Here is a 69,644-nt window from a genome sequence, read left to right as displayed (position 1 = left end):
TTTTATATACTCCTCTGATTAAACACAAACAAAGAATAATCACGCTTGGATTCTTGAAATCCCAATTGAAGCAAGAAATCATAGAATATCTGAAACCAAGCTCTCGGCGCTCGTTTTAACCCATAAACACTGTGCTGCAACTTGTAAACATGGTGCAGGTACTGCTTGTCAATGAAACCCGCTGTTTGTTTCAGATAAACTTCCTCAGTGAGATAACCACGCAAGAAAGCGTTCTGGATGTCCAACAGCCTTACATGCCCCTTCTTTGACACTGCCAAACCAAGCACAAGCCGAATGGGACTGTGCTTTACAACAGGACTAAAAGTCTTGTTGCGGCCAATCCCTGGTTTTTTATGAAAACCATTGGCCATAACCTCGCCTTATGTCTCTCAATCGAACCATATGCACGTCGTTTTACCTTGAATACCCACTAGTTTGGAAGAACATTCATGGTGGGATGATAAGGAACAAGGCTCTAGGTAACATAGCGCTGCAAAGCACTAAATTCTTGAGAGGCAGTTTTCTCAAGAAAGAAGATTCATGTTAAGTTACTAAACTTCAAATTCAGTGATAAATACCGCGTCTGAGACTCGTTATCTTCAAACAATTGCCTGCCGGAACCAGCGCGAAGACCAAATTCGAAACCTATCAACATTTAACTTACAATTAGCTAAATTCTTAATGCTTAAAGATTTAGTTTCCTTTTTCTAGTAGCGCTAATCCACCTAGACTGTAAAAAATTAAGAATGTAATAGGCATGATAATCTATCTGATCATAATTAACTACCGTTTGGCTCCTGAGAAATCAAAGGAAAAATTTTCAACTTGTTCTTGTAATCTCAGTTTTTCAACTTCCAAAAACAACCATGAAACTAAATGAACACAGATGCAAATACACACACATATACATAAAATGCATACAAACATATATGTATATGTATGTGTGTGTGTGTGTGTGTGTGTGTGTGTGTGTGTGTGTGTGTATATACACACTACAGATGAGATGGGGACCTGGAGAGTAGGAACGTTGAAGGCCGCCTCTGGCAGTGGCAGGACGAAGAAAAGAGGAGAAGCTGCGAGAGGAAGATGATGGAAAGAGCAAGCTCCATTCTGTGATCTTTGAGGTTGACGATGGAGACGATAGAGCTGGATTCAGGTAGCCATTGTATATTTCTATGGGAAGTTACTAGCTGTCGAATGATTTTGGAAGTAATTATCTAAATGTTCTCTTGTATTTACCAACTCGTAAAAACTTGGAAAAATGTTTCTTTAAATTCGTTATCAAATACCTAAAAATAAGGAAGCACATCAACTAGGGGGGCTAGTTGATCCGATTCCCCTTCCTTACTTTTTATATTTTTTAAGTTCTTTCGTTCCTTCATTTTCTTATTCCTGATAAGTAAATATTGAATTCAGAGTTAAATGGATCCAATGTTGCATATTGTGTTTATGAACAAGCCTTGGTAGGAGTCACGGTCTAATCCTAAGCGAAATTGTCATGTATATAGGGCCAATGTTTTAATGTTTAGGCTCATCAAAGGGTCAATTCGGTTTTCCTACCTCTAACTCTCTAAGTTGATCAAGTACTCAAAGTAACACTCAAGGAATACTTCATTTGCACAACATGATAACAATAATAAGGAAATACAATGGAGGGGTTTAGTAGAGAGGCTGCTTGTGGCGTAGTAAACATCAATTTAGGTCTTGAGGACAAGAGGCAATGTAGACCAACCTCTTATGACAACTGTTGAATTGAATCTAGAAAGTCAGAAGTGACAAAACATTTCCTCATGTTGCTACCAGCTACGAATCATATATGATCGATTGAAGAAAGAAGATAAGATTGATGAATGATTAAGCGAAACTTGGCATTAGAGACCAATGAAATGCGACCTATAAGCTTTATTACACAAAAGTACTTTGAAGAGCTCTTCTTCTGTTTCCATGCTTACTTTTTCTATAGGTCTTGAGGACTAAAGCAATGTTGACCAACCTCCTCTGACAAATGTTGAATAGAATTTAGAGTCAGAAGTGACAAAATATTTCCTTATATTGCTATCAACTATAGATTAGATATGATCGGTTGAAGAAAGAAGATAAGATTGATGAATGATTAAGCGATATTTTACTTTAGATACCAATAAAATGCGACTAAGAAATTTTATTACACAAAAGTTATTTGAAGACCTCTTGCTTCTGCTATAGGTCTTGAGGACTAGAGGTGATCTTGACCAATCTCTTATGACAACTGTTGAACTGAATGTGGCCATCAAATTTTGTAGCCTCCTCCAACCATCACCCAATTGAACGTAGCCATCAAATTTGAGTTATTCCAACTATTGCTCTTGCTTGTAAAGAATGAAGTTAATTCGTCAGCAACTGCTTCATGCACGGTGTTATCTTTAGTCGTCCACTATTTTTCAAACCATTGAGGTTTGGCTTTAGTTAAAACATCTCCAAAAGAGATGTCAAAAGATAAATGTCAAATGTTAATTTAATGACTGATGTGTTAATGTCAGATTTTCTCTTTTTCCAACCAATATGTTTTTTTTTTGTGATAAATGATATTTGTAGGACCCATTTTAAAAAGAAATCAATTATATCTATAATCAGTGCATTAATAAGACCCACATAATAAAATAATTAAAAAAAAATTAACATTACATTTTCTCATATGTCAAATTTAACATATGAAAACTCATATCTCAATCTACATAGAATTGACATATCGGTTGAAACTCACTTCTATCTTTAAAGTTTATTACATGAAATTTCACCTAAGATTTAACATCCCTTTTGGAGATGGTTGTAGAGCTGATCAACATCAAGATGGGCAACCAAGAAATGTCAAAAACTCTGGACACGTGTAAGGCTACTTTACCAACACCTAATGCATTGCATGTCAATATAAATGATCTGGATCGATCTGAATGGTTAATTATTCTTTGATTGCACTGTTAATCAACTTTGTTAAAATAATGACACAGTTCAGCTACTGGTATTGAGTCAGCTTCTGGTATTGAGCCGCAGACAAACGACCACCGATTCCCTTAATTTTATAATTAGTAAATTGTTAGTGCAGACGATGCATAATATATTCCTTCATCATGGAGCCTCTTTTGTATTTGTCCTATCGTTCTAGAGTCTTCTTAAGGGAGGGGTCGATTCGATTCCCTTGGGGTAGATTTACAGTGTTAACTCTTTGGGGCTTTTGGATCTAGTCCAAAAACATAGGTAGTTTTTGGGATTGGATCCAATTATCCGATTACATATTTTGATATTAATTTTGTCCCTTTTGATAAAAATATTTAATTTTTAAATTTTTTTTTAATCAATTATTCAGTTTTTAAATTTTGAATATTTAAATACTCAAACTAAAATATTATCTAGTAACTACTAACTACCTACTATTTATGAAGAAAAGAAAACCGATATAATATAGTAACTACATACCTATTGTATAGTAAGAAGGATGTTTTATACCTACAAAGCGGATATAATCTACCTGCAAAACAAAAATAAACTACCTATTGTATTGGAAGAAAAATTTTGGAAACCTACATGGCGGAACATAGAAATATAAATATGATATAATATACCTCCATGAAAGGAATGAATTTGGAGGGAATAACACAAAAATATCACCCATGAAATGAAGAGACAAAAAAGAGGAGGATTGATTCTATGATCTAACAAAGGGAATTGTGTGGAAGAAGGAAAGAAGGAGGGATGAAACGGACTGGGGGTTGAGGTGATTATATTGCTATAATTAATCCTACAATTAAGGGATTAGTTAAACCACAAATAATCTCATAATTAAGAAATGTGTTTTTACTACAATTCGTAAGTCTAAGGGGTAAATATGGTACAAACAAAAAATAAGCATACATGGAATCTCAATTATTGGACCTATTTCAAAGAAGTGGACTAATTCTACTAATGGCTCACAAAATTGGATCTATATCAAGTTATCCCTAACTCTCTTTATACGTACTTGTATTTTCCTTCTAGTGATAATCTTAATTCAATGAATGTTCGGTGAGTTTTCATGTGTTGTTAACTAAGAACCTGAAAACAAAAGAGTTATCAAATTATCATTGACTGGAAAAGTAGTAATATTTATGATAAAAGATATATATTATTTCGTACCAATAATATGTGATTGTTAGTTCATTAATGTAAATAATATTATTTGTTAAAAAAAATGTAAACACAAAAATATATGTAGTGTATTCTTTAGAGCTCTCTCTCTTGTGATATTTACATTCATATCATCATACTACTAAATGACGATTTTTTTCTTTTCTTTTTGGTTAACATAAAACAAATAAAGGATTCCACCTGAATAATTTTAGGGCACAACGGATTAAAGAAATTATGAAATGAAAAACGAAACAAGAAATTAAACAGTGGAAAAAAAAAATACAAATAGGAAGAATCACCCCCTCAACTGGAACCTCATCTATGGTTTGAACACGAAATATGAGATATAAATAAAATATTATTATTGTTTATGAGATAATTTTCTAATGAGGAACTTCTTTGGTTTCTCTTTGTGAAAATTCCTAGGATCCTCTAATTATATTCATTCATTGTATATCGTGCGGTTAATTTTCATCACGTACTATTTATATTTAGTTTTAAATAAAAAAATTACAACAATTTATGATCATACGATATACAATGAATATATATGATTGAAAGATTTTTAAGATCCTCACAAGCAGAATCCGAAGAGGATCTCATTCATAATTTTCCATGAATTGGGCATGCGCATAGGTATGATTTAAACAAAAGTTAAAATACTATTTTTCTGGTAAATGTTATCGACACATAAAAATACACTTCTTGTAATAGCATATTCCTGACTCGAACGGGGCATATTGGCTGGCCAATAGAAACCCGCCACGTATGTTGGTATGATGGTGTAGCGTACATGATCATCTACATTTCGCCATCATCATCGATGATTCATTCATTCAAATTCAATCACCTTCCCAAAGCGGAAAGGACGAATGGGCCCGGAGGCTGCCAATAGCAGGTGGGACCCACACGGATCACGAGCCAAGTGGGGAGAAGATGGATGAGCGGAGCCAGGAAGGAAGGGAAGGAAGATATATTGCTAGCACAGCGTTGCGCCACGTCGCTTAAACACAATATTTGTGATGACTCGGTTATTATTAACTTGTGTATATCTGGAGCTGCTCGCTGATTGGCTGGTGGAGGAAGAAAATATCTTGGCGCGATGCTCAGCCACACACATGACCACGAGATATTTGTGTCCCTGACCAACCGTCTAGCGCTGCTGCCCGCTCCTTCGCACCCACGCATCCCTCCACGAGTCGCTCTCTTTTGGGATTTGCTTTTCTCGGCCACGGCTGGGTTGCCGGGTTTTCCTCTGAGTTGCATAAGTTGGAATTGTCGAAGGTTCGGGAATTGCTCGCAATTTCAGCTTGTGCAACTCATTATTCTCGGTGGGGCTGAAACTCGACAGCTTAGCTATGGTTTTAATAATTTAATATTAATTTTTATATCAGTAGTATAAATATTATGTTAAAAATATGAAGTGACAGATAGTTCATAGAGACTTTCAACTTTGAAAGAATTTCCTTTAGCATTTCTCAATTAAAACTTATCCAACTAAAATAAAAAACTATTTTAAGTAACTTTCATTTTGTTTTTGAGATATACTAAGAAAATTCTCTCAAAGTGGAACTCATCATGAACTCTGTGTTACTCACAATATAATATTAATTTTTGTACCAAAGTTATAAAATATTATGCAAAAAGCATATAATGACAGATAATTCATGAAGAGTCTCACTTTTAAAAGAATATCCTTAATTTCTTTTTGTTTTTTCTCTCCCTTGCACAAATCTCTTTTTCATACATCATTCATTTCATAATATCGCAATTATAAAAATTAAAAAAACTAAAGTTAAAAATAAAATGTTAATCGAACGAGCTTAGAAAATAAAAAGCATAAACAAAACAAAAAGTCAAAATTAATGATTACTCACCATTCTAGTCGATGCATTTTTTCCTTTTTTCAATAATTTATCCTCAGATAAAAGTAGCACTAAGATTAAAAAACTAAAAGCTAGATCCACCAAATTGCGTGTTTTATTCACTTGAGATGCAAAGTGGTTTTCTCCTGTTGATGCTATAAGAGTTGCATAAGTAAAAGGCTAGACGGCAAAACGACATGCACCATTTGATGAACAAAAAACGTGTTGAAGTGGCACACTAATTTTGATAAGTGGTTTGTACTTTCACAAGTCAATCCAAATACTTACAATCGTATGGGTTCTCTCTCACCCCACTACCATATTTTATGCATTAATATTGACCAATTTGCTTTTATGCCTACCTTGTCAACTAGATATTTTTTTTTATCCCTACACGGTCAACTAAATAGTTATTTTATTAACACTCTCTAATAAAATTGAAAGCATGCAACTTTAAATATAGTCAACCAAAAGTTGTTCTAGGTAATGGAAGTCTGTGTGTGAAGGCACAAATGAAAAACACATTATTCCTGCACTCTGTTATTTTTGCGGTTCATCGACGTCCATTTTTAACATGAACCTTTTTTTTTTTTACTAAACAAGTTGGACATGAAGTCATTGGATATTTCTTCCCATTACTTTATGAAGTCAATGAAACAACATAAGGGGTTTTGTGACTTTTGCTCATTAACGTGGGACCATTATTTTTCAGGAAATAGATACGTATACTTTAGAAGTCTAATTATGGACTCAAAAGCTTAGATCATATTGAGCTGCTCAAATGGACCAATGATGCCATTGTTAACGCACGGTCCTTTCCAATCCTGACAGGCCCAAAGGAACAAGGACCCAGAGGAACATAGGTCCAAAGGAACAGTGGGTCTAAAGGAAAGTTAAGGTCCAATAAGCATGGAAAGGTAAAGCCGAGTGCTTCAAAGAGCCTATGGCCTTCAAGTGCTGTGTTAGCAATCAAGCCGAGCACTCCTCCGTAAAGCACCTTCCGAGCACTAAAGGGCAAGATGCCACTAACAACTTTAAGGCACTGAGTCCAAGGAACAAAAAGAGTAGGCCCACTTAAGCGTTAACTTTGAGCCACATGGTGGCTAGACAAGGGAGCAAAAGTCTACAAAGGAACATAAAGGCTGACAAGCAGGGCGTTAGGGTGTGAATCCCCACTTGCTCTTGGGCCGAGCAAGGTGCTCAATCGCATCATCCCAAAAAAGAACACAAGTGGATCTATTCGCATTAAATGCAAGGGAAGTGATAGATTCAAATTTAAAGGCTCAAGGTTTAGTGGAAGACCTATAAAAGGAGGACGAGTACTCCTTAGAAAGGGTCAGACATGAGAGATAAGTTATTGTAAACACGAAAATTCTATATCGAATGAAACGAGAACACGTGTATAAAGTAGATTTGTATTGATTTGAATTTGTAGGTTAAAATCTCTGTTTACAATTTTCCTCTGATTCAGTCTTCAAATTTGATGTAGATGCATAGGTTGTTGATCCAAGGGTCGTAATGACTTGATCTTGCATGAACGATTGAACGATTGCTTTAAGTTTTGAGCTTGAAAACAATGCTTGGATGATATTCACCTCAAAGCTATGGCAACGGTAATGTAGATATGAGATTTTGTTGATTTAAGGGTCTTGATGACTTGATCTTGAAACGAACGTCGTTACAAGTTTTGAGCTTGCAACAAAGTCTTGAAGAAATCGGCATAAGCGCTTGTTGATTCTTCAAGGGAGTAGTTTGGCTTTGGTCGAAGGAAAGCTTCGGCTTTGGTTGTGCGTTCTTTGAAGAGAGCTTTGGCAGTGTATTAGTCTTCAAAGATTTGGCAAAGGTTATTCTCAATGTAAAATTTTCGACCTTTATGCTTGTGGGAAGACCTTGTATTTATAGGATTTTCGAAGCTTGCTTTTGGGTGCATTTGGCTTTGATTTATGTCCTAATTTGTCCATGGGAGAATTTAAGGATATTTTGTGTCTTAATTTCAACCATCTTTACTCCCTTGGCCGAATTATAAGGCCTTTGTTGCTTATTTTGTGAGCAATATTCAATTCTTGCTTGTTTTATGAAGATGCCTTAACTTTCTTTCAAGTTTTGAACATTTTGAACCCTAGCTGTTTTTTAAGAGAGGTTCTTTCTCTGGCCGAATTTTGGGAAGTTTTAAGCTTCCTTTGCTTGATTTATGCCATATGTCATTGATGACTCGTCCATTTGTGATGAGTCATATGCCACGTGGAGTTTTGTGATGCATCATTTGTATGCAACAAAATTTACATGTCTACGGTTATATTATTCCAGCCAAGCTCTACTTATAACCTTGTTCTCAATTTATATAAGAACCTCAGTGGATGTAGCCCAATTTTGAGGGATGACTACTTAAATCCTGTGTCTATTATCATTTGTTTGCAAAGCCCAAATCCATCAAGGATTAACACTTGATGTGTTCAACCTTTGTTAGCCTAGCAAGTTTTGTGCGTTAATAGTTTGGCGATGTCTATGGGAAGACATATACAGCTTGGTTACGTCTTTCTACCAAGCGATCTAAGTATACCATGTGGTAGATAGTTGTACACACTCCTCGATGAGCATGACGAGTAGAAGAATGAGAAAGATGGTCGTAGCTAGTGACCCTGAAGGGGCTAGCAAGATGTGAAGGAGAGACGAGAAGGTTAGACTAACCAGTCTGGAAAAAAAAAAGAGCCATCCTAGCTGACGTGGGGGAGATCAACGAGGTAGGAAACCTCTTCCATGTCTAGAACACTCTCTTCCAAAAGTGTGGTCTAGATTTATTTGTTTGGCTTTCCTTGTCAAAAGTTGTAAATGATACCACATATGTTCTTAGATAGTCTTTGAATTTACAACTCTGTATGAGTTTATCTTGCTGGATTTTGCATCCAAGGGCATTGGTTGAGGACAATCATCATCACAAAAGATTTGTTTATGCATGTGCATTTCATATCTCTATTTGTGTTGCATTTTGTCTAGTTTGATTGTCTAGCCAATTTTGCGTGCTAATTTCCAGCTGTCTGGGTACACAAATTAAGACAGGCCATATGGGTTGACTGACATCTTTTTGCTGGTGGTCTGTTTCTGGCCCTTGATCTACTCAGATCGTCTGCTGGGTTGACAAATGGTTTTGTCTTTGTTGGATGTGCAAAAATTAGATTTGTCTATATAACCTTAGCTAGGGTTTTCATCCTCTTTGGTTGAGATAGATTAACTTTAGAGAGAGATTGGTTTTCATCTCTATCTCAAACCCCCTAGGAGAATCAAGCATATTTTATGGGTAATGTTCTTCATCGAATATTTCTAAATCTATCTTTGAAATTGCTTGCTTAAATTCGTTTTATATGCTCTTTTGTTTTGGCTAGGAATTTTACATTTTCAGAAAAGAGTTGATTTTAGCTTTGAGCTACCTCTTGGGTTCTTCATTGAAACCCTAGCCACAAAAATCATGTTCATGCATCAAACACCCAATCATTGCATATTAGGGTAACATTGTCTTCATGGTTTTGTTTTAATTTTGTGGTCAAGTTCTTCAAGTTTCAAGTCTCTAAACTAACCCATTTTGAATTCTCATCAGTTTCATTTTTCAAGTGTTTGACTAGTGAAATTGACTAGACATCGAATTCAGATTTGCATATCATTGCCATATCATCATATGCATAGTTTGTGTGTTGGTCTCGGTGCCACAAGGTGAAGAGTTCATGAGGAGCTATCATCTTGTGAAGACTGGAGACAACATTATTTCTGTGCCACAAGGTGAAGAGCTTAGGAGGAGCTGCCACTTCGTGAAGACCAAAGAAGTTCATCTCGTGTAAGGCAAGGTTGCATAAACGTAAAACTGCTCCGTAGATAGGGATCTAGGAATTAAGCTTGTGTGGTCTTTGTATGAACCTTGTTTACACTAATGGATTGGACTCAGTGGAGAGTCCCTGATTTTTTAACCCAGAAGTGGGTTTTTCCGACCAAAAACTTCTTGCGCTCTTTGTCTCTTAAACTTGTCCTCATATCTTACTTACTTGTATATGTTTCTTGCATCCTATTAGTTGTTCTTTGATACGTGTTAGCTTCCAAGTTTACATTGCATATTATGAGCAATGAACCGAATTGTTGTTGACTAGGGTAATTTGTAGTGAACTAAGTTTGATTCGTAGATTTGCATTTGATTAACTGACGAATCTGTATTTAGTTGGCTAGTGAGCTTGACTAGTCAATCCAACATATTTTGTTTCATAATTGCTTTGTCATTGTTGTTTGCATAATGAACTGATATGTAATTGTGTTCAAGTTTATGAATTATTGTTGTGATACTAATCAGGGAAAACTTTGATTAGTTAGATGTGTTGGACAATTATGATTTGTTATTACAATTATTCTTTATATCACTGACTAACTTGTAACTAGTTGACTAGTTCAATTAACTAGTCTACTGTGCAAAGTTCAATTGGTATCAGAGTCTTGCTCTAGATATACATACAATGATCTCTAGGAGTTACTGGTATTGGGTAGAATCTCAATATGAATCGTGACTGATTTGTTGGTTCATCTAACTCTCTTCCCTTATTCGATGTAACAGATTATGCTATTTGGAGTGAGAAGTTTCAAATCTTCTTGGATGCTCAGGGTTTGATTGTCCTTGATTCTCTTACTTTTGATATGGAAGACTAGACTTAAAAAAGAAAAAGGAAGTTGCTTTCCAAGGGGTTCAAAAAGCTAAAGGTAATGTAAGATCAAAAGATCTATCTCCTGAAGAAGATTTGGCTTTGGTTGTCAAACAATTTACAAGGTCTCTCAAGAACAAAGGAAGAGATGTCAAAATGACTAGTCACTCTTTGAAAAATTCAAAGTTTCAATCACAAGAAAAAAAGGCTTTTGACAAGAAGCAAGCAAAACTTTTCAATCTTAGAGATACATTATTTTCGAGTGAGCCTAGATTGTGCTTCACTTGTGGTGGAGCTGGTCATCGTGCTGATGTATGTGCCAATAGCTTTAAAAGACGAGTTTACAGAGGAGATAAAGCTAAGATGGAACATTCAAGTGATTATGAGTGTAAACACTCTCAACAATCTGACCAATCATCTGATAATGAAGTACAAATTGTTGCTCTTGTTGGTGGAAGAATGCTAACTCAGGGTTGATGAATGTGTGTTGAATGATCATTTGGATGTGAATTACGATGTTCTGTGTATCAAGCATGACTCACTTTTTTATGAGACTTGTGTTGCTAAAGTGGATAATGTTGAGCTGTCCTGAAAAGTCTACGAGCTGCAAGAAGAAAATAAGTCACTACCACTTGTCAGAATGGAACTTGGTGAAAATGTTGTTTCTCTTGGGGCTCAAGTTAAGTTTCTAAACGAAAAGGGCTCCGTTTGTGATGATAGTGAAGAAAATGATGAAGTTGTTGCTACCCTTGAAGCTTAAGTTCAAGACTTAAAGAAATATCAAGAAAACATGCTAAATTGTCACATCCCAGTCTCGACTCTGCCGTAGCACGATATTGTCCGCTTTGGGCTTACCATTCCTTCACAATTTTATTTTTGGGAACTCACGAGCAACTTCCCAATCGGTCACCTATCATGGGATTGCTCACGCCCAAACTCGCTTAACTTTGGAGTTCCGATAGAATCCAAAGTCAGTGAGTTCCCAAAAGGCATCGTGCTATAGGGAAAGGAACATGTACATATAAGGCATATCACCCCATTTTCGTTGGTCGATGTAGGATCTTACAATCCACCACACTCAAAGGAACCTGGTGTCCTCGCCGGCACATCCGTACCAAACGGCATAGTGGTTCTGATACCATTCTATCACATCCCAGACCGATTCCGCCGTAACACGATATTGTCTGCTTTGGGCTTATCATTCCTTCACAATTTTGTTTTTGGGAACTCACTAGCTTCGGATTCCATCAGAACTTCGAAGTTAAGCGAGTTTAGGCGAGAGCAAACCCACGATGGGTAACCCACTGGGAAGTTGCTCGTGAATTTCTAGAAACAAAATCGTGAGGGAATGGTAAGCCCAAAGTGGACAATATCGTGCTACGACGGAGCCGGTCTGGGATGTGACATAAATAAAGTTCATGTATTGAAGGTCAATAATGTAATGTACCATGAGACTAACTTGACATAGATAACCAAATTGAATGAAGCTAACAACATGGTCATTCAACTGACTATTGTAACTGAAAATGTTGAAAAATTGCTGAGTGTTGGGAAGCCATATAGTGATAAAAGTGGTATTGGTTCTATTAAAAGTACTTCAAGCTCCGTGATTACTAAGACAAAGTGTGTAAAAGAATCAAAGCTTGTGGCAACTGAAGTTAATACCAATAACTCTCATAGATCACTCCAGTCTGGTCCATGCATGTGTGACATGACGTGTCATTCGGCCTGGTCCATACATGTGTGACATGACGTGCCAGTTGGTATTGACTTCACGCCGGTCTCCTGGAGCAGGTCACCAGACTAACGAGAGGATAGAAAACATTTATCAACAAGGCGCAGAACCCTTAGTCGGTCTTCTTCCACTAGGCGTAGGAAGTGAAGGGTGCAGACGTCCGTAAAGGGCCTCACTGGTTTCCCAAGGCCTTACTCGACGAGCGGTGATACTAAAGCTCTCAAAATGCAAAGCGCATAATGACGCTACCAAGTACCGCCTAATCCCTACCTCCTCAAGAGGGGCGTCACGAGACTGGTTTAGTAAAGTGAAAAGTATTGCCAGAGACTATTTTTTCGGTAAAACAAGTTCCTAAATTCATTAAAAACTGACAATTTCATCCCTATTATTATATTCAAAGCTATTCTATCTAATTTTTTGTTAACTTAAGCCACCAATGACTTGTGCGTGACACATTTTAGAAGGTAATATCATCATTTTCTCGGCTGTAAGTCTTTAACATTGCATAGTGGTTGTGAATATGTTATAATTTTCCCTCTAAAGTTAATTCTTGTACATTCTTTTTTTGAAAAAAAAAAATTAAATCCTAAAACTCATGAAAAACTAACATCAATCTTCTAAAGTATATCACATGCAATTCACTCGACTTAAACTGACAAAAAATTGAATATAATAGATTCGAATCTATTAGGATGTAATTGGCAGATTTTAATTAATTTAGGTATTGATTTTCTGAAGAAAAAAAAATAGTTTAGGAATTTAATTTCACTCTAGAAAAAATTCAATGACTAAATTAACACATTACTCTATACTAAATGCACACAAATTTCTTGTAGCTCGTTTCGATACCAATTTTTTTCTTCGTCTTCTCCCTTGTATTCAGTCCAAATAGAAAATATTCTTCCTGTTTATTCAAATAGTAAGAGATCTAATTTTAAGGGGTTGGTCTAGTGGAAAGTGAGTACATGTTTGAAACCCTCAACATGAGTTCGAACTCTCACAGAAGCATTCTTTGGGGACATTGGCTTTATATTGACGTAATGTTTAACTTGGGCACCAAAAGTATGATGCCGTCTCATGTAATACTGATAATGTTATAAGAAGTGAGATAGCTCATACATTAAAAAATAGCAAGAATTCTCGATTGGACACATGTAAAACATTTCTATATTATTATTTCAGGACAATATATTTCGAATGAGGATCCCTTCTAAATCCTCTTTGTAAGGATCTTGGAGATCCTCAAATCATGTACATTAATCATACATCGTGCGGTCAGTTTTCGTTAAGTACTGTTCATGTTTAATTTTAAATAAAAATATTTAAAATGATTTTTGACCGCCTAATATAGATGAATATACATGATTTGAGGATTCCCACGATTCTCACAAAGAGAATTTGAAGAGAATCCTCATTCGTATATTTCTATATTAATATTTTTCATGATGTTGAGGGTTTTTTATTTTTTGGTTTTTTTGTTTTTTTGGTTTTTGTCAGTGCTTATCCTAGTTTGAAGTTTCTCTTTCCTCGTCATTTGACATATAAAATATGTATTGTATGTATGTCTATGTCATGTATCCATGATGGACATCCATGCATGTGTCACATGACGTGCCATTCGGCCATCCTAGCGAGAGGAAAATATCATTGCCACGTATGCACAAATCTAGAGGGCAAGCCTAAGGCCTTGTAAAGATCTCCTCTCTCTTTCTCTCCTCTCTCAGCATCTTAAAAATATTCCAACTATAAAGAAAGATAAAAGGAAAATGAAACGAAGCTGATTTTACAGTGAACATTTTCCAGCATTAAGATCCGAAACATTTCAAAGAAAAAGCTCTCAGAGAAGCCCCAGGTATTTGTTTTATTTCAAATTTTTTATGGGAAGTTTCGGAATTTTACAGTTCATGGCATGTTATTTATTTGATTTTCTGAATTTTGTGATGTGTGTTTCTTTGCATTTAAATTGAAAAAAGATATGATTGTGAAGCTACCCATTTTCTTTAATTTGATATTTGTCAATCATTTTCCAGATTTTGAGAAGGAAATTAGCTCATCAGTTGAATTTTTAGGTGCTAGTTCATAACTACTCACATGGGTCTTATTCATATTTTTTTTCACTAATTTTTCTGATTATTTTAATTATTTAATGTTCATCTGAATGATTGGAAATTTTGGAATTTGTTTTTTTTTTTTTTCCTGTAAATTTATATGTTGTACACTGCTTTCACAGCAATCAGATTGCAGTAATTTGGCATCAAGTTATCAAGATTTGAAAGTTTTGAAGATTTTGTGAAGGGCACAGTCTTGGATTTGTGAAGAACAGAGGGTTGGATTGCCCACTTTTTTTCAAATTAATTATTTGGGTTGGACCAGCTTTATTGTTTAATTGTGGGAGATTGGTGAAGTAATTTTATGCTCGGATGTTAAACTACAAACTTTTGATTCTTAATTGGTAGCGGGTGGAAGGGAAAGCTTTGTGGAAATTCTTGTGTGTTGTTTTGTTGTGGTTGCAAAGTCGCCGTTTTGGCGCTGGATTAAAGGTTATCTGGGAGATTAAGCTTCTATGGCTGCTACATCTGAAAGATGGTTTGATCGGCTGCAGTTCTCCTCCTTGTTTGGGCCGCCCCCGCAGGACGCCCTACGACGGAAGGTGAATGCAAATATAATTCCTAATCTTGTGCATAATTATATTATATCTGTGAGTGTCTGTAATTGTATTGCTAATTAAAACTAATCAGCGATTGGAAAAGATCAATTTCTTTCTTTTTCAGAGACTTATTTTTTGTTGCTATTTTCTGCCTCTAAACCTCCACAACAAGAACTGAAATAAATATTTCCTTTTCGCTTTTTCCTTCCTGTAGGCACAAATTACTGCGTATGTGGACTACTTTGGACAGTTTACATCAGAACAGTTTCCTGAGGATATTGCCGAGGTAAGCTCTTTGAGTTTATGTCATGAGCATTGTCTTTGTGCATTTCACCTTGCTTGTATAGTTCAAATGTCTATATCTGATGTTTGTACTAATATGTTGTCTGCTGACAGCTGATCCGCAACCGTTATCCATCAGAGGTGAAGCGTCTCTTTGATGATGTTCTAGGTATTCATCCTTTACCTTGTTAATTAATATCTGATTGATTAGACCTTGCAGCTTATATTATGTCATCTCGTGGTTGAGTAATGACTGCTTTTTCTACTTGGACATATTCCAGCTATGTTTGTCCTTCATCACCCTGAGCATGGGCATGCTGTTATCCTTCCAATTATTTCATGCATCATTGATGGTACCCTGGAGTATAAGAGCAGTAGCCCTCCGTTTGCTTCATTCATATCATTAGTCTGCCCAAGCAGTGAGGTGATAACATATCAAATTAATCTTGCCATTTAGAATTTTCATTTTTCAGTTCAATCTAATACCAAGACTGTTTCTTTCTTGATGAACTGTATCTCGCACTTAAGTTTCATTTCAACAGAAGTTTCTGTCTTGCTTATTCTTTACCAAAACAGGAATGTTTGCTATGTAGCAGAAAATTCAAAAGTATTATTTATTTACTTATTTGTATCTTCCCTTTTTCACAGAAAGAGTATTCTGAGCAGTGGGCTTTGGCATGCGGGGAGATTTTGCGAATTTTAACTCATTACAATCGGCCCATATACAAGGTGGAACAACAGAATAGTGAAACAGAAAGAAGCAGTAGTGGAAGCCATGCCACAACAAGTGACTCTGTTGATCGTGAATCCAGCCGTATACCTTTGGTACAACAAGAGAAGAAACCCATAAGGCCTTTGTCTCCTTGGATTACTGATATATTGCTTGCTGCACCTCTTGGCATCAGAAGTGATTACTTCCGCTGGTGAGTGCACAGTTTGGTTGAGTTTCTGTTGTTATTTTTGTTGAAAGTCATAAGCATCGTGGTTTTGATTTCAAGTCACATGCATATGTGCAAACCGGGACCCACTCCAATCAAAAGTAAAACAGTAAACTACAGAGCTTTGTTTGTACGTGTTGACTATTAAGCAGCAGTTCATCCGAAAGTGTTTTTTATTGTCCAAATGATATATTGACCAATGAGATAGTATCATAGTAAACTCGTCAACTATTCAAAATCCTTTTCTTTCCCGTGGTTTGGTGGGTGTTTGTAGCAAATTTCATGGTCCTGGGTTGTTCTCATCCCTCCAGGACTTTCTTAAATAGATAACTTTGTTATAGAAAAGTTAGGATTCTTAAGCTTCCAAAGTCTCTTAATTTGATTTTCTAACTTAGGTCGAACAACACTAATGACTGCCTGACAACAATATGAAATATATTTTGTAGCTTTAATTTGAATGTTTTAGGTTATAGCTCTGGACTTTAATCTTCACACTGGTCTCATAAAGGTTTTTTTAGACGAGTACAATTTACAGAAAGGAAATGGGTTATTAGGGTTCAGGGCAATTATGAGATTTAATGTTTTTATTCATTCAGTAAGTTCATCACGTGAACCTCTGTTATTAGTGTCTTAGCATTGCATCTGCTGTTCAAACATGAACCATGCGCTTTTGTCACTTTCACTAAGGGTATGTTTGGGTGAGGGACTTTTTAAATTCCAAGGGATTTTGGCCAAGGAAGACATGGATCAGAAGAAGTTAGATAAGAGGGATTAGAAATGCACAACATGGGCATTACAAGGGTATGCAAGAGGGATTTGCAAATCCCTCTCACATGTCTTTGTAGTACTCAACTCATGCACCACTCGATTTAAATAATTAAGAGCAATGAGTGTAGCAATGATGTCACAAGATAATGGTGAAGTATTGGGCAACCATGCTATTGCTACTATTAGTAAGCACGGCCAACTGTTGGCACTCTCTGCACTGCCGTATGTGATGAAATGTAATATCAACTCATGAACACGAAGAAAATCATATGATATGGAAAGTCTTGTTATAAAACAAATAAATCAAGTAAATCAAGTGATGAGTACATCTGATTTGATTCCTGAAATGAAAGGAAAAATATGACAACAGGAGAGGGAAGTCTGTTTTGATACCCTATATTTCTGTATTCCATTCTTAATTATTGTTTTTCTTAATTTAGTTTTTGTGCATGTAAATGATATAAGGGTAGACTTGTAGAAGATTAAGCTCTGAAGGAGGTTGGAATATTCCTTGTGGTCCACTATTTATGTAAATATGTTTTATGTTGGAGATAAATTCTTCATTAGTCCAATAGCAGTTTCATGTTACTCATTGTTCACAAGTTCAAATGAAAGTTTAAATGCTATCAAATGTTAAGCAAATCATTTCATCTTGCTCTCTTCTTATTCAATCTCATGTAATTTAAAAACCTATGTATACTTTACAGGTGCAGCGGGGTTATGGGAAAATATGCTGCTGGAGAGCTCAAGCCTCCATCAACTGGTTAGTTAAAAATTCCTTAACTAGTATAGAATGCAATGTTGCTGCTGTGTATTTATTAGATTATTTTTTAGCGTCATGCATAAAATGAATTTTTTTCTGCAAGCATCAGTTAACATGTAACATAGAATCTGACTGTACGGCAGTTTATGTATAACATTCAGGTGGAATGTAAAGGAAAATAGCATAAAAATATCCTAAAAATCTTATATATTTATATTATATAGAATTCATGATGAATGATTTTCTTTTTCTTTTTCTGTTTTCTGTTTTCTCCTCTCTTAGCTTCTTCTCGTGGATCTGGAAAACATCCGCAGCTCATGCCATCAACTCCAAGGTGGGCTGTTGCAAACGGTGCTGGAGTTATATTAAGTGTTTGCGACGAGGAAGTTGCTCGCTATGAGACTGCTACTTTGACAGCAGTTGCTGTCCCTGCACTTCTTCTTCCTCCTCCAACTACAGCTTTGGATGAACATCTAGTGGCAGGGCTACCAGCTCTTGAGCCATATGCACGCTTATTTCATAGGTAAATCTTCAAACTTCCCTCTCCCGAGCCACTACAAAAGGAAATAAATCTTTGTTATTCTGTATACCTGACTGAGTTTTCCTGATATTTACCAATTTTTTAAATGATGCAATAGGTATTATGCCATTGCTACTCCAAGTGCCACTCAAAGACTTCTTCTTGGTCTTCTAGAAGCACCTCCATCCTGGGCTCCTGATGCACTTGATGCAGCTGTACAGTTAGTGGAACTCCTTCGTGCTGCCGAGGATTATGCATCTGGCATAAGGGTAAGCTGGACACTAGTGATTGCAAATATTTAATATAATCTGATGCCATGCTGGTGATCAATATCAAGCTTTATTTGAAGACATATTACTTTTATCTTTCTGGCCACAATTTTTTTTTTGGCATCTCATGTATTGCCTGCTTTAGAATGGATTGGTAAATGTTTGATCTGCAAGAATATCTTTTAAAATGGTTTTCTCATCTCAGATATATCTACTCTCTACTTGCATTAACTGGAGAGGAGTATCATAATAGTTACTTATTTTATTTGAAATTTTTTTCAGTGGTATCTTCTTGAGTACATTCTATGAAGTAATCTCCATTCCACTATACATATACCATAGTCTTTTGTTTCTTGCAACATTCTGAAAATTGAGCCTTACTGATTTGGTTGAAACTTCTAAAATCAACTGGTGTGTCATTTTTATGCACGTGTAAAAAAAAGTAAAAAAAAAAAAAAAAAAAAAAAAACATTTTCTTTTAAGCTCTGATAAAGAAACAAACTTTTTCAAGCTTATTGACATCTAAATTACCCAGACTATCACCATTAGAAACATTCTGCAAAGTCATGATGCCAAAGGCATCCTTCCTGTTAACTGGTAGATGCTGCAGAAGCAAGATCTAGTGTGTGGCCTCTGAGCATATGTATTGACTGTTGGAAACCTAATCAAGTTAGAGCATATTATTTTGATTGATGCTGCTGCTTAAAGGCAGAAAATAGGGGGAAACCATTCCATTACTACGTTGTCTGACAGTACTCTTTATCAATTTTCATACTTCAAGAGACAGGTCTATGTACTTGTGTAACCTATACAGTTGATTGCACACAGTAATTAATTTTTAATCTTTTAATGTATGCCATGTTGTGTAGACAAATGTAATTATACCCAAGCTTCTAGAACAGCAGTCCACTAATAAACTGAAAGTTCCCATAAGCCATCCCTCTCTCTCGTGCTTCTTTAGTGGAAAATATTTGATTTGTAGCGTCTCTGAAAACTGATTGATGCAGCACTTTAATGGTGCTCTTTATTCTTTTGTTCATGTAGCTTCCTAGGAACTGGATGCATTTGCATTTCTTGCGGGCAATTGGGACTGCAATGTCCATGAGAGCAGGTATAGCAGCTGATGCTGCAGCAGCTTTACTTTTCCGAATACTCTCACAGCCTGCATTGCTTTTCCCTCCATTAAGACAAGTTGATGGAGTTGACGTTCAGCATGAGCCCTTGGGTGGTTACATCTCAAGCTACAAGAAACAGGTACCTGTTAATAACTTTTAGTATTTCAGGTTTTTATGCTTCAGCTGCTAAAATGCACTTTGATCTCGTTTCTTTTTTTTTGGCACTGTTTAATCATAATTTTTGTCCACGAATAAGTACTAATTGAACCTAAATACTACCTCAAAAAAATTATTGATCAGATTGAACTTCCTGCGGCGGAAGCAACAATTGAAGCTACTGCCCAAGGGATTGCTTCTATGCTTTGTGCCCATGGGCCTGAGGTTGAATGGCGAATTTGTACCATATGGGAAGCTGCCTATGGCCTCATTCCTTTAAGTTCCTCTGCAGTTGACCTTCCTGAGATTATTGTTGCCACTCCATTACAACCTCCGATTTTATCATGGAATCTGTATATACCCCTCCTTAAGGTCTTGGAGTATCTTCCTCGTGGAAGTCCTTCTGAGGCATGTCTTATGAAGATATTTGTTGCCACTGTTGAAGCGATACTTCAGAGAACATTTCCGTCTGAGTCCTCTAGAGAGCAAAACCGGAAAACAAGGTACCTTTTTGGGTTGGGGTCGGCCTCAAAAAACCTGGCTGTGGCAGAGCTGCGTACAATGGTTCATTCACTATTCTTAGAATCATGTGCCTCAGTAGAGCTTGCTTCACGTTTACTTTTTGTTGTGTTAACCGTATGTGTCAGTCATGAAGCACAGTCCAATGGTAGCAAGAAAGCAAGAGTTGATGAAAGTTTCCCACCAGATGAGAGCATTGAAGAATCAGAAAAGATGTCTGATAAGCACAGAGACAGAACTAAAAAGACCAAAAAACAAGGGCCAGTAGCAGCATTTGATTCTTATGTTCTGGCTGCTGTTTGTGCTCTTGCATGTGAGCTTCAGTTGTTCCCTTTGATTTCAAAGGGGACCAATCATGCTCACTCTAAAAATGGAAAAAATGTAGCGAAGCCTGCCAAAGTAAATGTATGCACTAATGAGTTTCAAAGTAGTGTAGATTCAGCAGTTTGTCACACACGCAGAATATTATCTATCTTGGAGGCACTTTTTTTGTTGAAGCCATCTACTATTGGCACTTCATGGAGTTACAGTTCAAATGAGATAGTTGCAGCAGCTATGGTTGCCGCTCATGTTTCTGAGTTATTTAGATGGTCAAAAGCTTGCATGCATGCGCTGTCTGTCTTGATGCGCTGTAAGTGGGACAGTGAAATTTGCTCCAGGGCATCATCACTATACAACCTTATTGATTTCCACAGCAAGGCTGTTGCATCTATAGTTAACAAGGCTGAACCATTGGAAGCACACTTAATGCAAGTTCCAATTTGGAGGGATTCCTTCGTGTGTTTTGAAGGCAGAAAACTCAGTCAAGGTGGAAACAGTAGATGCTCTAATGTAGGTCAGCCATCTGCCTTGCAATGTGAGGATTCTTCACATTCAGAATCTAAGCGCAAATCTGATATTGCATCATGTTCAAATGAGGGGTCTGGAAATACCATCGGTAAAGGCGTTGCAAGTTTCCCATTAGATGCTTCGGATTTGGCCAACTTTCTTACTAAGGACAGGCATATAGGATTTAGTTGCAGTGCACAGGTTCTTCTTAGATCAGTACTCACAGAGAAACAAGAGCTGTGTTTCTCAGTTGTCTCACTGTTGTGGTACAAGTTAATTGCAGCTCCTGAAACCCAACCTTCTGCAGAAAGCACTTCTGCTCAACAAGGATGGCGGCAGGTAATATTATATTTCTTGTGTCACTTTGCATCACTGTCATGGCAGTCTTTTCCAATATTATTAATTTAATAGCAGGTTTCATGTTTCTATATGCTGCTCTGGATCAGTGATTTCATTGGATCCATTTGCACTGCACTTTATTTGAGATATTGTTGCCCTTTTTCCATTATGTATAATGTTTGACAAGTCATTTTTAAATCTTTAGGTTGTTGATGCATTATGCAATGTTGTCTCAGCAACACCAAAAAAAGCAGCCACAGCAGTTGTTCTTCAGGTCTGAATTTTGTCTTGCTTGAACACTACATGATTTTTTTATTTTTTTATTTTTTCAGGCGATACCATGTAGGGCTTCATTGATATATACTGAAAAATTAGGTCTTTTATTGCAAATTAACAAATCCAAAAGTATTGTTTCTTCTTAATTCGTTTTCAATACCTGATTTTGGAAGAGTTGTTTCTTGGATGGTGCCCGAAACATTGGCTTTGTTATTTTAGCGTTATTAAATTGCGTCATTGGTTTAGTTGGTTTCATGACCTTGTACTCATGTCAGGCGGAGAGGGAACTGCAACCTTGGATTGCCAAAGATGATGATCAAGGTCAGAAGATGTGGAGAATCAACCAGCGAATTGTGAAATTGATTGTGGAGTTGATGAGAATTCATGATAGCCCGGAGTCATTGGTAATTTTGTCAAGTGCCTCAGATCTACTTTTGCGTGCCACCGATGGGATGCTTGTTGATGGAGAAGCTTGCACCTTGCCCCAACTGGAGGTAAACACGCGACTACGTTAATGTTTGTGGCCTATGACTTTTGTTAACTAAGCTGAGACATGAATATTAGTATCTTTTTCTCTTTTTAGCAACTGTATGAACACCATCGACCGTCTTATGTCTGGACTGAAGGTGGATTTCACCACCAGGCAGTCAACTTTGTGATCTGCCATACTTCCATTTCAAAACATAAACCATCCTCAACTAGTGTCCCTATTTCGTATAAGCTTTTTGAATTGTCTATTCGTAATAAGTAATACACATAAGATTGCCGAAGGCTCAAAACATTAAAATAGAAACAAATTTATAATCTAAACTTGGTGAATCTCTATCCAAAGAAATCAGGGTTGGCAAGTGAATTTCTTTCACCTTTTGCTCCCATCTAATCTCATTTTCATCGTTGATAATTATGTCTTTGCCCATTTCTATCCGTTTCAATGTTGGGCAGCCCTCAACTCTTTGGGCTTCATGCTAGAATCAAATCACTTTTTTGTACCACGTAGATATGGCACATTACTGGATCATCTTTATTTTTTTTCTTTTACATTTAGCTTTACTTGGGGTTAATTTGATTCCCCTTTTTCCCCCTCTAATATCACTATCGTCATTCATTATTTCTTCTTCCCTAATATTGTTACTCAAACCATTTTTTATCCTCATTTACAATTATATCTCTGATGCTACCTTACAAACTTTTTTTCGTATAGCATAGCGTGAGTACATATAAATATAAATTTTCAATTTCGTTGACCTTCAATGTGTTAATGCATCAATCTGTGTATAAATTGGCAGCTACTGGAAGCTACAGCTAGAGCAATTCAGCCTATGCTAGAGTGGGGAGAATCTGGGCTAGCAGTCGCAGATGGCCTTTCAAACCTGCTAAAGGTAAATAGCCATCCTTCATTGATACAATTGCTGATACGATCCTAGGACAGTTCAGAAAGAAAGAAGAAAGTGCTTTATTTCATTTTAGCGTTTAAGAGAAACAGCTAGTTATGTGATATATCTGCTCCAATGAATGCAGTGTCGTCTGCCAGCTACCATCCGATGCCTTTCTCATCCCAGTGCACATGTGCGTGCTCTGAGCACATCAGTTCTTCGCGATATCCTGCTAGCCAGTTCAATTAGACCTAACCCTAATCCGGTGGAGATAGATGGCATCCATGGTCCGTCCTATAAGTACTTTAACTTAGATGTCATTGACTGGCAAGGTGATGTAGAAAAGTGCTTGACATGGGAAGCTCATAGCCGACTTGCGACTGGAATGCAGATTAAATTTCTTGATGCTGCCGCAAAGGAATTGGGTTGTAGTATTTCCTTATGATATCGATTATCTTCTTCCGGTGTATAATTTTTCACGTGGAGACTCACACAACTTGCATCTTTGTTGCCTTGAAAGAGATATGAGTTTGCGGGTAAGTAGATATTCATTTTGTTCTTGTGGATATAAAGGTGGATATAAAGGTGGATATATTGTCAAAAAATTCTTTTCCGAAGAGACGTTACGATCCCTTATGGAAAGAGATTTGGGTAAATAAGAGTTGAGACAGAAGCTGACTTGAGCCCTATCCTGTGTTTAATTGTTGTCCAAGTCTTCCTGTTAAATTTTTAATTTCGACGGGCGAGTTGAATGATAGGATTATCTGTACAGTGTGGAAAGGCAACTTCTCGCCGGCCATTAAGCTGCGTTAGGGTTTACGGTGTGGAAAGGAATTTCAGAAGCAGCTCGGATGCTACTTTTTAAAGCCGCTGCCACGAGAAGTAGCCGGTGCTCTGCTCTTAATAATAATTACAGGCTACTTCCGATTAGCTCTTAAGCACGTCCGTAGGCTCTTAAGCAACCACCGATAGTCCGAAAGGTTACAGTTAATGACAGTTAAGAATTAAACAAAACTCCGATACGCTCTCAAGGTAACTTTTGATTCAAAAGAAAGCTGAAAAATACAAGAGCTCAAAAAAAATATAATTACCATGATTATGATGATGTAAACCAAAAAAATTGAAATTGGTAAAGAGTTTTCCCTATCTTGATGTATCCATTCCCCCAAAGGGACTGAATAGCAGGGCAAGAAATCGAAATTCGGAGGCTAAATCATCAGAAAATTTTTGGTTTGTAACCTCAAATCATTTTAAGAATTTCCTGAAATCAGCCAGTTCTACTTAAACTGAACGAATTTAAACTTTTCCGTCATGTTCAGTAGATTCAGGAAAACCACCGTGTTTTTGTTGCCTGCTTGTAGGGAGAGAGTGGCTCCAACGCTCCTTTCCACCGGGCTTAGACGAGGCATTTCCATACCAAATCATCCCAACCACAGCTATGATCATTCCCAAAACAACATGCAGATTCAGACCCTCCTTCCCAAAGAAAAAGAATCCCATGATCAAAACAAGAATTGTTTTCATATGCCCCAGTACTTGGAAGGACACAGCGGTAAATCTTCCAATACAGATGAACTGGCTGAGATTGGTGCCTACTGCGATTGTGCATGAAAGAATTATAAACATCTGCGGACAAAAGGGTTCAGAGAGAATTGTGAATTGACATTTCTGTAAAATCAAAGCATCATAAAACTCAAAGGGAAATGAAGACGCTAATCACTTTGAAATTGTCCAGATTAATGTAGCAAAGCTCTATATTAACAATATCACGTGCTAAAAGTTTTTCAAGCTTCTTGTCACAAATTCACATATTCCGAGCATGACTGAGGTACAGAAGAAAACAGGGAAACACTACTAATACGAATGTACAGCTCGATGCTCAATTTCAGATGTAAAAATAGATATTAATGCACTACCCAGTACTTAAAATCATTCACATAAGAAGAGTGAATCATTAGCATGAGAATGATGTTGTTTTACATTAAGGACCTATCCTATAGTGTTCACACTTACCAGAGATCCAAAGTTATAATCATAGGCATCAACTCTCTTGTTTGTCAACCAATAGTCAAGGAAGGGGCCGAGTAACAGAAGAGATCCAGCCTGGGCTGGAGCAGTATGTCCCAACAGACTGAAAGAACCGAGTGAATATTTCCGTTGAAGAAAGTGCACATACTGCAATTAAAGATTTGATATTTAACTTTTAGGTAAAGCCAATATGAAAATTTAAGAGCTTGACAAAATTGCAGCTCGGGGAGACCCATTGATGAGGATTTATTCTCTCTCTTTCAATGTGCTGAGGAATGGATAACTTACATATTGTTGTAGTGCAGTGCTCCATACAGCTATAAAGGCAGCAATGAAGCCCTTGGCATTGACACTCACATCAGTGACAGTGCAAACACCAACTCCCAAGAGAACAATTCCTATGCTCAACTTTGTGTCTCTTGAGTAACGAATCTTGTCAAGAACAACTTCCAGTAAACATGACACGGGGATCATGCTCAGCTTTGCTATCTGTCAATTATATTAGAGAAAATGTAACTCCCAAATATATTGCAGTATTCAGTAGCTAAACCCAAAGTGCTTTAAAACCCTAGCTATACCTGATAAAATCCCACTGAGTTCCACATTAGACTCACATTCATTCCAACAATAGAGAAGTTAGCAAAGACCATAAATTTTAGAAGCTCAGAGACAGGTAGATGCGACGGTTGAATGTATCCCAGCCACCTTAGAACAACCGTCATCAAAGTTGTCGTAGCAAAATGCAAACCAGTTAATGTTGTAGCTGCAAAATGTTTCAATTTAGAAGTGTATAAATACAAGTTATAAATAGCATGCTTATGGCTATATAAATTTTCTAGATTCATATCTCCTCTAAACAAGTAAACAGAAAAACAACCAATTGCCACCTATTTGTGCAACGAGAAAAGCCATGATAACATGTATGTCACTTTGCTCTATAACCATCCAAATTTGAAGTCCGATAGGGAATAATGCCGTATTAATTTTCTAACTAATTTTGATAAAGTTTGCAGAAGAAATGCAAGAAAGGTCTGAACTCATATCAGAAACAACCTGACTCAAATCAAATCAATCATTAAAAAGAAAGAAGAATAATTTACCAAAACTGAAGCCATATGTAGCCATTAGAGCTTTATTGACAATTATGATCCCAACAGAAGTTACGACATTGAACATCCATGCAGCTGCATCTGCCGCCTTCTTATCAGCTTTGCTAGTGGGAGCCATTTTGTTATCTCCTCCGTTCAACCAGCCACTGTAGAGTCTTTACCTCTCAGCCTCCAGAAAGGCATCCATATACATCCATATGAAGCCGGACAGTTTCACCTGCTTTCGGAACCAAAAACTTTAAAAAGAGAAAACTGAAACAAATAAGAAAACTGAAATTCTGCAATAAATTAAGACTGTTTAATCCTCAAGAATGATTCAACACATTGATGCCCTGATTCTTTAAAAAAATAATTAAAAAATAAACAATATATTCCATTATACATATGAATTTTATGAAACAACTATAACTTCAAATCACAATCATTCTTGTATAAAAGCTCCAAACTAATAAAATAACACTGTCCACCTTGCAAAAGGACAAAAAATCTGATCACAAAGATAAGGAGTCAGTAATTCGATCAGATATTGCCTACATCTCCTTGAGTGAAAACGACTGAGCAGTTAAGTAATTCAATGGAAAAACAGAGATGGGTGCTGCTGCCTTTCGTGCCCGGATTCAAAAATACAGTCAAATCATCTAGTGCATTAACATTTTCCTCATTTCCTAATCAGTTAGTGCAACAATTCAGTGGGAGAGAGGGGAAGAGAAAGAAACTGAAAACCATTTTGACTCACAATTCACTGAACTATGGAATTACCAGGACTTTTAAAAACAGAAATGCACCAATTCTTTTGGGTAAAGCTCATTTTTTTCAAAAATACAAATGTACAAAAAGAACTCACATTGATCCAAATCCACAACAAAATTTCTAACCAACCACATACAGACCCACTGACATTCCAGATCAAACACACAAAAATCAATCAAATTCCAAGACAGATCTAACCCCTAATCAGATCCCAGAAATCCCAAGAAAAAACTGAGCCCAATTCAGCAGATCTGGTCGCAAAAGCCATCGATCACAGAGACACAGTAGCAGAAAAAAAAAAAGCCATGGAAAAGTAAGCGAGCAGTTCAGAAACAAGAAACGTACTTGTGGAATTGCAATGGAAAAGAAAGTTGGGATTTTGATCGGGGAGAGCGATGCGTATTCGTTTGGATGCTTGAAGTTTAATACGGTTATGCGATTGGTTTCTGAGTTTTAGCAACCCAGTCGAGTCCCTCAGATTTGGAGAGAGAGAGAGAGAGAGAGAGAGTGTGTGTGTGTAAGCTAAGTGGAACACGAATGTTAATGTTTATTTATGCTTTGCAATTACTAATTGTGTGTATTTTGCTAATTAATTTTGTAGGTGCCACCTGAACACCAAATTTTTTTGGTTGACAATTTATACATCAATTTCTGAAATGTTAAGGCATAAAAATTAAAACCTAATTTGGTAAGACTAATCATTCTTAAACAATTTAGTTTGTTTGATTCAAATTTCATTATTTTCCTTAAAAATTGAACATCTTCTCTGTGTTAATGGTTGCAAGTTAAGTGAGGGAATGAGGTTGCGTAAAGAGTTGGGAGTTTAGGGTCAAGTGATTCTGGTAACCAAATTTCACCAGTTTCCCAGAGGACACCACATGTATTATAGCGAGTTTAGATGACAAGACCATAGCGTTTTTGCCTATACTTAGCCCTTGCATGTTGAACATTAAATACAACGGGGGATGTCATTTTGTAAATCGGAAGATGATTCTCTTCTCTATTAATCTCTTTTCTTTTTCCTTCCCTTGTACCTGAACTGTTACGGTTAAGGTACGTCAACCTTTTATATTGATTTTTTTTATAGAGAGAATAAGACAAAAAATAATGTGTGAAACGAGAGAAGGAAAAATGATAGAAATAAGAGGGAGAGAATCCTAGTTGCCGTATATCACACCCACAGAGGCTCCTCGACAATGCCTTCCAATGAGAAAAAGCTGATGTACCAATAGACCATGAACGCATCTTCACATCTTTTGACAAAATTATAGACCTCCCCGATAATCCCATTCCCACTGGACATTGAACCCGTGGACATCAGTTCCGTCACGCGAAAGAGCTCTGTCATCTCAATCTCTCCCGCCCTAACCCCAACGCAAGAGGAGTTTGATCCAGATGAGTTCATGCAGGTGACGCATCTCTCGTAACGTCTTAATCCCTAAGATCGAATCCTAGCTCCAATCAAGAAAAACGTTGAAAAAGGTGAGCACAAAAGTTGCCTCTTCCGCCTGCAACGACGTGAAGAACATATATAACCATGTTCACGTCGAGGAGTTTGACCGCATACTGCTGAAATGAGATGCGAAGTTTGTCGATCACAACTACACTAATGTAAAAAGAAGTAAAAGGTTCTTCGTGACATTTGTATGTCACCATAATCCCCAATTTTTCTTATCAAGCTAATTCGGATAGCGTCATTGACGAAGTAGCCTGCAAGCTTGAATGTACTCAAGATGTTTGAAAAACTCACCACCTTTTTTTTTTTTTTTTTTTTTTTTTTTTGTTGGAAACTAACTCACCACCATTTTGACACATTGTTCTTTTGTTATTTTTAAACTATTATTTTTTGTATAATTCATGTGTCATCGTATTATGAGAGTTCTAACTCACACGTGTGACACGTGAGCCCACTAAACAAAATTTTTGACCCAATCTAGATAGAATGAATATGACAAACAAAAAGATAGAATGAATACATTAATGTGTTGTAGTAAAATTCAAGAACTACATTGGCTGATTTGAATTTGAGAGACTAAAATGAGGTGGCATGTCAATTTAAGAGAATTTTTTTTTTTATATATATATATAAACCCTTCTTTGTCTTAACAAACAAAGTGGTGCAGTTTCTGCATATTATTAATTATGTATTAATTAAGTCATTTTAATACCTTTTTCAACTTCAAATGATTGAATTTTATGTTTCGAGTAGTCCCAAAATGCTAAAAACGAAAAATTCTTACACAAAATACGTTCACGAGTCATGACATAATACTGATTGATTAAAAAAAATCGTGTATAAACACTTTGTAAAATTTGACCAAACTAGCTGAACCTTGCCGCCTATGGACAAAAACTTACCCTCCTAGCTTTGTTTACCAATCCTTGAAGATGACATCGCTTAGACTTGTCACAAAATTCTATTGGTTAGGCATACAATTAAACACTTAAAAACTCATTAAGTATAAAAGAATTATATTAACCAATTGTAGGACTAGCTTGATTGGTCATCCTCGATAGTTTGTCTACTCCCCTTAATCTTAGATCTAATAAATGCAATTGATTGGTCATCCTCTTAAGTTTATCTAAGTATCTGACAACAAAACTTCATCATGATGGCCAGTCATAATATCATTCGAAACCAAAATTTGTATTCAAACGAAGATTAAGAATTTAACATAATATGTAATCAAATAATAATTAAAAAAGTACTTTGCAAATATTCATATCATGACTTCATCATAAACTTTTAAAAAAATCTTAGTTACACATAATAGAATCTGGAATCCACGGTGAGGTACGTCCCAAGCTCTCTATCTAACTCGAACGGAATTGGGCATAAGGTGGTGGTGTATGGTATGGAGTTTAGGACGCCCTATATGTATATTATAAAAACCCTAGAAAGTCTGATAAAACTTACCTAAAACAAAAAAACGACCTAAACAATGACGGAAACAAACTAGTAACAAATCCTTCTTGGCTTGGGGAACACGTCATCTGCACGCCTGATTTGGGGACGTGCCACCTTTTGAAAATTTCTAAAAATTTGAAAACTTGTAGATGTCTGTCTTAGATTTCTCAACATATATCGCTCATCTCCAGGAAAAATCAGGACAATCTCCAAATCTTCATTATCCCACAAACGCGCAGTTCTAACGGGAATGCAAATTTTGAGGTATCAACTTGCAAAACTGGAACAATTGGCTTCATAGAAAATTATGAAAATTGGAAACTGTTGTACAGGAAAAACAATTTGAGAGAGAATGAGGGAATTCTTATTAGAGAATCGTATTTTAAAACGTGAGGTATAGCCATCCTTATATAGTGATTTGACTACCCTGGCAAAGTACACAATATCCCTAATTGAATATGGAGAATCAATTGAGGAATCAATAAATGGCGTATTCAATTTTAAGGAATTATGGCCAAGCGGTTACACCAATTAGTGGACCACCACAATTATCCTGCAACAAGCACAATGATATTCAGCCTTTTTTTTTTTTTTTTTAGTACATTGATATTTTTACACTAAGGGAAGGGGGAGTTCGGCGAGCCACACAATGTGCAATCTAATTTGGTATTGAAGCCATCCACGAACCTATTAGCTTCCTTCTACAGCTAGTGTTGCCTCAAAACTCCTCCGGAAAGCCAATTTATCATAAAAAATGTCAAAAGGGCGCAAATTGGCTGACATTGAGAAAAAAGGAAAGTAATAAGGCACTTTATAACTCACTTTTTTCTTAAAAACCTAGGGATAATTAATATGAAAGGCACCAACAGAGATGACCTGTAATTCTCTTCGCCGAGCTTGAGTTGGCAAGAAGACGGAGATAACCGTGGAGGGAGATGACTGTTAGCACTCTCTGTATGGTGGTTGAATTTTGTAGAGACGAGGAGAATGGTTGCTCCCCATCCTTTTCTTTCCGATCCACAAAACCTCTAGGTTGGATGAAGCTATGAAGTACCACATATAGATGAGTCACAAGTGTGAAACCCTATCCAATAAACCGCTAAAACTGACCTTATAGGTTCCTTGGGCCTTTTGGTCTCTTTCATTCAAGTAGTTATGCACAACTTACTTTAGAAGCCGAATGGGTCTCTACAAAACCGAAACTTATTTTAGTCGAATACGGTGTCCTATGTTGGTATAATTAATCTAAACCTACTCAATAAACAAACTTAATTGATCTCATCATCTTCTTAAGTTTTTTTTTTTCAAAACTCAAGTATATCAATCCATTAAATTCTAATTAACTAGGCAATGAGAGATTATAACTCTTACAAATCGACTGTAAATTAAAAACATCTTTTGCATGTGGTCCAATATACTAGTTGATAGGGTATTGAGTTTCTAGTCATGCGTTCCGAGTACGGAACTCCTCTCCAAATTTAATGTAATTGTTTCAAACCCTCCGCAACCCCTTGATAATAATAATAATTTTTTCTTGAAAAAAAACCCCTCCTTTAATTCTCCATTTAAGGAAGATCAATTGTGGTTAATCCTTAGGGGTTCAACAAGCCAGGAGTGACAACTAATATTACGCCATGGCTAATTAAGTAGGAAAGACGGAATACCAATTTAGTTGGAATTACAATACAATACGGTTCTTCTTTAGCTCAATACTTTTTATTACATTATTAGGACATGGGGCCCCTAATGTGAATTCCTAAGTTCATATGATTCATTTGAATATAATATAGAACTCTCTCTTAATTATATTCAATACTTTAGCGAGAGAAAAACATATTTTAGAGTATTCTTCTTCTTATTGAACGTAGAAATTTCTTGTCATACACTCACATGCCTCTATGAATAAGTCCAAGACCCAAATGGTGCGTGGAAAAAACCAAAGGGTCATGATGCATCATTAAATGATCAAAGACATATCAATAAAACAATTGTTTATTGCAACTTCAAATTTTCTTATTTGACATATAAGTAAAAACTTCTATAGAAGAACTCTCGTTTGATCGTGTTGAATGAACTCACTCTCTATTGTACCTCTACATATTTGTCTTGATATCCTTCACACTAATGACCTAACGACCAATCATTCTCTCAAGCGAGAAAACATAGCAGGTACTGATCTTTGAGGATTGTCAAGCCTAGCTAGCATTCCTATGCTTATGAACATTTAGGATGTGTATGAAAGAAACGTCTCGTGATTTAACCTTTCATATTACATTCTCTCTAGTACATAATTCCTTCGACTTATTGTTTAAGCATTTAAATTGAATGCGACAGCCATAAACAATAATTTGTTGAGAAACAAATTAAACTCGAGATCTAAGTGCATGAAGTAAGGGTGGACATAGTCCAATTGGCCTAGTTTACCCTCAATAATTTAATCGATCTAAAGACACATAAAGTTCAATTTTTGAAACCAAGAAATTAATAAGAAAATCAAACCAACTTGGTCCGGTTGGGTTTGGATCGAATTTTCAAGGCTTAGAATAAGAAAATCGATTTACTTCGATTTCTCAGTTTACCAATTTATGTGCGCTTTTCGCATAAAATAAATACTCTCAAGTCTCACCCAACTTAACGACATATCTCTTACAAAAGTTATTGTTCAAATACTTTACAAATTGACTAATTATTGGTCCAATTTTGACCAACGAGAATGATTCCCTTACAATTCAACAAAACCTTACGAAACCTCTTATAAATCGTGGATTTAGAAGAAGAAAAGAAGAAGAAATAGGGATACACTAAGATTAGAGGTCACGTAACTGTTGGGATGTGGAAGCAACGTTCACGTGGGACGAATCGCCATTGGCCACGCTACTAAGCATGTGTCCTTTTCCCTCTCCCCCTTCTGAAACCCTCTTGTGCTCCATGTCGACATGGTAATTGTTGCAAAAGGAAACCAAAAAACCAAAAAAAAAAAAAAAAAGGCCCAAACCAAAAGACACCCACACCCCACTTGGATTTCCATCCGATTCCCCCAATTCCCCCAAAATCCCAAATTTACATATAAACTCGATTCACTCGTCTTCTTCTTCTCCCAATCGATCGTTTTCGATTTTCAGAGCAGCAGTTTGGCCTCGCACGCAAAACCCACAACTTGGTTTCTTCTGATAATATCATATCAGTAGAAGAAGGAGATTGTTAGAGAGAGAGAGAGAGAATCTGCCTGCCATGGGGAAGAAGAGGAAGTCGATAGCCTCCAGCCTCGACGAGGTGGATCGAAGCATGTATACCTCCTTCTGCAGCGCCGCTAATTCCCTCTCTCAGCTCTACACTCAGGCCATGAACCACCAAAAACTCTCCTTTCAGGCCGGTGAACGCCACGCCCTTGTATGTTCTCTCTCTCCTTCCCTCCTTTATTTGTTGATTTTTTATCTAATCGTCCATTCCCTCATTGGGTTTTTGATTCTTCATCATGATCAAACCAAAGTCACAATTTTTTTTTTGTTTCCGATTATTGATAGAAATTGGGGTTTCATATAAATTTTGGTTAATTTTGTTTGGTTGTGAATTGGGTGCATGGTAGTTTTGAGTGAGCATGTCATGCCATTGCCGATGAGGCTGGATGAGAAAGACACCAACTTTTCAGTATCTGTGGGAATTGTAATGAATATCAATGTTAAACTTGTCGAAAGTGCTGAGATAAATTGGTGGGGAGTATCAATTGTGAGTGGAATTTTCGGTTTTAATTGGATGTTATATTTGCATCTTAATAAACCCTATACATAAGATAACATGAATAATTTGTATCGCTATGTGGAATAAAATATAATTCCTTTACACTCAGAGAACACGTTAGTCGGATAAACAATCAGTAAATTTGCATGATTCTTGCTGCTGGATGTTGTTTGGTATAAATCTTTGAGTGGGATATGTTTCTGAACGACTGGTTTTGTATTCAATGCTCGTTGCACAAACATATGTACCATTTCCCTTCTCCAACTGATTGATTTGCCGTTCTCTTGCAAATGTTGGTGCGAGTCTCTACTCTCTGAGGATTTAGACTCCATTATTTTTGGAGTAAGAGCTTTGTGGGTTCCTTCTTCCTTTCTCCCATAGCCATTTTTTGGTACACGGTTTTGCCTTTTCACATTTTCTTCCTCAGGGTTCTTTTGAACTGGCTAAACCAGCAGGGGTGGTCTGTGGCTTTTTTATGAATTTAAAATTTTGTTAAGTATATCGTTTTCATTTAGTTGATTGAAGATGCGGGGTCTCTCATGCTGCTTTATGCTTCCTTGTTCAAAATTTAATGCACTTTTTGTCGCTGGTAGCCAATGGTGCAATTGGTTTACAAGTTTTCTTAATATACCTGCATATTCTTGTTTAATTTTTTTACACACGTAAATGCCCTATTATTATCTAAAATTGCTTTAAAGGTGGACTGCATATCTGTTATCTACATTTCATTGATGAAACCGTGTCAAATTTCTTTTCAGGATAAAATTTATCAGTGGATCTGTAGACAGCAAGAAGGAGGCTCACGAGTTACAACAGTCGATATAGTCAATTATCTTCAGGTTTGTTTACTATTTTCTTTGTTTATTTTCGTAAAGGATCTATTATTCCATCTTGGATTGTTTGTTTCATTGTGTGGTAACCCATCCAGAGTACACAAAAAAACATTGATGTTGCGCTCAAACACACACATGAAGTCACTCCTTTGGCACTCAAAGTTTGTGTAAAACAAAATGGTTCTCTCAAACTTAAGTGTGCCTTTCTTTCAGAGATGGTCTATGTCAGTGACGGGGTTAATATTTTGGTTGAGTCCATTAAGCACGCACCCTTTGTATCAAACATTCTGACTTTTGATGGGTTATTATATTTTAAACTTTAATTTGCAGCTTATTTGGATGATGTCACTTCATCTCTTCCATACATTCTATCCATTCCTCATGTAACATGTTTCTAATGCATTACTTGAAGTTGAATCTCATGTTAATTACGTGTTACATGAACTTTTGTGAGGGTTTATTTCCATATTTTTCCCAGTTGAAGAATTCCAACCTTCTTTTTTCGCCCAACAGAAGGGATTAGTTTTATGGTTTGCATATGCTGTGGAATTGGGCCTGAATCCAGAATTTAACTTTCAAACCTGTTTGAAACTTTAAACATTGCGCAGCTATGTGGTTCTTTTTTTTCTGTGCTTGAGATATGGGGAAAATATAAAGGAGGAAGGATGGGTGATGAAGGGTGGAGGAATGATGGTGGGAGAGATGTAGACAAACGTATAAGAAACAAAAGTAAACATTCCTCCACTCTTCTTCATCTCTCTTTTCTACTACATACTTCCTCCATATCTTGAGCACAAAAGTAAAAACTAAAATAAAAAACCAAAATGAAACGGGCCCTAAGAGTCTGGTTTTCCTAGGTGGTTTTTGCCATTACCAATCATAGAGGAATGTTTCTTTACCTTGGTTTTGTGCTGATAAGTTTATTTCTTTTGCTTATAGATGCATGTTCGTCCTGTGATAAAGAAATAAAATGAGCGTGCTGTTACAATCTTGAAAATTCTAATTTAGAACTCTTTTATACAGCTTACAAATATCTTTCTTATCTCCATGCAGAATGAGTTGGACTGCTGTGGAGAGGAGCCATCAATGTCCCCTAGATTGCCACTCCAACATCAGCCCACTGTGCATTTCTCAAGCTCAGGTTTCCCAGTTACTTCTGGGTCATCTGGTCCAACAAATACTGTGCAGGGAATTCGTTCTGAGCAGTGCGATCATCAATCTAAGAATTCAGTCTTCTCAAATGCTCTGTCAAGCCCTGTTCGCCAAAGTCTTCAGCACTATCACATTTCTCAAGATGGACATTACCCAGGCTCAGGTCTGCCATCTGGAAATGGAGCCCGAAACAATGAACCTAGCTTTCTCCACCCAAACCGGGATGCTAATCCTCCAAGTTCCAATGATACCTCGATGGACATGCATGCAGATAGTCCTGGTCATGATTCTACCTACTGAAAATGCTCAGCTACTTCATCCAAGTATTCTTTCCCATGGGACGGTCAAAAGTCTTGGAAGAACCATGGCAACACAAAGCTCCTCTCTGGTGCAATTCCGTAAGGGAAGACGGCACAACATGGAAGCGGTAATGCAATCAATTTAATTTACTTTTGCTGTCTTGTTTGAGAATAGCTTGGTCTTCTCCATCTTCTGTAAGCATCTTTTTTGTATTGCTTTTCTTTTCATTTTGTTTTTAACAAAAACTGTTGTGTTTCGATTAGTCACTGCTTTTAATGTTGAAAGATTATCTCTGTAAATGTATTGATTCTGCTTTACGTTACAATTGAAGATTTCAGTCATTAATTTATAAATTAAGATCATGATTTCCCAAAGGTAATTTAGCCAAAAGTCACTAAAAGCTTTAGTATTAAGCCATATGTCAATGACATATTTTTGTTTTGGACTTGATCAATGATATATTTTTATTAATTAGGCCTAGGTCAATGATGAATTCAATATAGGCTTTAAGTCATTATAAATAGTTAGAATTTGACTGTTCTATCATTTTCTCTCGTTATCTCTTTATGAATGTCATATGAGCTTAAACTATTATAAATACAAATTTAGATCCTCTTCGGATCAATTTTGTGGAGATCTTTCGGACCGATGGATCTCTTCCATTGATACAAATCTAACGGCCAAAATCCCTTATCCTTCCTATTTTCCCCTCAACTTCTCTTTCTCCCTCACTTTGAAGCTCTTAACCTCGAACCACCAACTCCCCAAATTTCAAACTAAATTCAACCCCACCTTAAAATCAACCCCAACACTACCACAACCTAGTCAACCCACAACCACCAATCGTAGGTCACTCACCTTACCCTCTCCAAAATTAGCCTCAGCACCACCACATCCCTCAATTACAAGTCCCTCAACCTTAAAATCTCAACCGATGTTAATGAAACAATGGAGAGAGGTTGTGCACACCATTGTCTTTTGGTTGCAGAGATCTTTTGCATAATTATGGAAGAATTTCGGAGAGAGAAATCTTAAAGATGAAGAAGAAGAAGAAAGAGATTATAGATAAAAAACTAAAATAGTAAGGGATAGCGAAAAAATTGATTTTAGAGCACATTTGACTTGCAATTGAATTTGGGATTTGTTAACAATGATGGGGTGGGGAGGTGCGAGGGAGAAAGAGAACTTAAGAGAGGCGGATGAAGAGCTTTTGGCCGTTGGATTTCTATTCCTATAGAGCTGGTCTTGAGATGATTTGAATCATATAAATAGTTAGAACATGTAACTTCTATCACTTTCTCTTGCCCTTCGTTTACATGGAGGAGTCTGCTCAACCAAAAAAAAAAGGAATAAGGAAACGGACACTGCATTGTAGTGTCTGAATCCAAATGTAAAAAACAGAACCATGAAACGAACACTCCATTGCAGTGTCCAAATCCAAATGTAAAAAATAGAACTTAGAAATAGACACTGCATTACAATGTTTGAATCTAAATGTAAAAAATAGAGTTAGGAAACTGACACCGGATTACAGTGTCTGAATCTAAATGTAAAAATCAGGAGTTGCGTGAGGTGTGAAGTGTAGGAGACGTGTGAGTGATGGAGAAAATAGAACCAAAAAATGGACATTTCAACGCAGCGTCTGAATCCAAAAGTAAAAAACAGAACTAGAAAACATACAATGCATTAGGAACATGTAGGAAGCATGTGAGTGATGGAAAAACGAAATCAGTAAATGGACACTGCAACGCAGTGTCTGAATCCAAAGGTAAAAAACCGAATCAGGAAACAGACACTGCAATGTAGTGTTTGATTCGTAATGACTTATTTCAAATATAAAACTATGAGAAAGGGAGTGTTAGTTGAAGTGGGTGCCAGCTGTCGTGGTAGATTTTGTAATTTTTGTTTATTTTAAATGCTTTTAAGTATCATAATACATGATTGACCTATTTATAATTAATATAAATATTATTGATATATTGTTAATATTGTAACTTATTATTGATTTATGATTTATACAATCGACCCATCAATCCAACTGTGATGCTTTAACAAAGACACTAGTTGGTTTATCTTTTACCAAGATTTTAAGTATCATAATACATGATACATGATACATGATTTTAAGTATCATAATACATGATTGACCTATTTATAATTAATATAAATATTATTGATATATTGTTAATATTGTAACTTATTATTGATTTATGATTTATACAATCGACCCATCAATCCAACTGTGATGCTTTAACAAAGACACTAGTTGGTTTATCTTTTACCAAGATTTTAAGTATCATAATACATGATACATGATACATGATTTTAAGTATCATAATACATGATTGACCTATTTATAATTAATATAAATATTATTGATATATTGTTAATATTGTAACTTATTATTGATTTTTCACAAAATTGCCCATTTCCCAATCTACACATGGAAAAACCTTATATTAAACGCAGTGATGTCTTATGATTTATACAATCGACCCATCAACCCAACTGTGATGCTTTAACAAAGACACTAGTTGTTTATTTTAAATGCTTTTAAGTATCATAATACATGGTTGATCTATTTATAATTAATATAAATATTATTGATATATTGTTAATATTGTAACTTATTATTGATTTTTCACAAAATTGCCCATTTCCCAATCTACACATGGAAAAACCTTATATTAGACGCAGTGATGTCTTATGATTTATACAATCGGCCCATCAACCCAACTGTGATACTTTAACAAAGACACTAGTTGGTTTATCTTTTAACAAGATTTGACTTCTTCTTCTCCGGCCCCTCGTAAGACTTTACCAAAGCCTTTTGGCTGTAATGAACAAGTTGTTGAGATCCGTACCCCACCCGTGACCGTACTTCATAGGAGAGGAGGGATAAGAGGAGGCATCGGATTTTTTGAAATTTCCCAAATGAAATTCATAACTCTTGATTCAATGACCTTTTTACTGGCAAATTTTTCTTACCAAAGCCCTTCAATCCTTTGAAAGAGTCAATCCATATCCACATATAAAGAAATAAGTCACAGAGTCAATGTCTCATAGTCAGGAAAGACGATTTAAGAAAGAAACAAAGTCGTTTACGTATGTAATTTTGTAACTACTAACTAGCCTTTACAAACTTCAAGGTCACTTTCAAAGTTTTAACAATAAAAGAACCCGGCAACTATTTATGGAGATTTATAAATATTCATGTTTAGAAATTACGAGGCCTATGTGGTGCCCATGCCGAGTAATCACTGAACTAATTACTTTTGTATGTTGGTGCGGGCGTGCTGCTTCGCAACCGAGCTTGGTCGGGCAAATCAAATGAGTGTGGTGGCGAAACGTGCTGCTGACTTTTGTACCCAGCAACTTTGGTCGAGGAAGAAACACTTTCAGCCTAGGGTTCTAGAAATTGAAGACAATGTTAGACAATTCACTACTGAGTTTAGGATCTTCTGCACAGGGTTCGGCAACTTCAACTATATTTGTAAAAATATTGGTGTGCTGAATTGGTATAAACCTTGATTTTTAAGCCCTAGGAGCACGTCAAATATAAGTTTGATACAAAATATTGTGAAAGACAATGTTTTAGTATTTTACTCAGGAAAATATTATTGGTTCCCCAAAATTTAGTTGTGCACTCCTTGTTAGCTAATATTAAGGGGAGGGGGGAGGATTTGAAATTGTTACATTAATTTAGAAGAGTGAGAAGTTTCGAACCCGGGATATATGGGTAGAAGCCCCACATCTTATCTACTAAGATATTAGATCACATGTCTATTTTAGCTCTCCAAACTTTCTATATTTAAAAAAAAACACGCTTACAAGAAGTGCATAATTAAATTTTTGGAGTGTCAATAACAATTTTCTGTACTTATTATAAATAAATTTGGTTAATGAATTAGCGTCGGGGGACACCCATTTCTTGACATATATTTTGCAGAGCTTACCCTGTAATATATTTCAACGATCCAATAAAATACATACACACACACACATACATGTTATGATTGGGGGCACCCAATTTTGTGACACATGTTTTGACACCTTCATATAAGGTTCACTTCGTAATTTTCTTTTCAACGATCTGAATTATCTTAGGTCTTTCCTTAAATATTGTGTCTAGTAAAAATCATTCAAGTCTAAAACCATATAATCGTTGGATTAAATGATGGCCACTGTATTTTTTATTTGCAAAAACCGTATTCGTTTATTTTCTTTACTTAAAATGAATGTCTTAATGATTTTGGATTTGTCTAATTTTTTTTTGTAAGAATGATCAATAAATGATGAATTGAAATATAGACTGTTCAAATCCTTGAAAAAATTACAAAGTGGGTCTACAAAATAGGTGTACAAATATGTGTAAAAAAATAGGTATTTTGTAATCCTGAATCATTTTTTGACACACAATTTTACGCTTATGTGTTATATATCACATTAGTGCATCAACAATCATATAATTTGAATATTTTATTCTATTCACATTGTCAGTGGGATACTTTCAATTTTTTTTTAATAAACGATATTATCTACACTAAAGAAGTGAAGAAGTAAGCTAAACGTGTACTAACAATAATGTGATTTAAATTTACTTTTAACGAGAATTAAATTTAAAACTTGTTATTTATAGATAAAAATAAACATGATTAAACTATAGTAGTAACTGACGTATACTTTCAAATTTTGGGAGCATCATGCTAATGGATCATAATTCATATATTTTACCAAAAGACAGAAGTCGGTGAAGCAAAAGTAGAAGGAAAATAAATAAATAAATAAAAGGAAAAAAGAGAAACAAATTAATGAGGGCCCGTCGCTATCATTCTTCCTGGGAGTCACCATCCTATCCACCTTTAAATAATACCAACCATAATAAGTAAACCCACTCCTTTTCCTTTTTTTCCCTTTTTTTTTTTTTTTTTTACTTTTCTTTTTTATTCCTCTCTCTCTCTCTCTCTCTCTCTCTCTCTCTCTCTCTCCGATTCATCACCGGTTTTTTAGTATTTGCAGCGATCGAAGAAGTCATAGCCGCCGATTCGACGGCCGCCAAACGTCTGGAGATCCCTCTACTTCTTGGATATTCAACTTCTTCAGGTATTTCTGCTGACTGTCCTCCCCTTCTCTTTGATCTGGTTTTCTGTTTGTTTCCCGAGAAAATGATGGGACTGAAAAGAATAAAGCTTTACTCCCTTTGGGATTCTCGAAAGAAAAAGTGGAATTTCAGTTCAAATTAAGAGGTCTATTAATCTTTTGATTTCTTTTGAAAATTCAAAAATAGAAAATGTAAAATTGTGTGACTGTTCATAAATATATGATACTGTTTAAGATTAGAGTAATTAGTTACTGTTGGTTTAATTTAATGGGTGACTGTTGGAATGCTGTGATGGGTAATGTATAACTGTTTCTTGCAGAACTCACTAATTTGACTAGTTTAGTTTACTATAAATGGTTGGGTAATTCTCTGCCTTCCGATAAATTGAACATCTCACGGAAACCTTGTTGACCTTACATGTTGTGAATTTGGTTTATATTAACTTTCTATTGATGTTGTGAATTTGAACAAGAGGAAAAGCTTTGACCTTACATGATCACGAGCCATTGTGTGTTTCTTGGTAGTTGGTACTTAATCATACCAATTTACATCTTTCTGAAATTTTCGAATGTCTTACAAGACTACGGTTTTAATGAGTTTTGTGCTCACGAATATGCATATTTGCATATATAGTTATGATCTCCTTTGAGATGTTGGTATCTTATATTTTCAAATTGTTAATCGGGACCATGAATTCAAGCACGATTCTACTCGATCAACAGTTCTAACTGACAATCTGTGTGTATGTGTGTGTGTGTCTGCATTTTGTTGAATCATGCTAATCCGATTGTCAATTAGACTGACACATGCAGACATGAGTGTATTTGATCAATGGTCCTAATCTGCAATATGGCAAGAAAACAAGTCAGTTGTCTTACATGACAACAATACCGCGCACATGGTCTTTCTTTAATAAGGATGTCCTCATTTTGAGAAAAGTAAGGACTGTCTATAGCAATCTGCTCTATTGATTCAAAATTTCGAACCATGTAATCATTTAGCCATTTGATTACCATCATGATTATTTCAGTATTTACCTAGAACATAGTGTTTTCTATTTGTCTGGTCATATTTACATAACTCAATGGTTTCTGAAGTAACTTGAAATACGAGTAATATAGATCATTGGACCAGATTGCATGTCAGGCTCACATGACATCCCCATAAACAGGAATCCCTTCTTTGGAAAGGTGTAATACAACAGACCTTTGAAAAGGCACGTGCATGTGTGGAACATGATTAAGTGCGGAATTCCACTCCTGCTTTGGCCCGATATTACAATATATGCACACTTCATTTAAAAATTGGGGAACTGGATTAGTTTCTGTTGGTAACTTGGTAGATTTATGATGCAAATGCTGATTATATTTCACTATTCTTACAGTGAGTTATTGGTGGATGAAAGTCAGGTGGATTTGGTTCATCTGAGTAGAGGCCAACTGTATAGAAAACACATGTTGGTGATCAAATGAGTAGAACTGATGTTATTTGCAGTAGAAGGAGGAGGGTTCTTCTCATCTTCAGCTGCTGGGTATAGCAAGGGCCTGGCCCTTCTTCTCTTGGGTCAGAAGAACGAAGATAAACCCATGAGAGTTTCGCCGTGGAATCAGTACCGGTTGGTGGATCAAGAATCTGACACTGACCTCCAGCTGGCTTCCACAAAGAACCGACTTTCCCGCGGCTGCGCCTCCTTTGTCTGCTTTGGTCGCGCTTCCGCCGGGCTCGACACTCCATCTCCTCTTAAAGTGGGCCCTGCCCAACAGCAGGATATTTTGCCTGGGTCTCTTGTTTCTGACAAAGGCAAGGATCATACTGCTGGTGCTGATGATGACCATATTGCTAGAAAGGTTGTCCTTAAAAGTAGCCTGAAGAAACCTTCCAAAAGAACTCCACTTTCTGTGGAGAGTGCTAATGAATGTGAAGCATTGAGTGAACCAGGTAGTGATATTCCTGGTCATGTGGAAAGGAGGAAAGTGCAGTGGACAGATGTTTGTGGGAGTGAGCTTGTTGAAATCAGGGAGTTTGAACCCAGGTATATTAAAGTTTATATCACAATATTATTAAACGCCTCTCTAATTCTTTATTTAGGCCATTAGTTGAACTTAGAGTAAACTAATGTCTGGTTTGGTACTGAGGTGATTCTGAAAAAAGCTGGGAGCTGTTTTTGTGTTTGGTAAACATTCAGCTTCAGTTTTTTTTTCACAGTTTTGGGTGAAAAAAAGCCAAAAACAAGCAGCTGCAAAACCCAACTTTGAAAAACCGGCTTTTTTTTCACATCTGTTTTACATAAAAGTTTACCAAACACTATAATACTGTCTTTTTTTTTCTTTTTTTCAAAAGCACTTTTACAAAAAAGTTTACCAAACACTCTACTGCTTTATTTCACAGCTGCTTATTCTCACAGCACAGCAGAAACAACTTTTTTTCAAAGCACAGTAATACCAAACCAGCCCTAACTGCAGGCTCCCAGAAACTAAGCCTCATTTCTAGGGTTTTAATTGGGTGTTTTCTCTCAAGTACTGGAATATAAGAGCAGAATCACTCGTAATGGACTTCTACGAGTCATTGACCTTTCACATGCATTAAAATAAGGACACATATATCTGAGATGGTGAAATTTAAGGTAGGTGTCCAATTAGTGAGGAGAAATATAGACGGTTAGATTTTCAGAAGGATGGACGAGATGTGTTTGATTATGGTAGGGATATATCTCTAAGGTATGTTTGGGTGAGGGACTTCCAAATTCCAAGGCATTTTGGCAAAATGAAGAAATGGATCACAAAAATTTAGATAAGAGGAATTAGAAAATGCACTTCATGAGCATTACAAAGGTATGTGATAGAGAATTGTAAATGACCCTTCCGAGTAGTAATTTTCAAATCCCTCGATCATGCCTTTTATAATGCTCATGTTGTGCATTTCCAATCCCTCCTTTCAAACTTTTTGTGATCCATTTCTTCATCACTATGCCTAAATCCCTTGTAATTTGGAAGTTTCTCGTCCAAACACACCCCTAGTGTCATATGGGTTTTCAATGATAGTTTTGTTGTATAATTGGGAAGTCTAGGTCGATTTATGACTAGGAGCTATCTGCTTGTTGGGTTGTTAATGCTTGAACTAAGGCTATTTGTTTAATCACCACGAACCTCCAACTTGGCAAGTTAGAGCTTACCAACCCATAAGTTGGTTACAAACCTGTATAGGAATTCAGCAAAGGTGTTTAAATTGAGATTTTGTTCAGCTCTTTCCTCATTTACTTTTTATGGTAGGTTGAAGGGTAAACTTAGAGCTTCTAGGTAGGTAGAGTGGCCTGTTTCCCTCATTTCCTTATAATGGGATTGAGGGACTTTTTTTATCGGAAGGGGTCTACGCAAATATCTTGTTACAGTTTGTGGATGTATTATCTCATGTACTTTGGGGGAGGACAATTGGTTTTCTTAATTTGGTTAAGATTGTTGAATCATAATGCTCCTTTTTGTTGGTAGGTGTTAAATTTGGTTTTGGGAAGAGAGTTAGCACCGTGAATCATTTTTCCACTTTCTTCATATGTACAATAATGTGCTAATGTCTTCTGTTGCTTCCTTTTCACCTTCTCATATGTTTCCTGGAATCTAGTTGATTCATTTTGTTAGAGACTTTTATGACCCATTTTTAGCTTTAATTTGGAACCTTAGTGCACCTATTCAAGTGAAGATTTTTGCATGGTTGGTGGCCCATAGGAAACTTAGTACATGTGATTTTCTCCAAAGGAAAAAGTTGTATGGTTGTTATATCCCCGGTTGTGCATTATGCTCAAAGGCGAGGTTGGGAGTATTCATCATATCCTTTTGGCATTGTCTTTTTACTTTGCAAGTTTGCCAAGAGATTTCAGTTCCTTGATGTTAGTGGTTTAGGTTTATGAGAAGGCAGTTACCCTTAGAAGATTTGTGGCTTTAATCTATTTTTAGATTATTTGGGTAAAAATGGTTGGCTTGATAAGGTCCGTTCTTTAACAACTTAACCTTTTGAGTTGTAGTGGTTGCCTAATATGGTATCAGAGCTCTTGTTGTAAGAGCTTCTGTGATCAGAGCCCATAATCCTTCATCCCTTTTATTTGTCAATTTGTAAGGTACATGGTGGTGGTCTTTACCTGTATGTTGTGCTTGAGATATGAGAGCGATGAAGGGTGGTGGGATAGAGGGATGAAAGTAAAGATGAATGAATGAAAATAAAATCATTCTATTCTCGAGCTGATTTTTAACATCTCTGTTTTTTAGGGCCGTTCAGTTCTGTTAATTCATTCTATTCTCGAGCTACAAGCTGATTCGCCTGTTGTTTTTTCTGGTTTTTAGCTGAGCTTGATGGACATCTTCTTTTATCCATTATAAGTTCAGGTTTCCCATTTGAAAAAAGTTATTATTTCCCACGATCTAAAAAACAAAAGCATCATATTTATACGTTTTTATGTCATATATTCTTCTGCAAGGTGTTTTTCTCGCTTTCTATGCAATTTAGGAAGTATATATTTTTCTTGCATTCGCGTTCTTTCATTGTCTCTATTTAGTACTACATATAATTTTTGCTGAGATGGAAACATGTTTGTATTGGCAGTGAAACGGACGGATCAGATGATGGATTCGACGATGGGAATGAAAAAAGTTGCTCGTGTGTGGTTATGTAGTTTGGCATTTACCTGATGATGATTTGGGCATTTCTGCTCTTTGGATGCAAATACTGCATCAGGTAACTTACCGCTAACATAGCTTGTTTGGTTGATTTACTTATTTCTGAGTAGCAACGTGCAGAATACCACCGTAGCAAGGACCAAGGAGTATTATTTCTCTCTATGCCCGTAGGAATGAACTTTCATGTGTATATCAGGTTGCTGTGGGTTTTGTTTGTTATTCTCCTTCTGTGTGACTGCATTGTTCATTATTTTGTCATAATTAATGTATTATTTTTTTGTCCTTATGGTTTGAGTGCAATAAAAATTTTAGTCCTAAAACCTTTGAAGAATGATTGATGTCGCCTCAAGATAAGGTGATCCGAATGCCACCACGATCCCTTTTTGTGTCGGATTCTAACAGAGCATTCGTCCCCGTCGCGTATGTTGAGCTAGGAGCGTAATTGGAAGAGATTTATTGGTACTACGGGTGTCGGGTGCATCTGATTAGAAAGATGTTGGGTGACAAACGTCTATGCGCGCTGGTTACTGAATTCTTATAGCATTGTCGGCTCTCTCTGCATTGCTACTCCAAAACCAAAATAGAATCACTCACCATTTTCCTTTCTCTGCAACTTGTTTAATGCTCTCTTGTTTTCGCTTGGTTTATTGACTCTGATAAGCATAAATAAAGAGAAGTGTGTAACAGTGTTTAAAATATTAAAAAACTGTAGATATTTATGTCAAAATATTCGAAAAATTAAGGATCGATATAACAAGAAGGGGATGAGGTGCAAACTTCAGCCTCTATCGGCGAGATAAAAAAAATCAATAAATATCGATAATATTTACCTATTCACTATAGAAATTTTGACGGAACTTATTGAAGATTTCAAACTTTTGAAATATTTTTTTTTTGGGAAATTTTTCTCTAATTTCGACTAAATCTGAATGAGTTAATACATCTGTCATATTACAAATTTTCACAATTTCGTCAAATACAACTGATATCTATATCGATAGATCAATCGATTTTTCTATAAATTCTCATATCGATTTTCATCGTATGTCAATATTTTAAACATCGGTGTAGTAAGCGACAAATGATATATGATTACCATTTTCTCCAAAAATAACATGACGGATAACTGGCACGTGTCCCTCGCGATTAGAAAAGGCGTAAGGCGCCAAACTCAAGCCAGCCAACAAACCTGACTTCTCTTGCATGCACAAGACCAACTGACTTTAGAATTAGAATTCGAAGGAAGCCAGCCATCTCCTTTTACACAGAAACTTGGCCACACCTTGTCCACAAAAAGCACTTCCCAACTCCAACTGCTTCAATGGATAACACAAACAAATCACGCACCCCAAATTAACTCAGAAAGAAAAAGAACACAAAAATGTCAGTGGCATCTTCCTTCCCCTCCATCAAAATCCCACCTGCATCATCATCTTCCTCTTCACATTCTTCTTCTTGTTCTTCAAATCATTCTTTTATGCTGTCTTCTTCCTCTTCAACAAAGCCTTACCATGTAAAAATTAGCATAAGGAGCTCCCAGACTGAAGGGCCTATCAGAAGACCTGCTGCTCCTTCTCTCCGAGAACCCTCCCAGCCGTCTTCCCCTCTCAAACCAACCCCTCCTTCTCCTCCGTCTCCTTCTCCGCCGCCTCAGCAGCCCTCGAATCCGGCCCAGGTTTCCGGGCTGACGATGTTGGAGGACAAGAATGTGGTGACCTTGGAGTTTCAGAGGCAGAAGGCTAAGGAGATTCAGGAGTACTTCAAGCAGAAGAAGCTTGAGGCAGCTAACCAGGGTCCTTTCTTTGGCTTTGTTGGCAAGAACGAGATTAGCAATGGCAGGTAAAAGCTTTTAAATTTGTTTATCTGGGTGTATGCAGTTTTGTTTGTCTTGATTAGGGTTTGGATTAGGTGAAGATTATATCAAAATTGAAATGAATCTAAAATCTTACTGGAAAAATGGCTGATCAAATCAATAATTTTTTTTTTTTATATAGCAAACCCTAAGAATTGCATCCACATGTATCTATCAGACCTAAAGAAGAGCAGCTCCACTTGTGTGAGACCAACGAAATGATAAATTCACCGGGCTTTCGATGATATCTTTGGATTTTGCTCCTTCAAGGAGTATGTCAGATGCATTTAGTTCGAGTTGCATCCTATTTCTGTTAGCTTTGGCTACCCTCCTTCAATTGAACCTGTTGACATTAAATCACCGGTTTTCGATTAAATATTAGCAAGTCTACTTGTGGTACTGATGTTGTAGTCAGCTTGTTCTTCACAAATGAGATAGAGAGGCTTCGTCTCAAAGCACCGAACTTCTATAGTTTTACTTATTTGTTGTGACATCAAAAGTTTTAATATCAGAGGGATTTTTGCCTTCTTGCCTTCTCTTTCGGGGATAGTAGGAAGGTTTGCGTTTACCTAGATAATATTGTTTGGGAAGCGTATTTGATTTATCAGTATTCGGTCATTTGGTTTTTAACAAGTTAAGCCAAAGAATTGAAAATTTGGTTTTGAAGATTTGCTTAATCATTGCTGAGGAACGTCTGCCTAAACTCCGAATGTTAATAACACACCAACACCCCTACTTAGAAATTAGAAAATAGAATCTAAAATTAGAATCAAGTTCCATTCTGTGGCCAATTTTGTCAGTTCTGTTGGATCCCTCAACCAAACGACTTGCATTTCCGGCAAGAAGGAAAGGAATTCTGCTTCCTACTTGGGTCTATATGCTTATGGCATAGTTTAGTTTGTTGATCTGTGATCTTCTTTCTGTTGTATTTGTGATTTTGGCTTTACAGATGGGCAATGTTCGGTTTTGCTGTTGGAATGCTAACGGAGTATGCAACTGGCTCGGACTTTGTTGATCAAGTAAAGATACTTCTTTCGAATTTCGGAATACTAGATCTGGAATGATATACACCGGCCCGGTGGGATGTTGAAAACCTCAATACCTTCTTGTCTCTGGAGCTACTGCAGATACATTCACTGTTTCACTTGTAACTTTGTTGAGTAATTTGTTTAAATTTCATTTGCGAGAAATACTCGGCTATCATACGCTGCTGTATTTTACTTATGATGTTTACCAGGATTTCAACAATAGAAGAAGTTCCTCAGAGCTCGTTTGATAACATTTTTGTATTCGGTTTGTTTCCTTTTGAAGTAAACTGAAAGAAAGGCAAAATAAAATGGGTGAAAGGTTGAGAGGCAGGTCAGAGGTGAAACCGAAACCACGAACTATCTGTAACTGTTTTTCTAGCATTGGTGAGCGAGAGTCTGCGGCAGTGATTTGTGATGATTGGAGCACGCAAGATGAATGCAGCTCGAAAAGCAGGTTGATTATGCAGATCATGGCAGGATGATTTGAGTTGAACTCGTTAACGCCTATTTGTTTTTGCGTATTTCAAACTAAAAAGTACTTCTAAAGCATCATAAGAACAAAGATACCACTTTCCTAAACCTGCGATTCGATGCAAGAAAATTTTGCAGGTGAGAGAATCATCAGTTCAGATGCCGAACTACATATTTTACAGACGAAGAAGAGCAATACACAGCTGAAACTAACCAGCTAATCACCCCTAACATTTACTTGACAACTGCATAGATAAGAGTAACCAGAAACAGCGCGCAAACAACACGCATTCCCTTTTGCAGATACAGCATCTTTGCCTCCAGTTTTTCCACCCTAGCTTCCACTCGACCTATCCGCGCTTCCAACATTGCCAGCCGCGCTCCCCACCTTGTCTCCCCAACATCTACGCCATCTGCCGTGCTCTGTGCATAATCTTCACCCTGCAGAGAATCGTCTTCCCAAGCTTGATAGTTACACATCTCAGCAGACTAAAATTCCTGAATCACAGCATAAAATTTTCCAATTTACATACTTTCAAAGCTGTCTCTGGCAATCAAGGTAGCTATTGATGGATTGAAAATAAATATTCGCATTTTGATTTCAATAAATAATGGACATAAAACTTAAACACGACAAGACTTTCTCTTACTCATCGATATTCTAAACTACTTTAATATGCCAACGAGTGAACAACCTGGGTGAGAGGAGGTTGACACTACCCTAGCCAACTAGCCTAACTCACGTCTTTACGTTTCGGTAGTGGTATGATTGGTAAATTCCACAATATCCATAGAGCATCATAGAAATGATCTACAACTCCAATTAGACAACACCACAAAGTGCAGGGCAGATAAACCACCATTAAAATCTGAATGTTTTTAATTTTACATGTAAATTAGAAAACACAATTGAAACTACGAATCAACTTTAGTTTGCATTTTCTATCTTTTTTCTTGTATCTCGTTCTGGGTTTCATATATTTTCACCGCTGCGATTCGATTTTTTGTCTAATTTCACCATTATTTGCGAAAGGCCCACATTTTATACAAGTAAAACAAAATAAAAAATGGATTAAAGCAAATACCTTTTAAGAGAAACTTGAATTTTCCTGTTTGAGGCTGAGCCGGGGCTTTGAGGGTTTCTTACCAATCAAGATTCAAGTCTGGCCGTGGGAGAAACTGGCGAACCCAAGACACAGAACAAAGATGAAAGGTTATTACTTTTTCGGGTGGGGAGGGAGATTTGTGAGATCAGCCGTCAGTCGGACAGCCAAACCAAATAGGCCAACCAAATAGGTTTATTGCTATTGGTTGAGGCCATGGGGCCTGGCCCCTCCCTTGGCCACTCGCATCTCATCTCAGCTCATCTCATCAGAATGGACTCATCAGGACAAGGAGAGATTTTATAATTTGTCAGGAATACGAGCACATATGTTATATATTATTATATAAGGAGAAAAAAAAATTTTGCTTGTATGATGGCATATGATATATCGTTCCGTGTTCTAAATATATTGAAAAATCTCTCTATCCAGGCTAAGATGTTGATGTGTCAACATCAGGCCAAAATTATTTATTCAAATAACACTTCACTCCTTCCAAAGAAGAAAGCCCTCATTCACCATTAATGTGATATCATTATTTTACCATACAAATGCCATAATTAGAATTGTTCATTATCTTCATCATGATTTAAAGATCATTCTAGAAAAAGTCATTCAATTCGATTGTCGTTTAGCAGTCGTACGATTCAAAGTTTTTGACTCCATAAACTAGAACACAGTTTATGGTTGTGATCCTGAGGTTGTGTAGAGCACATTGGTATATTCAATTGTCCATTTTGAGCAATGTATGAGAAGTTATTACGAGAAGTTGGTTATGTGCTTTAAAGTTAACGTTTTTATAGTTATTTCGCATATATGTGACACGTATTCCGAGGACGAGCGTGCGCACTCGAGGCAGGGGGGCTACGACCCTTCCACTTACCAGTGAGTGGGCTTTTGGTTTTCTGTATATACCTATATACATTTATATTCCCAGAAATTGATTAAAAGGAGTTATTTGTTTATGCCATGCACCATATTATTATCGTTTATGCATCATCACATGCATTAGTAGTGGCATACATATACATATGCATATTGGGTGCTGTGGACGCACAGGTAAGTGCCAGGTAGATGTTGTTCATATTTACATTCAGCAGTAGTTTGAGATACTTAGAGAGCTCATAACCTGCACCCCCGGTGTTAGTGTTCCCGCCCAGAGTAGGGCACAGTCCTTCACGTGATGTTCACCTCCCGCACCACATGCTCAGCTTGGATCCAAGTTAGGTGCACAGTCCTGTCGTACAGACCACATTAGGTGGTTCCGAATCGTAGGTGACCCGCGATTATTCGCACAGCCTTCACGTGATCGTAGCACTAGAGCGTATATATATGTTACACCCAGGCCTGTCGTACAGGCCACTTTAGGTGGTTCCGACTCGTGGGCTGGTTCAGTTATTGAGTTTGAGATTTGAGCTCTATATGCAGCCGTACAGGTCACGTTAGGTGACTCCGGCTGCCAGATTACATGTTATCGTTAAGATTCATACCTGAGCACTTGCATTTCATTATGAGATTCCGACATGGCATATCCTTGAGCATGAGTAGTATATCTTTGAGCATGACTGGCATATCTATACATACGTATATATGTTTATTTTCTGGGAAGTATACAGGTTTTACGGCAAGGGGTTAGATTGTATTTTACTAAACGATTTTCAAAGAGCTTTGTTTTTGCCCACTCACGCTTTTGTTTTGCGCCCCTCCAGGTTCTAGTTGCTTAGCTGTTTCGGTGGTTTCCCAGTGGGCTTTTCCGGCATTTCTGACAGACACTCACCATTGTAGGGTCACCTTCGGGTGTACTATTGTTGCATCTTTTCTTTTGGACTGCTGTAGACTTGCTCTGAATTTGTGTCTCACATACGCTAGCACTTGTTTTAGTACTTTGTATGCTAGTTTTTAAATTATTCGTACTTTTATATTACTACCTTATTTAGCTTCCGCACGTGCACATGGCTACGTCACCTCCGTGTGACGGCCAGCACGTCCTGATCTCGGTCGGGGTGTGTCAATTAGTGTATGCTTATATAATTGAATTGCTTGAATTAAAATCTGATATGAATTTTCTTTTCCTTTGACTCAGTCACTTACACACACAATTAAGGTTGATTACTCTCTCTCTCTCTCTCTCTCTCTCTCTCTCTCTCTCTCTCTCTCTCTCTCTCTCTCTCTCTCTCTCTCTCTCTCTCTCTCGCTGGTGCTTGTTATATGATGAAAAGCATGCACCCTCTAGAATTCCTTAGGAAAACTCATATGAATCCAATAATTTAACTTTCATACAAAAGATTGGTATTTACTATTTAGGCTACTATCCATCTCTATATCGATTCAAACAAGACTCGGACTTCCTGTCTTGTTTGGATTGATTTTGATTTCAGATTATATTTGTTGCTGAATCCTCAACTCTGTCAAGAGTTGATGGACATCTTTGTTTTTGTAAGCATATCGGTATAACATGTAATTATATGTTAAACAGTGGAGATGATAGAAGTCAAACGACATCAACAATTTTTTTATTTTTATTTTATTTTAAAGATTAATGGATAGAAGCATTGGCAGATTTAGAATTTGAATCATGCAGGGTCTCAATGTTAAATAGGAACATAGCGCAAACTCGCAAAGCTCTAAAAAACCAGTTTATTCACTTGGTGGGTTTGTTATGCACATGTCAATAGATATAGGCATATGCCGAATCAATCTGATGAGTGATATGGAGAGAACTTGTCGAATGTTGTCAACGCAACATGTTGAGATATGCATAACATACATTACATAAACATCTAGTATGCACAAAAGAGATTCGTACCAAATCATCGAAGGATCCTAAAAAAACATTTACATGTATATTTTTTGAATTCAAAGGATCCTAAAATCACCTTGGTCCCTAGTTCCATCCGTGCCTGCCTGCATAGAAGAATCTTAGTCCGCAAACAAATGTCAAGAAGAAGGAAGGTAAAATAATACATAGAAAAGGACGAAATATTGTCTTTGACCAAAAAATGAAAAATTAAATAGAAAGGATGTAATTGTCACATGGTTGACACATGTCGATTAAATCCTTCCCTCCTCTTTTACTCCGGATTTTCAATTGAGCGAGAAAGGCAAGACTGGAACCAACCAAGGACAAAACACCCCTATTTTCTCCCGCACAGTATGCCTCCAATTTGCCGCCCATGGACGGCCAAGATTCCCGCATATTCGCCTAATACCCCTCCTCATCTCTCTCGTTCCTCCTTCTCCCTCCTCATCTCTCTCGTTCCTCCTCCTCCCTCCTCTTACTCAAAGAAACCCCGGACCGGTCTCGACCCACAAGCCAATGGGAATAGTTCAGGCCAAGCCTCTCACGAACTCCGCACCTGGTGGGCTAGAGAAGCTCAAACTGGATAATGGGCACGTCGCAAAAGGGCCGCTTAATGGTCACAGACGATCAACTGGACAGTTCCATAGGGATCCTTTTAAGCCGCAGCAGCAGAGGGTTGAGTCCAGACTTTCAAATATCGAGCATGGCAGTGACGGCAGCAGCAGCAATGAAAGGGCGACGGCGGCGGCGTTAACTGGTGGTAGTGAGGGAGAGAAAGATGATGGGAGTCAGAGAGTTTCTTATAAAGTTTCTGTGGATGAGGAGTTGGTGGATGGATGGCCCAAGTGGCTCACTGATAATATTTCGAGAGAGATTTTGGCTGGCTTGGTTCCCAAGAGTGCCGACTCTTACGACAAGCTCGATAAGGTTTGATTCCGTTATGTTACTGTCACTCAACTTGAATTCATTAGAACAGTGATATGAATGTTTTTCTGTTCCTTTATTAGTGTTTGGAACTTGTATTGTTATGATCGTTTTGTAGATTCTAGAGTGCTTTTGTGGATGCAATCGGAAAGCTAAGGGACCATTCGATAATTGTTTCATTTTTAGTTTTCACTTTTTGTGCTTGGCATATGAGAAAAGTATATACTTGTAAATTTATGGCAATGTTTTGCTGTTGTAGGTGGGTGAAGGAACCTACAGCAATGTGTACAAGGCTAGAGACAGGGACACTGGAAAAATCGTTGCCTTGAAGAAGGTCCGGTTTGATACATCGGAACCCGAGAGTGTTAAATTTATGGCACGAGAGATTATGTTTTTACGGAAACTGGATCATCCCAATGTAGTCAAGCTTGAAGGATTGGCTACCTCAAGAATGCAGTACAGCATTTATCTTGTTTTTGATTTCATGGTGTCAGATTTGACAAGAATTATTTCCAGCCCTGAAGGCCTTACTGAACCACAGGTTTAAGTTTTCTCCTAACTCGTGGATTCTGAATTTGGATTCTTTGATTCGTTGGACTCTCAGTTTCTAACATGAATTATTGACACAGGTCAAGTGCTATATGCATCAATTGCTTTCAGGTCTGCAGCACTGTCACGAGAGGGGAATTATACATCGAGACATCAAAGGATCAAACCTATTGTTAGATAAAAGTGGAATGCTAAAAATTGCAGACTTTGGGCTTGCAAACTATTATGTGCAAAACCCTAAGCGCTCTCTCACAAACCGAGTTGTGACACTTTGGTACAGAGCACCTGAGCTACTGTTAGGTTCTACAGATTATGGTGTTGGCATTGATCTTTGGAGTGCCGGTTGTGTCTTGGCTGAAATGTTCACAGGGAGACCACTTCTGCCTGGTAGAACAGAGGTAATTCAATGTTGTGCATATGTGTGTGTGTTTGTCCAGGTGAGAAGAACGAGTTTATGATCTTACTATCGTTGGTTAGTTGCTCAAACACATTCTACTTGCTTTCAGGTTGAGCAACTTCATAGGATTTTCAGGCTTTGTGGCACACCATCAGAGGACTACTGGAAAAGACTGAAGCTATCTACAACTTTTAGACCTCCACGTTCGTACAAACCCAATCTTCAAGAAGCTTTCAAGGATTTCCCTATTTCTTCATTGGGTCTGTTGAGCACTCTCCTTGCTTTAGATCCTGCCTACCGTGGTTCTGCATCTTCGGCTCTAAAAAACGAAGTCAGTACAAATTGAAAGTTTCACTCTTATAATGAAAAGTTTTTTACCAACTACATGTTTTTCCAGTAGCTTCTGTTCCTTATGATTCTTGTTTTTAGGCATCCATGACATATAGTATGAGTTCTTATTTTGGTGTTGAATTTGTCTTGCAAGTGCACGTATGACTCGTGAGTTAATTTGTGAACATTGTATACTAAAAAGGAGTTCTGTTTACAGTTCTTTTTCAGAAGCCCCTTAGCATGCGAACTTTCTGGTCTACCTGTAATCTACAATGCGGATGATGAATTGAAACTAGCCAATGAGCATAAAAAGTAAGTTGACGTTTTCTTTTCTTTAAGATCGATAAGGAAGGTATTTAACAGCATGACATAGTCACCATGTTAATTTGTTCAATGTCATTAACCTTGTCTTTCTAAGTGAATTTGGTTTTCCACCTGTTCCGTCCAATAACGTCTCTGATGGATTCTGCTTGCATTAAATGTGAAGGTGCATGAACGTATTCATGCACAAATCTGTAGAGATTCTAGAGATCACACTGCGTATATCCTTCAATTGTATGGTAGTGTGTGATTTCGGGAGTTACCAGATTAGAGGATGCATGATCCTGTGTCCTAAACCCATGAATGCGCACACATAAGCACACAAGCATGCCATGAAATGTAATTAAGGATTTAAACTATTTGATCCATGGTTAAAACCCCTAACTCCTAAACAACCAACATAAAGTACTCTCATTTAGAGTGCGTTAACCCTGTCAACATGGAGGATGAGGTCACAAAGGAAATAAATGACAAGAAAAAGGGCCTTTGATCTAGTTTGGTAAAGGAATCGTTGCATTCAAAAGGATAGAAAATGGTGGAATTTGAAGGAATGTGAATACAGGATGTACTAACCTATATGGTTGACGGCTGGAGCGAATGGAGGAGGCTATTTGCTAATTAGCACAAATTCAAGTGGTAGTTTTAAAGGAAGAGTATGTATTAACCTGTATGGATCAAAGCCTTGAAACCATTTACGCATAGTTTTACCGTCTGGAATCAGGTAGTACCTTGTTTTAGGTGCTACTTATTATTTTCTAAACCATTATTGTTGCTTTAATGTTCTTGGAAAATGATTTCCGAATGCGAGGATTTGATGTCCAGTTCGTTGCTTGAGTAACTGATTATTTTTCTGCTATTTTCAGGTCTAGGAAAGTAAGGCGGTCTCGAACACGTGAGCGCCAGAGACAAGATGTATCTGCTGCGAAAGTAAAAGAAATTTCTGCATCTTCCAACCAGGTAAATATAATTCCTTGCTTTCGGAGTTCAGGGGACCCTCTTGTTGTGTAAGCTTTTTTTTCTTATGGCGCATGAACAATCGCACAATTAACTTAGGCTAGCCAATCTGTCATGCATGTACTGCCCTTATCGACGAGAGGAACCTCGTCTAGCCCTTCTCACCTATACTGCTCGGCACACCTTTCTGATCGTGAAACATTAGAGATATGTTTACAGGGTGATTTCTAAAGATTATGTAATATGCATATAGGGTCTTCAGGAGCAGGAGAAAACCGTTGGTTCAAATTTCGAAGGTGAGCCAGGAAGCACTACTAGTAGCAACTCCTCCAGTGCAAACCAGGAAGGCCGGAAGGAAAGCCCGATCTTCTCCCTCTCCCCAGTTGAAGGTCTTTCAAGTGTTACTAAGAACGTCAAGAACCTACCTCCATTACCCAAGTCTAAAGCGCGTGCCACAAAAGACAATCAGATTAACAGGTCTGCATCCAACAGAGAATTCAGAAGGTTCAATCCAAGGGAGCTAGAACTCTATGCTCTTGATGACTAGGCCCCATTTGATGAGCATATAGAGCTGCACCATATCTTTTTCTTATAGTCATTTCCCCCTCTACTGAATATTTGCCAACATGAATTTCTGGTTTCGTGTATAATGCAATGATTTGTGATTAGGGTTTTGTGTTTAGGGGGCTTGATTTAGCTTTCCGGCCAATATAGCGTATGCTCTGTCCTTTACGGCCAATGACGGCACATTCTCTGTTGAAACCCGAAAGTTCTTACATATGGCCGGAAAAATTCTTAAAAAGAAACTCGACGATATAGGGGTAAAAATGCATTCTCACAACATTGTCAATAAATATTCTACAAATGTGGCTCTTCTATAAGTTTGTTTACCTACGTGACAGCTTAAAGATTAAAATTTGTTTTTTCACAGTTTTGCACGCCAATGAACTCACAAATTTCATACTCTTGATTCATTTATTGTGAAGGCTTTATTTTCTTTTCTACAGCTATTTTGGCATAATTGCATGCATGTATATTTATAAATGGGTGTAATTCGAATCGGATCAGCCTTAATCCATATTTGAATTCAGATATTATTCGGATATTGATTTGACTTGTAGATCCATATTCGATAAGCATCAAGTAGACCTGGCATTCGTGTCGTGTTTCTCGTGTTCGTGTCGTTTTCGTGTCATACCCGATAGCTTAACGGGTCGTGTCGTGTAATACCCGTTAAAGTAAACGGGTAATATGACCCGACCCGAAATCAACCCGTTAACATTTTCAGGTAATATGACCCGACCCGTTACCCGTTAAGAAAAATATATTTTAAATCAATAAAAATGAAAATGAAAAACATAATTTGACCCAAAAAAAATGTAAAACATAATACTAAATCAGTATATGCATACTAAATTTCGGAGTTGACCCCTTAATGAAAGTTGTAAAGCTTTTTATTACGAGTGATTATATTTTTCACACTTCTACAATAATTATTATTAATTTTATTAATTTTTCACTAAAATAAATAACATTGTTCATGAGATTTGGAGGGTTTTAAAAATCTAAACGACCATGTAACCTTGCCAATGGAACTCAAAGCTTACATGTTATTCCTTTTACAAAATCCTCAATTTTCATAGATCATCATGACATAAGATTTTGTGGTATATATCCACTTTTGTAAATATTTTAAATTGACGATCAAATTAGTTCATTGTATTCATATAGGATCAAGGAGTGTAGCTGTAAAAAATCATCAAAATCAGAGTTAAAATAACCGTTAAATCGTGATTTTTCGTTTATAACCGTCGAAACATTTTGTCTCGTTACTTGATCTCTAAATGTTTGTTTTTTGCAATTTCTGGCGTATGCGATCTCGAAGCATATATAAACACGTTTGATGGTTGAATCATTGAAATTAGTTTCATATGATGCGTATCTCATCCAAACAATACATTAACTAACAATTAGAGTTTATTTATATTTTCATTAAGTATAACATAAGATTTTGTGGTATCCACTAATGTAAATATTTTAAATTGAAGATCGAATTCATTCATTGTATTCATATAGGGTCAAGGAGTGTAGCTATAAAAAATCATCAAAATCGGAGTTAAAATAACCGTTAAATCGTGATTTTTCATTTATAACCGTCGAAAAGTTTTGTCTCATAACTTGATATCTGAATGTTTGTTTTTTGCAATTTTTGGCGTATGCGATCTCGAAGCATATATAAATAAGTTTGACGGTTAGATCGTTGAAATTAGTTTTGTAGGATGCGTATCCCATCAAAACAATAAGTTCACCAACATTTTAGAGTTTATTTATACTTTCAACAAGTATAACATAAGATTTTGTGGTATCCACTAGTGTAAATATTTCAAATTGAAGATCGAATTCATTCATTGTATTCATATAGGGTCAAGAAGTGTAGCTATAAAAAATCATCAAAATCGAAGTTAAAATAACCGTTAAATCGTGATTTTTCGTTTATAACCGTTGAAAAGTTTTGTCTCTTTACTTGATCTCTGAATGTTTGTTTTTTGCAATTTTTGGCGTATGCGATCTCGAAGCATATATAAACAAGTTTGACGGTTGGATCGTTGAAATTAGTTTCGTAGGATGCGTATCCCATCAAAACAATAGATTCACTAACACTTAAGAGTTTATTTATACTTTCATCAAGTATAACATAAGATTTTGTGGTATCCACTAGTGTAAATATTTTAAATTGAAGATCGAATTCATTCATTGTATTCATATAGGGTCAAGGAGTGTAGCTATAAAAAATCATCAAAATTGGAGTTAAAATAACCGTTAAATCGTGATTTTTCATTTATAACCGTCGAAAAGTTTTGTCTCATTACTTGATCTCTGAATGTTTGTTTTTTTCAATTTTTGGTGTATGCGATCTTGAAGCATATATAAACAAGTTTGACGGTTGGATCGTTGACATTAGTTTCGTAGGAAGCGTATCCCATCAAAACGATAGATTCACTAACACTTGAGAGTTTATTTATATTTTCATCAAGTATAACATAAGATTTTGTGGTATCCACTAGTGTAAATATTTTAAATTGAAGATCGAATTCATTCATTGTATTCATATAGAGTCAAGGAGTGTAGCTGTAAAAAATCATCAAAATTAGAGTTAAAATAACCGTTAAATCATGATTTTTCGTTTATAACCGTTGAAAAGTTTTGTCTCGTTACTTGATCTCTAAATGTTTGTTTTTTGTAATTTTTGGCGTATGCGATCTCAAAGCATATATAAACAAGTTTGACGGTTAGATCGTTGAAATTAGTTTCGTAGGATGCGTATCCCATCAAAACGATAGATTCACTAACACTTAAGAGTTTATTTATACTTTCATTAAATATAACATAAGATTTTGTGGTGTCCACTAGTATAAATATTTTAAATTGAAGATCGAATTCATTCATTGTATTCATACATGGTCAAGGAGTGTAGCTGTAAAAAATCATCAAAATCAGAGTTAAAATAACCGTTAAATCGGGATTTTTCGTTTATAACCGTCAAAATTTTTTGTCTCGTTACTTGATCTCTGAATGTTTGTTTTTTGCAATTTTTGGTGTATGCGACATCGAAGCATATATAAACAAGTTTGACGGTTGGATCGTTGAAATTAGTTTTGTAAGATGCGTATCCCATCAAAATGATAAATTCACTAACACTAGAGAGTTTATTTATACTTTTATCAAGTATAACATAAGATTTTGTGGTATCCACCAATGTAAATATTTTAAATTGAAGATCGAATTCATTCATTATATTCATATAGGGTCAAAGAGTATAGCTGTAAAAAATCATCAAAATCAAAGTTAAAACAACCGTTAAATCGTGATTTTTCGTTTATAACCGTTGAAAAGTTTTGTCTCGTTTCTTGATCTCTGAATATTTTTTTTTTGCAAATTTTGGCGTATGCGATATCGAAGCATATATAAACAAGTTTAACGGTTGGATCATTGAAATTTGTTTCATAGGATGCGTATCCCATCAAAACGATACATTAACTAACACTTAGAGTTTATTTGGGTTAAATATTAGGCGGGAAATGGATGGATATAGGCTGCAAAATTTCCCAAACATTAAGCGGGAAATGGATGAAACTCTTGAAATATTAGGCGGGAAATTAATTATTATAATTTTTTTATGTGTTTGGTATTTTTATATTACTTGATATTTTTATTTTTAATGTGTTTTATGATTTTTAATCTCAATCTTTGCCTATAATATACTATAAAAATAAATAAATAAATAAAACTTAAAATTTAAAGTTTATATAGAATAATAATTAATAAACAATATATACATATTCATTATATCTATTGCATTTTATAGTAAGTTTTTTTTAGTAGTTTAAAAATTTAAAATCATCAAAATAGCATTTTTCTTATCATGTCGAAACAGGTTACCCGCGTGTCACTCTTGTGTAAACCTGTTAAGGACCTGTTATTAACGGGTTATTATCGTGTGACCCGATAATGACCCGATTAGTTATCGTGTTGACCCGAAACCCGTTATTTTCGTGTCGTTTACGTGTCGTGTTAACGGGTCGTGTAAGAAATTGCCAGGTCTAGGATCAAGTCCGGATTGAAGCGGATCTTCTTTTTTTTTTTTTTTGGGGAATCAAACGGTATTATCTAAACTAAAGGGGAGATGTGAGCTTAGTTTCACAATGGGCTAGCAATAACGTGGTTCAAATTTGCATCTGGCGAGAATCGAACCTAAAACCTCTCACTTACGAGTGAAGAGGAATACCATTAGACAGTAATACTAAGTGACAGACTTATGCGGATCTAACTCAAGAGAAAAAATTAAATTTTTTTCCTTATATTATATAATTCTATTTTTAACCAAAAAGTTTCATGTTGTATAATAATAATAAAAAAAGTATGCGTATTTTGAATGCTTAAAAGATTTAAATTACTCTTACCCACATGTTTAATACATTCAAAATAATATGAAAATAAAATAATGTGTTATATTAAGTTGGATCAGATTAATATCATATCAAACCAGCTTTGATACATATTTGATTTTTTTTTTTTTTTTTTTTTTTAGTACAACGATATATTTTACACTAAGGAGAAGGGAGGGAGTTCTACTAAGCTACACAATGAGTAACCTAATTTGGTATTGAATTATCAATCCATGAGATTCAAACATAAGATCTCTCACTCACAAGTGAAGAGGAATACCACTAGACCGTGGTACTGAGTGGCTAATTCATTTTTAATTGTATTGAGGGCTCAAATTTTATTCAAACAATCAAATTGTAATCTTGTTCTGGATCCTATTAACTACATAAGATCCAGATTAAGACCTGATCCATTAACATGTCTAATTGCATGGGTTGTTCAGCTTTTAGGCTTATTAATTGATTTGGCCCCAAAGTCTCATTTTACCCCTTATCGTTTCACTTTGCCCTTTGAAATTACCATTTCGTCTCCTTTAGTTTTTGTTCATCCAATTTTCCTCCATTCCATCGAATAAACATTAAAGTAAGTATGGACATTTCTTTTTTGACACAATTCTTTGCCTCCAGCTTGCCTATTAAAACAATCTCAATTCTATTTTTTATAACTCTAATTCAAACCCCGTCCATCTCTCTTAAGGATTGGTTAGTTTGTGAATTGGTGCGGAGCTACAGAAGAGGGAGAGAGAGAGAGAGAGAGGGGATGCAAGGGTGAGAGACGGTACAACAATAAGATGGTAGGGTTTCAAATGTGATTTTTGATGTGTTTCCCAAGCCAGTAAGAATTCTTTCCTAGTTTGTGTCATCAATTGTTTTGTTTTAATTTATAGTGTACCTCAAATTCTCATTGACCTATTTATAATAAGAATAAATTTGATTGATATATTGTTAATAACGGTCATAAAATTTTGTTGATTTTATAAAAAAAAAATTACCCTTAAATTAATATATTATTTAGGTTAGTTTAAATACACATCAAATTTTTGGAGCCTTTTAGGGTTTAGGTTCCTTAACAAAGTTTAGGCATAATTGACATGAAAATATAGGAAATAATGCACCTAGCAGGAACACCAAAGTTTTCTACAAAACACATAGCCGGATACAACTTGTAACATTCCACATTGCCAAGGGGTGTGGATCCTGTAAGCCTTATATGTATATTCTCATCTCTACCTGGCACGAGGCCTTTTGGAAGCTCAGTGGTTTCGGGTTCCGTAGGAACTCCAAAGTTAAGCGAATTCAGGAGAGAGCATTCCCAGGATGGGTGACCCACTAGGAAGTTCTCGTGTGAGTTCCCAGAAACAAAACCGTGAGGGTGTAGTAGGGGCCCAAAGCGAACAATATCGTGCTACGGTGGAGTCGATCCCGGGATGTGGTGGGGGCCCAGGTCAGGATGTGAAAATTTGGAATAAGACTCAATCCCTGGCTGGAAGTGTGTCAACAAGGACGTCAGGCCCCTAAGGGGGGTGGATTTTAAGATCCCACATCGCCCAGGGGTGTGGATCCTGTAAACTTTATGTGTATATTCTCATCTCTACCTAGCACGAGGCCTTTTGGGAGCTCCCTGGCTTTGGGTTTCGTAGGAACTCCGAAGTTAAGCGAGTTCAGGCGAGAGCATTCCCATGATGAGTGACCCACTGGGAAGTTCTCGTGTGAGTTCCCAAAAATGAAACCGTGAGGGTGTGGTAGAGGTCCAAAGAGGATAATATCGTGCTACAGTGGAGTCGAGCTCGGGATGTGGTAGGGGCCCAGGCCGGCATGTGACACAACTACTCGGTGGGAAGATTTGTGTTGTGGTTTTAGGATTTGCCGGACCTTATTATTTAGGGAAACTTTAGATGCGGTCCCTAGCTATGAATATTCTTTAACTAAAACCTTGTTGGTTTTCAATTTTTTATCGAAGTCCCTAAAACTAATGTGATAATTTATTTATATGTATGTTACTATATTTTTTAAATTAAAAATTAAAATTTATAGTTGTTTATATTAATGAGATTTTAAATAAAAAATCATAATGTGTGGGATTAAAAATATTAAAATATAAATATACTATTGTGTGTGTGTGTGTGTGTGTGTGTAAACATGGGTACATTCTTCAAAATCACAAAAAAAAAAAAAAAAAAAAAAAGACAAAAAAGAAGAAGAAGAAGATATTAGGCTTAATATACATATAACAATTTGGTATATTTAAGAATAAGTACATTTTAAGATTAAAAATTTGAAAAAAAATTACATGAATGGGTACATATAAGATTGAAAATTTGAAAAATTGAAACATTTTTTTTAAAAAGGCTAATGGATACAAACTTATTCTAATTTATTTATTTATTTTGGAAATGTTTTGAATTGAAAATTAGTTAGGAGTTTAATAAAGGTGTGAGTATTAAAATTCTAAATCAATTATTAATTTTTATTTAAAAAAAAAATGTAATTAACATGTAAATTCATTATTACATTAATGTTAGGGACTTTGATCAAAATCTGAAAACTAATAAGGTTTTAGTCAATGAACAAGTAACTAGGACCGGATACTAATTTTTTTCTATTATTTATAATTGGCTAGAGCATTAGAGTTCTGTGAGTTGTGTCCATAATAGAATCCCAAATCAATCCTTCAATTTAGGTGTCAAATTGGCCTTATTTGCACTCCAAGACACCGGTCTATCAGACTAATTTGATGAAGTTTTCTACAATCCTACCTAACATTACCTAATATCACATTTTTATTTCAATTGTAGGACCATTTTATGGTTGATTTACATTGATTGGAAATCCAACAATATTTGCTTCTGGCTTCGATTAATAACTCCAGGTTGCTAGGCGATCAAAGGGGTGAGGGTTCGTTATCATAATTTTCCCATAATATACCCTTGCAATTTGATTCATTGCCATGCAAGATTAATTGATTTTTAATTTTGTACAAAAATAGTAATGTATTATTTGGATCCGAGATACTTTGATCAAATGTCCGTAAATTCCTCACAAGATAATGTTAACGCTAGTAGATGTTCTTAGAGAGAAGAAAACTATATTAAAGGTAAAAGAACTAATCTCTGTTATTACAAAAACGTATTACAATTCAAATGGCCACAGCCTAAGGCCGCCACCACCATCACCGTACTCTTACTGCAACTTTGCACTGAGAGAAACAACCCTTTTTTTTCATTTTTCTTTTCATCTTCGATCTTTGCTGGGGATTTCCATGACCATGACAGACGAAACCAACCGTATAAAACCAAGAAAGAACAAGCAGTGACTACAAGAAAGGCTTATGTTATGAATTTCGGATTCATCCATCATAACGGACATCGGTGACGAACCTGTTCTTGATCCACTTGAAGCTGTTTCTTAGACTTGTTTTAACCTTACCTTCCATCGTAAACACGTTGTATGAGGCAACTCTCTTCTTCCTCTGGAGTTCTGGATCAGTTGATGTTGCAAAACCGCTTCCCTTCTGGGTTGGCCCGTTGAAGTTGTACGAGTTCGACCGCTCCCGGAAGTCAAACTCGCCGGAGTAAGCTGAGGTGTAGTGAGGGAATGACTTGCTCTTCTCCATATCAAAAGCGCCTAGCTATAGAAAAAGAGAACCTAATTTTTAAGCTATAGGGAAATTCCCTTTCTCAAGCTTCATGGTACTTATACCGTGAGAGAAGAAATCAACGGTGGAGATTGAGTAGTATCAATCAATGGAAGTGGGTGCATTGCATCCATGCATGATGTGTTGAATGTGGTTGCAGCTCATGTGTGATGTTGGAAGGCTGCTTTTGGTTTGTTGCTATGGGGGAAAGGGCATCATGAGGGCCAGTGGAGTGTGATGGTGTTGGGCTGTTGGGTGGGCCTATGATGGTTCACATGGTGGGATGTGGACACAACACAACTACTTGAGCCATGGGTGGCTGTGGGGCTCTTTAGTGAATAACCTAAGGTTAAGGTATTTATTATTTGTCTATTTATTTAGAGGTAATTTGCATGGAACAGATTCATTGCTATGTGATGTTCTGATTCAGTATTACAATGTTACACAGAAAGAAACTTGCACTTAATGTTGTATCATTTAATTGTAACGCTACAATAAAAGTAAACTCATTCTATATAAGTCATTTTCGTTTGTTTGATAGATAAAATAACCCTAGGTGTGCCATCCATGTACTGCATGTCTCAATCACTAATGAGTGTATATGGAGAATTTGAAGTCATCCGGGCGCCCAACCTAGCTTGCTAATTAAACTTTATGAAAAGTGGTGGAGTCATCTCCTACTTTATGCTTAATCGATGTTGGTGACTTGGTGCTGTGTGGGCCTTGCTATATTATGAAATGGTCGGCATGCATATCTTAAGCACTTAATAATATCTCTACCCAGATCCATATCTAGATATATGCTTTTAATAATCTGATAGATCAGTTTAGTTACACTAGTACCCTAATTTCAAATACGAATCGAGATAACTACTGGTGAACTAAAGTATCAAATATGTTAAAGAGATCAAATATAGCCTATGCTAATTGCTACATGATAAGCATTTCAATTATTTCGAATTACGTAAAAGAGATCAAATATGGCCATATGCTAATTGCTAAACAAATGAAAATAATTATTCATTTGATGTACCAATTCATCCAGCCATACAAATTATTATTCATGTAATGGGTGAAATTTTGTATATTTATAGCTACGTAAGTGAAAGAATATTGGCAAGTGTTGTTCCATGTACACGCGAGTAGTGGGGTGTATAAGAAGGAGAAGACCTTGATAACAAAGAACACATCCTTGTACTGTTTTGATGGTGTTATGTCTTCTTGTTTTGTTAGCATTGGAAGTTTTCCTTTCATGATCCTTGGGAAGTGGATATGATAGTTGGCGTTGGCTACTTATTTATTTTGATGCGTATTTTAGAGGTAAATTTGTGTATTCATTTTGCATGTTTGTTGTTGTAAAATTAGGGATTAGATTTGTTCTTCATTTGGGGCTTATTTGCATCTGTGCTTTTGTTTTATGGCCGTTGTGTTTTGTTGGTGCCGAAGGTGTAAGGGTGACCCAAACAATAGATTGTTGAGGTACACGATGATTGTAGAGAAGACAACTTGTGTCAACTGATAGAGTCTAGTTGAATCATCAAGTGCTTTTATTGGGCTTCTTTGCCCACTTGGCCTCCCAGCAGCTTTTCTTTGAAGTGTATCGTTCATAACATTTTCTTCTATCAATGAACCATATGCTTGAAAAAAAATAATAATAAAAAAAGAACACATAGCTTTAGAATTTTTCCTTTACACACTTTATGTTATTCTGTTATACCGAATCGATAATGTAGTCCCTGTAGTTGAATCCCATTTCTTCTCAAGTTTACATAATCTCAACAATGACACAACTAATTTGTTTGCAATGCTCTATCAAACACATCTACGTAGAACAAATCACATACTTAATAATTAAGACCATAGCGTTTCTTTGCGATTATATGATTCTTTGTGCTAAAGATAGAGAAAAAAAAAAATCATGTGAGAAAAGAAAGATGTATAAATTATGGTGGAGGGAGAAAGAGAGATACGAAGAAGAATACATAAAACAAAAATTATAAAATATTTTTAGGTTTTATTTTTGTGTACTATTATTTCTTATACATGTCTTACATCTCTCTTCGTCCACTAACCTTATTCATAGCTCGTTCCTCCCTCCGCACTCTTTTCTTATATCCAAGAAATGAAAATAAAAAAGTAATGTGATTGTCAACTATAGGACTAGAAGGATTTGAGTGAAAATTGGGCCAAACTAGTTTGGAATATTTTTGTTATTAAGTTGAACTTTTCAAATTAGAGGTGTGCGTCAGTTCAAGACCATTACTATTTAGCCCTCAACATTTGATCTAATGTAAGTTGACTTGCGGAACTTTCAATCTGCATCCGATTTGAACTTTATTAGATTACTTTTACTTTAATTTGTAGTAGATGTTTTAAAAAAAAAAAAAAATAATTTTGTAGAGACGGATTGGGCGAGATTAGCTCTTCGTCAACAGTCATGTGCGAGACACCAACTCTCTACCAAAGGGGAAATAACCGTTGCACCCAGAATCCCCACGCCCGTCCCCCTCTACTAGATTTTATTAATTTGTAGTTGATGAAAATATATTTGTGTTGGAATATAAAAATAAGTGTAGGTGTATTTTTGGCAAGATTTTTAAATTCAAACTAATTCATAAAAGAGAAATGCTAAGGGGACTCTTTCAATTGAGACTCTCTATGGATTTTCTGTTACCTCACAGTTTAATGTTAATTGCCGTGTCAACATTATTAAACCAAAAACAAGAGGTGGCACATAGTAATGGAGAGTCCCAATTTTGAGAGAATACCCTTATCATTTCTCATAAAATCTTATTGGAAGAGGTTTTATTGTCCTAGTTTATAAATATTTGGAACTGAAAGTGAATTTTGAATTACTCACTTATATTTATATTTTTTAAAAATAAAATGAATTTCATTCAAACATAACCAACAAAGAGAGTACATCAACGGCATGTGATAAAGAGAGGCTCCGAAAAAAACTTTGTCAGAGTATAAAACACAGCAAAAGAAAGCCCAACTAAGAAAAAAGAGGCCACACATACACTTCACAACTAAACCTCAATTAGAGACTCAAACTAAATACAATGCATCAGCCATGGTGGTCCGTTTCAACCCAAAAGCAATGTTGATTTCCTTAACAATAGATGATTCTTTGGAGTCATTGCACATCCGCATCCGCTTTGAAATTGAAATCAATGCATGGCACTGTTTCAACGCAATAATGTAGCAATGCTTTTCATGCTTACCATGTAGTGATGTTTTTCATGCTTATTTATATCGCATTGTGGAGCCTGCACTTTCCAATGCGAGAAAACCCTTAGCTGCCTGTCTTACCAAATATATGCCTAGGGCCCGGCCAGGCCACTCAAATGCACTCAAATGCCTATGGCTAAAAGTAAACAAATTAAAATCGAACCCACCAAGGCTCCCTTTCGCTTTCCAAACTTCTTTAGGCTTTCGACTTCTCTTTTAGCTTTAGCTTGGTCCATGCATGTCTTTTCTATATGTACATAATTTTACAGTAAGAGATAGACATCATAATCACATTAGGAGCAATCTGTGGCCTCCCTTTTGCCGTTCGGCGTGCTTAACACAACGAATATTACATGATAACATGTCATTATGAAATCCATTTCACTGTTGAATGAGTTATTTTTTTGGTAGAGGGGAGAGGCAGGCCGCAGTAGGTTCTCGAATGAAGGCGTAAATGCTCTTAAACTGGAGCCACATGTCTCTTGCACTATCATATTTTTTTTTTCCACCAAGCGCTTGTTTGATAAACAAACCAATAAACAATAAAATGGATCTTATATCCCGTTCAAAATCTCAAGCTATACTATGAGATATAGTTATAGTATTTTCATCAATTCAAGTAGTAGCAAATTCAGAAATTTTTATTCTTGAGGAAAAAAATAAATAGATGAAGCCAATACGTGCTTTGCCTAGTTGTCTTAGAAGAAAATGCTATTTTGGAATTTTATTGTGTCTCTATTCATCTCTCTAGGAGGAATTTATAAGATATTACAATCATATCAATAAGGAAATGATTAATTTACATGAAATCATACTAAGCTGGGAATTTCGAGATTATAGGAATATATACAAAAGTCAACACTCCCCCTCAAGTTGGTGCATATATGTTGTACATGCCCAACTTGTGTAAGAACTTTGAAAATATATAACTTAAAACAACCTTTGTGAGGATATCTGCCAACTAATCTTCGGATCTTATTGCCGGTATCTCAATTACTTTCCCTTCCCATTTTTCGTTGATGAAGAATCGATCAACTTCAACATACTTTATTCTATCATGTTGTACCGGATTATGTGCAATATCCCGGGTAGCCTTATTATTACAAAATAATTTTGCGGGTTGATCATGCTTTATACCCAAATCAAGTAATAGAAGCTTAAGCCACAAAATTTCACAAATCCCTAAGGCCATACCTCTGTATTCAGCTTCTGCATTGGAACGGGCAACCATATTTTGTTCTTACTTCTCCACGTAACCAAGTTACCTCCAACAAATGTAAAGTAACCTGATGTAGAGTGCTTATCGTCA

At 36.4% G+C, this 69,644-nt stretch overlaps 7 protein-coding genes and 2 long non-coding RNA genes across 14 annotated transcripts; 5 read left to right on the top strand and 4 right to left on the bottom strand.

The window, feature by feature from the left end:
* The first annotated feature begins 14,072 nt into the window (after positions 1–14,072).
* Positions 14,073–23,898, top strand: LOC137729953 (protein GIGANTEA). Of its 3 annotated transcripts, XM_068469001.2 has the most exons (16): positions 14,088–14,268; positions 14,647–14,742; positions 14,873–15,066; positions 15,278–15,349; positions 15,460–15,514; positions 15,627–15,769; positions 15,994–16,268; positions 17,759–17,814; positions 18,097–18,337; positions 18,453–18,603; positions 19,648–19,857; positions 20,019–21,560; positions 21,766–21,834; positions 22,112–22,330; positions 23,123–23,215; positions 23,355–23,898. In XM_068469001.2, the coding sequence occupies exons 3-16, from the start codon at positions 14,980–14,982 to the stop codon at positions 23,652–23,654; spliced, it is 3,513 nt and encodes a 1,170-aa protein (XP_068325102.1). In that variant the 5' UTR covers positions 14,088–14,268; positions 14,647–14,742; positions 14,873–14,979; the 3' UTR covers positions 23,655–23,898. The 3 variants fall into 3 exon arrangements, with proteins under 3 accessions (XP_068325101.1, XP_068325102.1, XP_068325103.1); XM_068469000.2 differs by having other exon boundaries at positions 14,073–14,268; positions 14,647–15,066; XM_068469002.2 differs by lacking the exon at positions 14,647–14,742.
* Positions 23,899–24,229: 331 nt separating this feature from the next.
* Positions 24,230–27,835, bottom strand: LOC137729954 (UDP-rhamnose/UDP-galactose transporter 6). 2 transcript variants are annotated; one of them, XM_068469005.2, is made up of 6 exons: positions 27,442–27,835; positions 26,338–26,563; positions 25,816–26,000; positions 25,526–25,726; positions 25,223–25,384; positions 24,230–24,835 (listed from the first exon to the last, which is right to left on the bottom strand). In XM_068469005.2, exons 2-6 carry the CDS (start codon positions 26,462–26,464, stop codon positions 24,506–24,508), a joined length of 1,005 nt encoding a protein of 334 aa, XP_068325106.1. In that variant the 5' UTR covers positions 26,465–26,563; positions 27,442–27,835; the 3' UTR covers positions 24,230–24,505. The 2 variants fall into 2 exon arrangements, with proteins under 2 accessions (XP_068325106.1, XP_068325105.1); XM_068469004.2 differs by having other exon boundaries at positions 26,338–26,582; positions 27,442–27,645.
* Positions 27,836–29,805: 1,970 nt separating this feature from the next.
* On the bottom strand, positions 29,806–31,130 carry LOC148693360 (uncharacterized). The gene is made up of 2 exons (XR_015952655.1): positions 30,881–31,130; positions 29,806–30,780 (listed from the first exon to the last, which is right to left on the bottom strand). It is a non-coding gene; the product is annotated as an uncharacterized LOC148693360 (long non-coding RNA).
* Positions 31,131–32,919: 1,789 nt separating this feature from the next.
* Positions 32,920–36,326, top strand: LOC137728673 (uncharacterized). 2 transcript variants are annotated; one of them, XM_068467401.2, is made up of 3 exons: positions 32,920–33,394; positions 34,501–34,581; positions 35,629–36,326. In XM_068467401.2, the coding sequence occupies exons 1-3, from the start codon at positions 33,236–33,238 to the stop codon at positions 36,025–36,027; spliced, it is 639 nt and encodes a 212-aa protein (XP_068323502.1). In that variant the 5' UTR covers positions 32,920–33,235; the 3' UTR covers positions 36,028–36,326. The 2 variants fall into 2 exon arrangements, with proteins under 2 accessions (XP_068323502.1, XP_088534689.1); XM_088678563.1 differs by having other exon boundaries at positions 32,942–33,394; positions 35,599–36,326.
* Positions 36,327–40,920: 4,594 nt separating this feature from the next.
* LOC137727646 (uncharacterized) lies at positions 40,921–46,078 on the top strand. 2 transcript variants are annotated; one of them, XM_068466471.2, is made up of 4 exons: positions 40,921–41,130; positions 41,927–42,066; positions 42,513–43,160; positions 45,719–46,078. In XM_068466471.2, the coding sequence occupies exons 3-4, from the start codon at positions 42,610–42,612 to the stop codon at positions 45,786–45,788; spliced, it is 621 nt and encodes a 206-aa protein (XP_068322572.2). In that variant the 5' UTR covers positions 40,921–41,130; positions 41,927–42,066; positions 42,513–42,609; the 3' UTR covers positions 45,789–46,078. The 2 variants fall into 2 exon arrangements, with proteins under 2 accessions (XP_068322572.2, XP_068322571.2); XM_068466470.2 differs by lacking the exon at positions 41,927–42,066.
* Positions 46,079–47,022: 944 nt separating this feature from the next.
* Positions 47,023–48,923, top strand: LOC137727647 (light-harvesting complex-like protein OHP2, chloroplastic). Its single transcript, XM_068466473.2, has 2 exons — positions 47,023–47,631; positions 48,594–48,923. Exons 1-2 carry the CDS (start codon positions 47,174–47,176, stop codon positions 48,706–48,708), a joined length of 573 nt encoding a protein of 190 aa, XP_068322574.1. The 5' UTR covers positions 47,023–47,173; the 3' UTR covers positions 48,709–48,923.
* Positions 48,924–49,242: 319 nt separating this feature from the next.
* Positions 49,243–50,529, bottom strand: LOC137727648 (uncharacterized). The gene is made up of 2 exons (XR_011067832.2): positions 50,229–50,529; positions 49,243–49,641 (listed from the first exon to the last, which is right to left on the bottom strand). It is a non-coding gene; the product is annotated as an uncharacterized LOC137727648 (long non-coding RNA).
* A 2,815-nt stretch (positions 50,530–53,344) lies between these two features.
* On the top strand, positions 53,345–57,187 carry LOC137730206 (putative serine/threonine-protein kinase At1g54610). The gene is made up of 7 exons (XM_068469277.2): positions 53,345–53,973; positions 54,230–54,511; positions 54,600–54,917; positions 55,026–55,247; positions 55,464–55,558; positions 56,431–56,524; positions 56,775–57,187. The coding sequence occupies exons 1-7, from the start codon at positions 53,563–53,565 to the stop codon at positions 57,066–57,068; spliced, it is 1,716 nt and encodes a 571-aa protein (XP_068325378.2). The 5' UTR covers positions 53,345–53,562; the 3' UTR covers positions 57,069–57,187.
* Positions 57,188–64,555: 7,368 nt separating this feature from the next.
* LOC137729875 (uncharacterized) lies at positions 64,556–65,159 on the bottom strand. Its single transcript, XM_068468926.2, has one exon. The coding sequence runs from the start codon at positions 65,078–65,080 to the stop codon at positions 64,814–64,816; it is 267 nt and encodes an 88-aa protein (XP_068325027.1). The 5' UTR covers positions 65,081–65,159; the 3' UTR covers positions 64,556–64,813.
* Positions 65,160–69,644: the final 4,485 nt, after the last annotated feature.

Source organism: Pyrus communis, chromosome 10 (genome assembly GCF_041283825.1).
Source record: "Pyrus communis isolate YQ-2024b chromosome 10, ASM4128382v1, whole genome shotgun sequence".
Lineage (NCBI taxonomy): Eukaryota > Viridiplantae > Streptophyta > Magnoliopsida > Rosales > Rosaceae > Pyrus > Pyrus communis.
This window is presented reverse-complemented; position numbering and strand designations above follow the sequence as displayed.

Excerpts from the sequence above, each read along its gene's own strand:
- LOC137728673 (XM_088678563.1), top strand. The coding sequence starts at position 33,236 with ATGGGGAAGAAGAGGAAGTCGATAGCCTCCAGCCTCGACGAGGTGGAT. Across the intron at positions 33,395-34,500 it reads CCGGTGAACGCCACGCCCTT|GATAAAATTTATCAGTGGAT; the intron begins GTATGTTCTCTC and ends ATTTCTTTTCAG. Across the intron at positions 34,582-35,598 it reads ATATAGTCAATTATCTTCAG|CTTACAAATATCTTTCTTAT; the intron begins GTTTGTTTACTA and ends TCTTTTATACAG.
- LOC137727647 (XM_068466473.2), top strand. The coding sequence starts at position 47,174 with ATGTCAGTGGCATCTTCCTTCCCCTCCATCAAAATCCCACCTGCATCA. Across the intron at positions 47,632-48,593 it reads AACGAGATTAGCAATGGCAG|ATGGGCAATGTTCGGTTTTG; the intron begins GTAAAAGCTTTT and ends TTGGCTTTACAG.
- LOC137729954 (XM_068469005.2), bottom strand. The coding sequence starts at position 26,464 with ATGGCTCCCACTAGCAAAGCTGATAAGAAGGCGGCAGATGCAGCTGCA. Across the intron at positions 25,385-25,525 it reads GCACTGCACTACAACAATAT|TATGTGCACTTTCTTCAACG; the intron begins GTAAGTTATCCA and ends CTTTAATTGCAG. Across the intron at positions 24,836-25,222 it reads ATTATAACTTTGGATCTCTG|ATGTTTATAATTCTTTCATG; the intron begins GTAAGTGTGAAC and ends TTTTGTCCGCAG.
- LOC137730206 (XM_068469277.2), top strand. The coding sequence starts at position 53,563 with ATGGGAATAGTTCAGGCCAAGCCTCTCACGAACTCCGCACCTGGTGGG. Across the intron at positions 54,512-54,599 it reads AAGGCCTTACTGAACCACAG|GTCAAGTGCTATATGCATCA; the intron begins GTTTAAGTTTTC and ends TTATTGACACAG. Across the intron at positions 56,525-56,774 it reads TTTCTGCATCTTCCAACCAG|GGTCTTCAGGAGCAGGAGAA; the intron begins GTAAATATAATT and ends ATATGCATATAG.
- LOC137727646 (XM_068466470.2), top strand. The coding sequence starts at position 42,610 with ATGTTATTTGCAGTAGAAGGAGGAGGGTTCTTCTCATCTTCAGCTGCT. Across the intron at positions 43,161-45,718 it reads ATCAGGGAGTTTGAACCCAG|TGAAACGGACGGATCAGATG; the intron begins GTATATTAAAGT and ends TTGTATTGGCAG.
- LOC137729875 (XM_068468926.2), bottom strand. The coding sequence starts at position 65,080 with ATGGAGAAGAGCAAGTCATTCCCTCACTACACCTCAGCTTACTCCGGC.
- LOC137729953 (XM_068469000.2), top strand. The coding sequence starts at position 14,980 with ATGGCTGCTACATCTGAAAGATGGTTTGATCGGCTGCAGTTCTCCTCC. Across the intron at positions 15,350-15,459 it reads TTCCTGAGGATATTGCCGAG|CTGATCCGCAACCGTTATCC; the intron begins GTAAGCTCTTTG and ends GTCTGCTGACAG. Across the intron at positions 15,770-15,993 it reads TAGTCTGCCCAAGCAGTGAG|AAAGAGTATTCTGAGCAGTG; the intron begins GTGATAACATAT and ends CCTTTTTCACAG.